Source organism: Haliotis rufescens, unplaced genomic scaffold (assembly GCF_023055435.1).
Source record: "Haliotis rufescens isolate VD_foot unplaced genomic scaffold, xgHalRufe1.0.p SCAF_14, whole genome shotgun sequence".
NCBI classification, from domain to species: Eukaryota; Metazoa; Mollusca; class Gastropoda; order Lepetellida; family Haliotidae; genus Haliotis; species Haliotis rufescens.
The window spans coordinates 11,875,626-11,936,573 of record NW_025963824.1 but is presented as its reverse complement, the minus strand read 5'-3'; the positions used below and the strand labels follow the sequence as shown (position 1 = coordinate 11,936,573).

The 60,948-nt window shown below is 39.1% G+C and overlaps 2 protein-coding genes across 2 annotated transcripts; one reads left to right on the top strand and one right to left on the bottom strand.

The window, feature by feature from the left end:
* Nucleotides 1-576: 576 nt before the first annotated feature.
* Nucleotides 577-31,310, bottom strand: LOC124115231. Its single transcript, XM_046476145.2, has 4 exons — nucleotides 31,228-31,310; nucleotides 8,804-9,321; nucleotides 1,765-1,928; nucleotides 577-1,320 (listed from the first exon to the last, which is right to left on the bottom strand). The coding sequence occupies exons 2-4, from the start codon at nucleotides 9,307-9,309 to the stop codon at nucleotides 770-772; spliced, it is 1,221 nt and encodes a 406-aa protein (XP_046332101.2). The 5' UTR covers nucleotides 9,310-9,321; nucleotides 31,228-31,310; the 3' UTR covers nucleotides 577-769.
* LOC124115234 (extensin-2-like) lies at nucleotides 25,874-50,080 on the top strand. The gene is made up of 5 exons (XM_048395417.1): nucleotides 25,874-25,932; nucleotides 26,485-26,620; nucleotides 47,632-48,587; nucleotides 48,778-49,312; nucleotides 50,069-50,080. The coding sequence occupies exons 1-5, from the start codon at nucleotides 25,874-25,876 to the stop codon at nucleotides 50,078-50,080; spliced, it is 1,698 nt and encodes a 565-aa protein (XP_048251374.1).
* Nucleotides 50,081-60,948: the final 10,868 nt, after the last annotated feature.

Here is a 60,948-nt window from a genome sequence, read left to right as displayed (position 1 = left end):
GGGGAATCGTGCTCCGTGGTCGACCCAGGTAGTGACGATGTAGTCGTTGAAGGCGACAGCTCTCGGTACATCTGGTGTGGTGTCCGTTGCGTCAACCCACGTGTCCTCTGTAGCATTCCTTATCACGGTTCCTACTGTCGTGAGTCTTCCTCTACATGTGGACTTGACACACTTCCAGTGTACGCAAGTCAGTCTCTCGACGTTCTTAGTGTGAAGATAACCATCAAATAGGACTTGGGGCTTTCCTCTCTGTGACATAACAAACTCAACATAGCGAAGCCCAGACATGTTGATGTCATGTTAGTCAGATTCAAGTATCTATATACTAAACCTAGCCATCTCAACTGTAAATCGTCCATCTCAGTGTAATAATTGTTTCTTCCTATTGTTATTTTTGTAATTTTTTAAAATTGTCTTCTCATCATATAGGCATCTTTCATTACACTTACATTATTTAAAAAAAAAAAAAATTCTCCTAGTCCCCTAAAGCTCTACCCCTTTCATTTCTACTACCTCTACTCCAGACCTTAATCTCTCCTTTAGGTGAGTTCATAATACCAGACAGGTAAATGCCGCGTGTTGTTTTAACTAATTGTAGGGGAACTGGGTTGTAGGGGAAATGGGATGTAGGGGTTTTGGGAGATAACCTGAATGTGATTTACTGAACCATGACAAAATAATCTCTTTCTCCAACCATGGAGAAAACTTCATAAATAAATAGCTTCTTATAACTCGAGACTCGAATGCTTACATGCATACAACATTTGTGTCAAGTCCATTTTTCGTGACGCTGTAATTCCAAAACATAATTCAAGAATATCTGAGCTTTAACGAAGTTGACCCCAGGGCCGTAGTGCACGCCATCCACGCTCCTGACTCCTTTAGTCATGTTGAAGGTATCAAACACAGAGACATTGAACCCTCCCACCAGGTCCTCCATATATCTGTTAAAGACTTCAACGTGAGCATTGTCTGATGATGGGTGAAACCGCCGATGAAAAAGGCCAAAATAATGAAAACCTGACCATATCAACTTTGGCCAAGTTTCATTCTTAAGTAAGGAGATTACAGCTAAGGAATATTTCTTCATAGGCCGCGGATCAAATTGTTGCCATGAGCCAGCGCCAAAAAAGATGATAGACTTTGGTTTTCCAAGAACTGGTTTGACATCTTGTATCATCTTAGGAACGTCGTTACTGGACGGATAATGACGGAACAGCACTGTTACCGTCCCGTTGCAGAGTGTCGGCGTGTAGTCCAAATACGCTCGACAGTTACGGGTTGGAAATACATACATCCCAGAACATCTTTTCTTTATGTCTGTAAAGAAACAAATACGTGTCAGGTTGACTTCTTTTGCTAGAGGGGCGGTCGGGTAGACTTGTGGTTAAAGCGTTCGGTCGTCACGCCTAGGACTCGGGTTCGATTCCCGACATGGGTACAATGTGTGAAGCCCATTTCTGGTGTCCCCCGCCATGATATTTCTGGAGTATTGCTAAAAGCGGCGTAAAGCCATACTCATCCATCTTTTGCTAGACTTTAAACTGTCCTATGCTCAGTTTATTTCTCCTAACCAAATGTTATTTTTTTATGAAATATGAAAGTCACAGTGTTGGTTGTTTCCAATCTAAATATACACTTGATAACGTATAAACAAATCTGGTAAGTTCTAATTCATCAATATTGAATAAAGGCACCATCAGGGTACAATCTCGTTTCTCCTTATCAATGACTGGAATCCCCGGAAAGAAAAGGTTTGCATACCAGTAGGTGTATCGGGGCGAAGTCCTCCATATTGATTGTCTCCCTTGAGTATGATGATGAGGGCCAGAAACACCATTCTGACGATGGAGTCGCCGTAAAAGTGGTAGGTGCCTCCCCGGAGGAGCTCACAGGCAGCGTTGGGTGAGAATGTTTTTACTTGACATCTGAAAAGAATAGATCCTGATTATTTCTGTATTACGGAGCATCAGGTGAGGTGAGGTGAGGTGAGGTGAGGTGAGGTGAGGTGAAATTGCGTTGAGCGTCGCGTCCAAGATTATTGCACTTATATAACGACATGCATGCATGTGTGTGTGTGTGTGTGTGTGTGTGTGTGTGTGTGTGTGTGTGTGTGTGTGTGTGTGTGTGTGTGTGTGTGAGAGAGAGAGAGAGTGTGTGTGAGAGAGTGTGTGTGTGGCTGCTTGTACAAGTCCGGACTGATGCCGATTTATAGTGCTAGCTCACTGAGATATCATGCCGCGTTACCTCACTCAGACACAGTTTACTGACACCGAGTCGACCACTCCTTGCATTAGCCCATTAATGCCGAGCGCCAGACAGGGTAACAACAAGTACATTATTTTAACGTCTTTCGGTATGACGCGGCCGGGGATCAAACCACGGATCTTCCGCTCTCCGGGCGGGCGCTCTACCACTAGACCCTAACTGGTCCACGAAGCATCGGGGTTCCCTATGTCCATTTCTAGTTGTAGGCAAATATTAAAATGTTACAGTGGATGGTTTTTAGTCTGTAGTCAATCCATGTTTAAACACAATATGTGTATTACTGAGTAGCAGGGAATTCTTGTGAACATGGAGAGGGTTTTCCTAGCTAACACACAACGTTGGCACAACGTTGTGGAAAAGGTTGTGAATTGGTAACGTCGTGACACAACGTTGTCACAAATTAAAGCTATTATTACGTCACCATGCAAAGTTATTTCATAACGTAAGAACAACGTTGCACATTTACGTTGTGAAAACGTTGTGCATCGGACATCACATAACGTTTTATAACTACGTCGGTGAAACGTTATACAGTTTGCTTCTTGTCATAGTCATGGAATAGAGTAAGTGAGAGGGTGAGTGAGTGAGTTGGGTTTAACGCCACTTTTAACATTCCAGTTATATCGCGGCGTGTCAGCTTAATGTGGGAGGAAAGCCCGAAGTGAGGCAGGTCTCAGACGTTTACCACTTCGGTGAAACCCACGAGCACGGGTATGGTGCTGACAAACCTAGAAACATAATCGTGGCGAACCGGATTCGAACCCACAATCATAGGTTTCTGGCGTGCCGAAGGGACGCAATTCTGCACAGCGAATCCCGGCGCCTTAGACGACTGGGCCACCCGTGCCCTCTTCATGGATAGAACTGCTTCATCAAAATCAACTTGACTTCGGCAGAATACCAAGGCAGTAATGCATTACTTTCCTATATATTCGGCATTTTGATTTTCATCTCTTAATACTAAAATCTCCAGAACATAATAGCATTCCTCTATGACGTTAGTATTATGTTGGGGCGGTCGGGTAGCCTAGTGGTTAAAGCGTTAGCTCGTCACGCCGAAGACCCGGGTTCGATTCCCGACATGGGTACAATGTGTGAAGCCCATTTCTGGTGTCCCCCGCCGTGATATTGCTGGAATATTGCTAAAAGCGGCGTAAAACCTCACTCACTCACTAGTATTATGTTACACTGCAAATTAACGTTGAGCGTTGGGCATCGCAAAACTGTTTTGTAAATAATGTTTAGGAAACCATTTGCAGATCTACAATCTCTTAGTTTTATTATATTTAAACATATATACTAGTATCTATTTACGAAGTAACCTGCATACTAAAAGTCTAATGACAAACAAAGCTTATATGAGAAAGATAAAACTTCACTTGTTTTGTTAGCCACTGTTTTGTCATAAAGTGTCATAGCAATATTACAGTCAAATAATTTGGTGCGCACTTTATGCGGCGTGAGAGCGACTACTGAAAAGTAAAGTCTGGTTTAATTTGCGGTAATTGGTCCTCGGTGGTGTGGTGATAAGCTAGTCGATAGTAAAAAGTTATTATAATCTATATTGTCAGTGAGTTGGATCATATTTTGGGATTATTAAGGTGAGATAGATATAGCCAATTTGCACCAATGAAAAATACGTTGAAATTGATTGCAACCATATATATCTCAATATTTTTTCCATGTACTGTACGACAGAATTATATTTAACGAAAATGAACTATATTATGTTCAATAAATGTAGTAACAAATAAATTTCATATGATACTTGGTTTTCTGAAACTTTTTGACAATAAGGTGAGGTGAGGTGAAATGGGGTTTAACGTCGCGTCCAAGATTATTGCACTTATATAGCGACGTGCATGCACGTGTATGTGTGTGTGTGGCTGCTTGTACTAGTCCGGACTGATGCCGATTTATAGTGCTAGCTCACAGAGATACCATGCCGCAGTTTAACATGAATACCCCACTCAGACACAGTATACTGACTCCGAGCCGACCAGTCCTTGTTTTAGCCCCTTAATGCCGAGCGCCAGACAGGGTAACAACAAGTACAATCTTTTAACGTCTTTTTGTATTACGCGGCCGGGATCGAACCCTGGACCTTCCGCTCTCCGGGCGGACGCTCTACCACAAGACCACGGAGGCGGTTTTTGACAATAAGAGGGGAAAAAGGTGATCGCACGAGTCTGGTTACAATTCTCGCTACGAGATCGCACTGTAGCTATAAACCGCGCAGCGATGACGAGTTGAGTCGTACTTAGTGAAAATGCCTGTTTAACATGACTATTCCCGTTTGGATTTCTTTAGAATAGGTCTCCAATAAGCCATGATTGTACTAGCAGCTGCCAATGGAGCGACAAAAGGAACGGTAATTGTACTCCTACCGAGGTTGTGGGACGTGGCTCATAATATTAATCACTGGTTTGTCTGCCAAGAATCCATTCCTTTAAGATCGGAGTATGATATGGAAACCATATTACGTTATGTGTTTCTTATTGTAGGTGGTCAGGCTCGCACACTTGCTTGATGCATGGTATCGTATCCCAATTGCGTGGGTCGGTGCTCATGATGTCAATCACTGGTTTGACTGGTCCAGACTCGATTATTTACAGACCGTCGTCTTTAGCTGGAATATTGCTGAGTGCAGCGTAAAACAACAAACAAACATATTATGGTACTCAATTCACAATTTTGTTACTTAATATATGTTGCCTGAGATATTTTCGATCCGACGTTATAAATGTGGATATTAAATTTATAATTTTTTCCTAAATTTTAGGCAATTATACAATATATGTTATCTTTTTGGATAAACTATGAATATATGCTTACGCGCCCATTAATGGACTACTGTGTTGCAACAGTCCCAGACATGTCTCTAGATTTTGAAATACAGTTTAAGTACTAAACAAGTTTTGAAACTTTCTATACTAATGAATACAATACTTTTTTGTGAAATGTTATATGTAGTATAAGTAGACTGTATATACGCTATTTTATATTGCAGAGATCAACTTCTGGAACAAATGAAGACGCCACAAACATTCAATACTCAATGAATCAAATTTATGGATTTGAATTCATGTTTTGTTTTCATTTGACACAGAAAACCCTATGTCAAACCTCATTCGTTTCGGCAGATGCAGGAATATATCACGTTATCCATTTATTACAATTTGGGGAATCGGCGTGGTGTAAAAGGGACTTATATACATGATCCACACATTCTTTAGGCAAACTGCACAGCCACAAAAATGCAGTATCCGTTTTCCGGATCCCTTCCGGATACCTCCGTGGTATCCGGCATTGGACATCTCACTGGAAAGCATGCCTCCTGGAATCCGGGTATCCGGCACCGGATACCTCAATCTGGATGTCCAAGGATCCGGCACCGGATACCCCACCGGAAACCTCTTTCTGACTAACACCTAAAAATATGTTTAAAACTAACCAAGAAAATTGAAGATTGCTGAAGGAATCCGGATGAAATGTTTCTAGATGTCGTTTTTCTAGTAAATAATGTTAGCCTGGACATAGCAGATAGCTGTAGTAATATTCTGTGTTATTTTAGTTGTAAATATACCCTTAAAGCTGAGATCTCTGGGCATGGACTTTTGGAGAAGACAATTTTTCAATTTCATGTATGTTTCTTTTCAGATGTTAAGCTATTTAATGAACACACATCAGTTCTAATACATGTATGATGATATTCTTAAATTTCATGATCAGACTTCCAGTTTGTCCTGAGTAAAAGTATAAAGTCATCGACAGGGTGCTCACTTGGGCCTTTGGTGCTGGTGAGAATATAATATGATTATTTGTAACGGTACAAGTACTTGTTATATCTAGACATACCAGCTTCATTGAACTATGAAACACAATTTGCCTCACTCTGAGGGTGACACTACAGAGAGCTCTTCCTCAGTTACTGTGAAGCATTTTTTACTGAAAGGCATTAAGAGTTAATTTGACCTTCAGTATCAGTTGCGCCTCTTTCAAAAACAATTGCAAAGTGCTATCCAGAAATTAAACCACTTATGAAGGCCCTAGGCAGACCTATATGTAACAATGAAATATGTCTTATGCTACTCATTGAAATTAGGTCACTGTGACTTGTAACCACTGCTCATACATGTGTATTCAAATAATATAACATATAACACTACATGCATAATATTTCACAAATATCTCCAGAAATTGGCATTTTAGTGATAATGGAAAAATACTTTATGAATGACCTTCACTATTGCCTTGACCTTCAACCCTTCATGGTTTATCACTTTTGACATTGACAGTGAATTTGACCTTCAATATCAGTGACAGATATTTCAAAAACATCATTTCAGCACATAAACCAAATATGATATCCTTGGTGGAATACGATGTAAGATTGACAAAAATGTGAAAATGATATAACCGCTATCTGTATTAGAGTTACTAAGACTTCTGCAGAAAAAAGGCACTTAATGAAGTATATGTAGGTCATGCATGTCCTTTTGCCAACTTCGACCCCTGCCCTAAGGAAGAGTTGATGATTGTAGTATCTAGGTTGTAGGATCAACAAGCAGGCTACATCACATGCGTGCTTTTCAGTACAGCGGTAAGGCGATGCGGTAGGCGAAATGTGGAGGTCTTATGCAACATAAAGTTGTCAGTAGCCTAAATGTTATGAATTTTGAAAGAGACACGTGTAAGTATTGGTCAGGATATAACTGAGAGAAGTGAGAAATGTTTTCAAGAAATTGTAAAAGCAACAGGCACTGATAAATTCAGTGATCAACTAGATATCATAATATAATGTTCAAAATAAAGAAATGGAAATCACTGAAATCTATCACTGATATTTATTATGTAAGGGTTCATTAGTGCATATTGTATAAAAAAAGATTTTATGGACGAAGGGTGGCTGTTTGTCGCCAAATATTACCATGATTATATTTCAATGTGATAAATAAAAATATATATTGTTATGTTGTTTTTTTATTTTAAAAATTAGAATTATTTTTTTTAATCAGACACAGAAGACCCTACATGTATATATAAGTTTATAGACATATTCAAGGGTTCTTATAACAACTGATTTTTTTCATCGTATTAATTAAAACAATATATCCACACCAATTTTCAATCACTATAATTATGATTGTATGAACATTGCAGTGTCTACATCCAGTTTGACCCGTGAAGATCAGGGGTAGAATAGGTCTTCAGCAACCCATGCTTGCCGTAAAAGGCGACTATGCTTGTCGTAAAAGGCGATTAACGGGATCGGGTGGTCAGGCTCGCTGACTTGGTTGATGCATGTCATCGATCCCCATTGCGTTGATCGATGCTCATGATATTAATCACTGGATTATTTGGTCCAGGCTCGATTATTTACAGACCGCCGTCATATAGCTGGAATATTGCCGAGTGCGGCGTTAAACAACAAAGCAACCAACCAACATCCAGTTTGCCTTGACAATCATCCGATGATTGTAATACAGATTAAGCTTATTCTAAATTTTCATTTGGCTTTGTTTTCTTATGTTTCCTTATGTTTCCTTATTCGAGATGTTTCAAATTCCCACGCAAACAAATTTCTCAATGTTTTTCTTTTTTGTCTTTATACCAGTTTATATCTACATTGCACAATGGCTGTTATTATTTTATTTACCGCCTCCGTGGTCTAGTGGTAGAGCGTCCGCCCGGAGAGCGGAAGGTCCGGGGTTCGATCCCCGACCGCGTCATACCAAAAGACATTAAAATATGGTACTTGTTGTTACCCTGTCTGGCGCTCGGCATTAAGGGGCTAAAACAAGGACTGGTCGTCTCGGAGTCAGTATACTGTGTCTGAGTGGGGTATTCATGTTAAACTGCGGCATGGTATCTCAGTGAGCTAGCACTATAAATCGGCATCAGTCCGGACTAGTACAAGCAGCCACACAAACACACACAGGTACATGCACGTCGCTATATAAGTGCAATAATCTTGGACGCGACGTTAAACCCAATTTCACCTCACCTATACATGGTATGCGCGTCTGTATTAATTGCATAACAGATGCCACAGTGGCTGTGACAAACACTGTTGCTGATCTTAGAATCTACCGTTCACTGCGTGGGTCTTCTTTCCTTTGGGACAATCCATACATGGGAAAAGAGAGCAACAACGTCCTGTAACTCACCTGAATTATAGGATTGCGAAAATTGTGAAACCAACGTTTTGCAGACATTTCGTTATATTAAAGCACTTTGAATATTTCATGAGGGCAACAATTTTGCAGTGTGATATGATATTCTCCAAACGAAAGACTAAGAGCTTATACAATTTCACGAATACATCATCAGAGACCATATATATGGTCTCTGACATCGTCAAGTGGCGCGGTAATTGACAAACATACTAAAGTCTAAGTTATAGTCATGTTAACATCGGAGAAGAGCACTGTATGACATTCCTCAAGATTCTACACAGAATAGTTTGAATTAATATTTTACTCGAAAGGAACAACAAATAAGTGCTTTAGGTTAATTATTTCTACCAAATTACCTGCCATCGTTGGGAATCCATTTCGAATATTCAGCATGTAACTGAGGTCGAAGGTCATAGCAGTCCGTACAGTTACATTCCTCGACTGTTTTCATCTGACACGTGTTGTTATAGCAACAAGGGTTACTTCCCCTGGGGTTACACAGTGCTCTTGTCCAGTCTGCCATTCTCTCGCTTGACTTCCATGGATAGTAGCCCAGGTTCCCGCATCTTTTGTCCATCAGTTCGAAATTATTGCTGCCATTTACAGCGTAGAGGCCTTGTAGTAAAAAGGCTTCGATCTCATCTTCCTCTTTCTGTGTGATAGGACGAGTGGCCCATGAACCTGCCACCATATATTTGAGTACATCTGGACATGTACCATGTTTGTTGTAGGTTTCCATCCCTGGCAGATAAAATCTCCCTGGCTGGTATGTTCTGGCGACCGTCAATAAGATGATTACTCCTACAATTGCCAGGACAAGGACAGCACGCTGGAGTTTACCTTTGGAGAAATCTTTCTCCATTCTGATTGCAGTCTGAAAGGTTAAAATAGCATGTTAGGGTTATCAATGGAATTCCAATTCACACGTTACTGTACATCTTAATGTTTGCTTGTTTGTTGTTTTACGCCGCACTCAGCAATATTCCAGCTATATGACGGCGGTCTGTGAATAATCGAGTCTGGACCAGACAATCCAGTGATTGACATCATGAGCATCGATCCACGCTATGGGGATCCATGACATGCATCAACCAAGTCAGCGAGCCTGACCACCCGATCCCGTTAGTCGCCTTTTACGACAAGCATAGTCGCCTTTTACGGCAAGCATGGGTTGCTGAAGACCTATTCTACTCCGGATCTTCACGGGCCACGTCTTCATGTAATAACATAGGTATTGATTACACGGGCCAGATGTAGACGGGATCGGGTGGTCAGGCTCGCTGATCATGGATCGATGCTCATGATGTCAATCACTGGATTGTCTGGTCCAGACTCGATTATTTACAGACCGCCGTCATATAGCTGGAATATTGCTGAGTGCGGCGTAAAACAACAAACAAACAAAAACAATCAGATGGCGCTGGTCCCATGTCCCCTGTCCAAGTCCCCCTTTAAGGAGCATTAGGATTTGTATCTCTGGCATGCCTTGCTCCAGTTTCTGTAGCGTGCAGTGCCCCGAGACTTGCTGAGAAGTCAGTTTTAGGATATGAAACCTGTTAATGGAATTCAGACACGCGCCAAGACGTCAAACCAAACCATGTTACCCAGTCTTTTGAGATAACATATCCCTCCGCTGTGCACAGTTACCTCTATCGGACAATTGGTTGGGTTTTATTTGGTTATAACAGTAAATATTTTTTAATGTGAAGTTTACACGATATACGGCTTTTCCTTTGGACGAGAGGTCGGACACATGACCGCGAAACTTGACGTTCATACGTGTTTTACGCGAATGCATTCTTAAAATGACGTAAACACTGACGGACTACTTGCATATTCCTTTGGGAAATCCCTGGGAATTCCCTAACACGAATTACATACATCATTTAGACCCTTTAATTTTGAACTTAGCGCTTTAGCGTACATTGGGATACGTCGGAGAGTTTGATTGCATGACCGTTCAATGATATCCAAGAAAACAAAACGATGAAATACACATCCAAACTTTCGCTGTGACAGTCCACAGCAATCTATGAATGTACCTAAATATCTAATTGATGCATCGTTACAATCCCCTCTCAATGATCGTCCAATTGATAAGTCATGACTAACACTTGAAATGGCCACAGGTTCATAAACGACTTCGGAAATCTCTCCCGCCACGTTTATCGTGTCGGCCATTTTGACTGACTTACTGGGGTAGTTCTCAATAGACCTTTCTCATCTAATGAGGATATTATTGGAATACATTTTTGAAAACAAACTAAAACAGATGCTCCTGAAAAGCAATTTGAGCATACGTACGCTCGTGTGACCTCTTTTGGGGGGAATATTTTATTCCGCGATACAACTTCGGTGTAAACAAGAGGTCACACGTATAGATCTAGCGTTACATCCCGCAAGGTATGAAATAGTGATATATAAATTATAAGAATTGACTTTCACTTTGTGAACGCTCCGACGTTCGTACAGTTTGGCCATCACTCTATGAAGGTTCATGCTCCAATAAAGTTACACAAAGTGGAAGTCAGACGGACAGACAGTCTAGACAGAATTTTATTCAGTAAAGAAGGCCACATGACCCATAGTTACAATATATTTTGGATGCGCTCTATTAGCTAATAAACCTCAATATAAATATAGAAACAGATAGCATACTGACAATGATGGGATTATATAAAGTGTTATATAAATCTGACAAACTAAGATTTTCCAGACGCTTCAGTTAGTTGTTTTCTTTTCTTAGTACAGTGAACCCTGAAACATTTCAAATAGTCATAACTGTAAAAATTTTAGACATCCCCTCTGATACTGAAAATAGTATATAGAAATCTGGAGAAATAATATAAAATCTCACTTTGATCTGATGTACACAACATATTTATAGTAACAAATGATTTATTCTTTTTTCTCAACTCCTCTAGAAAAACCTTTCGGCTATCTTCATACCTAGGACATTGAAATATAATATGATTTTCATTCTCAAGAACATTACAAAAAACCCAAATTGCTTCTTTATCCTCTTTAACACATTTACCTTTTCTTACATTCTGGATTCCAAATGAATTAAAACCACTTCTGAATTTTAACAACGCTCTTCTAAATTTAGGTACATTTATACAAACCACATATTTTTCACATTCTAACAAAGATTTAAATGAGGAATAAAAAACAAGCACTTTCTTTTGTTCCACATCTGAATGCCAATCCTGTGTTGCACAATCCAACACTCTTTGCTTAAATATGTTTAGAAATAACTGCTCATCTCCCACTTCATGCGATACAAATACTACTCCAAAACCATAAAAACATAATACATTTCTAACACGAGTGGCCCAATTAGGTTGTTTCCTATCACAACAACTTCTTAGCATTTGATAACACTGATATGGGTACCTACTTCTGGACATGGCGATAAGCCGTAACCAATATTTTATACATTTGACATAATATACAACTTTAAGTGGACGTCTGCCACATTCTCCATAGGCTACTGCATTTGGTAACTTATAAGAAATATTCAAAATAAATTTACAAAACTTTCTATGAACAATTTCTATACTCTCCCTCTCCATAAAACCCCATATTTCACTACCATATGTAAGAATTGGCATAATTTTCTTGTCAAAAAATTTGAAATGAATTTTCCACTGGAATATCAAATTTCCTTATCAAAGACCTTACTGGGATTAATGCTTTACTAGCTTGCTCTGATAATACTTTACATGCTTTAGTCCAAACAAGCTTTGGTGTTACCATCAACCCCAAATATTTATAAAAACTTACAGTTTCCATTTTAACACCATTATATGTCCAATTCTCATATCTAGAAAGTTTACCTCCATTCTTAAAAACTATTATTTTTGACTTATCCATATTTAACTCCATTCCCCACTTAAAACAATAAACAGCAAGCTGATCTAATTGCTTTTGCAATCTAAGAGGGGTGTCTGCTACAAGAATGAGATCATCAGCAAAAAGGAGAGCAAGAATATTCTACATTTCTTCGGATATAAATATACCATCATCAAAAGACTTGCTAATATAATCAACAAGCTCTTTAATGAATATGGAGAACAGCAGGGGACTTAATGTACATCCCTGGCGAACACCAATAGTACAAGAAAAATATTCTGATAATTTTCTACCACCATTAACTACAACAGCAGATTTCACATTATCATACATACTCTTGATAACATTATAAAATTGTCCATGTATACCATTTTGTAACAATAAAAATAATAACTTATCATGACTAACTCTATCAAAGGCTTTCTGAAAATCTATGAATGCGCAGTAAAATTTTCCCTTTTTGCGCGTTATGAATTTCTGAGCCATAGACTGTAAAATAAAAATGTTATCACAGGTGGAATGTTCACGTCTGAAACCTACCTGGTATTCACCGATAATTTGATGAGATTCAACAAAATACTCCAACCTAGAATTAAGTATTGATACAACAATTTTACTCATGGAATTCAAAAGAGAGATGCCACGAAAATTATTGGGATCACTTACACTGCCCTTTTTAAACAAAGGTATGATAATACTAGATGTCCAGGCTTCTGGAAACTGTCCGTTTCTCAATATCTGATTAAACAATAAAGTTAAATAGGGGGTTAAGGTATTGACACCACATTTAAAAAACTCATTTGGGATACCATCATCCCCTGGAGATTTGTTTGAATTTAGATTTGTTATAGCTCTAGTTACTTCAGATGCTGTAAAATCTGCCGACAATATATCATCACTATTAGTACACATAAGGCAATCTGTAGCATCATGAACTGACACAACATCAACAACTGTCTCAGAAAATTCCATATCAGCATAAACTTCCTGGTTCAACAATTTATTAAAGTGGCTTACCCACATATCTGGCTCTATCTTATTAAAAGTTGCTTGTTTATTGGTGTATTTCTTAATAATTTTCCAAAATGTCTTAATATCTTTATTACCAGCTGCTTCGGTCAGATTATCACTGACCTTTTGTTTGCACAACTTTTGTTTCTTATTACATAAAGCTTTAAAACTTCACTGAGCTTGCTTATACTGAAGAAAGTCCTCCTTGGTAGATGTTCTCCTTACCAGCATAAACTTCCTGGTTCAACAATTTACTAAAGTGGCTTACCCACATATCTGGCTCTATCTTATTAAAAGTTGCTTGTTTATTGGTGTATTTCTTAATAATTTCCCAAAATGTCTTAATATCTTTATTACCAGCTGCTTCGGTCAGATTATCACTGACCTTTTGTTTGCACAACTTTTGTTTCTTATTACATAAAGCTTTAAAACTTCTCTGAGCTTGCTTATACTGAAGAAAGTCCTCCTTGGTAGATGTTCTTCTTAAATCATTTAACAATCTATACTTAACCTTTTTAGCATTTACACAATCTAAATCAAACCACTCTGGCTGCTTATATAATTTACAAATAAATGCCTTACTCTTCATTTCTGAACCACAACAACTCAATACCGCTACCAAATCAATGACTGCTGCATTAATATCAACATAAATATTTTGAGAAAAATCATTTAGTTTAATATAAACCTGTTCAGATGTCAAATTCTGTATATATCTAGAAGCCAGCTCTGGTTTCCATCTATACCTGACACGATCAGTACAGACCTTATTGTCCCTGTCATGGGAGGTAAAGGATACAATCGACATGTCTGCTGGGGGAAACTCAACACTGATAGAAAATAACAATGGTAGATGATCTGACTCAGTCCGAGTCAATACCTCAAAATTTCTAATAAATGGAAAAAGCCCATGACTAACACAGAAATAGTCTGGGGTACTACATCCAGTTGGGCCAACAAATGTAAAATCTCCCGAACTTTCTGAAAATCTTCCATTAACTATAATAATATCTTGGGTTTTACATAAATCTAATAGCTGTTTTCCATAGTTATTCATTATAGTGTCTTTATTCAACCTTCTAGCAGGACGAAGCCAGTTCTGCGTATAAACACTCTCATCCAGTGGAAGGAAATCTATGCTGTCATCTTCAATAATATCTGTATCTATTCCAGTCCTGGCATTCATGTCACCACACAGTATTATTTCCATATTGGTATATTCATACTTTAATGTAAATAGCATACTATCCAAAAGTTCAATGCCCTGATCATTACTGGACGACTGCTCAGGGGGTATGTACACACCAAATAATACAAGATATTTGTGTCCATCAAAAAACGGCTTCTCTGAAATGAGACAGACGCTGCCAGCCCACTCAGAATGTATTCTATGGAATAATACTGCAAGTAGCTGGGATAAATATATAGCCACTCCTCCACTATAACGCCCTAAACACTTCCGCTTTTCTCTCACAGACTGAAAACACTGATAACCAAGAAAAATGTCAACAAAGTCATTTACATTTTTTGACCAGGTCTCTGTTAAACAAAAAAAGTCTAAATCACTGAAGACAGACATAAAGTCATTGTCACCCAGCTTGGTGTATAAACCCCTCACATTCCAAGTTAGAAACGTCCATTCCTTTATGAAATTTGTTGACTCTGTATCCGAAACGCTAGTGAGAGTATTAATTCGGTCACGGCCTCCATCCTAGCTGCCATTGCCATGGATACTTGCCACACTGGTGGAAATAGCAGCAGCATGAGTTCCAGAATCCTTTGGCTCATTGGAAAAGTGGAAGTCAATTCTTAAATGAAACGCCAAATGCGGCATTGGTCATTCGTTCCAGACCCTGATGTGTGTAATTAAAAAAAGCTTCGTTTCCCTCCAGTGAAGCCTTACAGAGGGCGTCGTCTACATTCGCCTACAATCCAAGTCTAGGATCCTAGCAAGAGATCATACAATAGACGAACTGCGAGCCGACACAAGGAGACCGACTGGAACACCTACATAGGACAATTAGAAATAAGCTCATAAAGTCACTACCATGCAATAAATCAAGCGGACCAGATAATATAAACCCTAGACTTTAAAACCCTTGGCTGACAGTATTGCCATCCCATTATGTATAATTTTCAATCGATCTTTAAAAGAAACAATCTTTCCAGAAAACTGGAAACTTGCTCACGTCATGCCATTATACAAGAAAGGTGACAAAGCATTACCCTCGAACTACAGACCAATTAGCTTGTTATCTATTCTGGGAAAACTACAGGAGAGATTAGTTTTTAAACGCTTATGCAACTATTTCAATATGAATAGTCTCCTGTACAAATATCAATCCGGCTTTGTACCAGGACATTCTACTACCTCACAATTAATAGAAATTTATAATGATATTGTCTCATCTGTCGACAAGCACGAATACTATTGTATGGTATTCTGTGATATATCGAAAGCATTTGACAGAGTTTAGCATAAAGGATTACTTCATAAATTACAAAAATACGGTGTAACGGGCAAGCTATTACTATGGTTAGAAGACTATATTAGTCAGAGGAGACAAAAGGTTTTTGTAAATGGCAGCTTTTCATCTTTGAAATTCACCAGAGCCGGTGTCCCCCAGGGCTCGGTATTAGGTCCCTTTTTGTTTCTGGTCTACATTAACGATCTCGCTGATAATCTAGTGAATTCCACTCGCCTTTTTGCAGACGATACTTCCATTGGTACATCATCTCTTCACTTACAAATGATAGAACACAGATTAAACAGTGATCTATAGCTTCTCAATACCTGGGCCAATAGATGGCTGGTTAAGTTTAACCCGGACAAAACAACATTTATTCTGTTCACTCATTGTAAAAACCGCACTGCAGATATCATTTATAACAAAACCGCACTAAGCGCATCTATCTCGCACAAACATCTGGGCGTTACTCTCTCCCATGATATGAAGTGGACAACTCACGTTGATAACATTTGCCGCTCAGCTTCCAAAATGATTTGTTCGTTAAGAACCGTTAAATATTTACTTGATAGACAAACCCTGTCCAAAGTATATCTTGTTTTCATAAGGCCTATATTAGAATATGTTTCAGAGGTATGGGACAACTGCAGTCATGAAAATTCCGAAAAACTTGAAATGATTCAACTCGAAGCTGCTCGCATAGTAACAGGTCTCCCTAAATTCTCCTCAAGATCGAGTTTATATTTTGAGACAGGATGGGAATCACTATCTTATAGGAGGTCAAATAAAAAACTCTGCACAATCTACAGTATTGTTAATAACCTATGCCCATCGTATTTACATGACATGTTACCACCCAAAGTATCAACTTTTAGTAGATATGAGTTACGAAATCAGAATAATCTGAATTCGCCGCAAGCACGAACAGTCACATACCAACAATCATTTATACCTTCTTCAATCAAATTATGGAATGAGTTACCCCCTGAGTACAGAAGTGCAACATCATTATCAAATTTTAAACACATGATTAAAACAACCATTACAGCTCCACCTCCATACTTCTCAATCGGCAACCGTAGAGCTAATATTTTACATACACGCCTAAGGCATTCTTGCAGTTCCCTAAATGCAGACCTCTTTAAAGTAAATTTATCTGATACTTTGTCCTGCTCTTGTGGAAACCCATGTGAAAACAACATACACTTTTTTCTTGAATGTCCCAATTACACTATTCCCAGAAATATCATGTTCGCTAACATTATAAAAGCTGGAACTACATGTACAATACAAAATATTCTCTACGGTGATGTATCCCTATCTGAAAGTCACAATAACCTCATCTTCAACAGCGTTCAAAAATATATACTGTCGACTAATAGATTCGAGTAACCCTTTATCATTAATACAGAATATCGCTCTGCGACCATTTATTATTAATTACGCCATCAGTGAATAAACTGCATGCATGTATATGAATACATGTGTATCTCTGCCTCCTTCTGTAAACATAATGTTTACGGGTATATATATCCTGGTGTATGTGTGTTAATAGGTGTATGTATATATATGTATGCATGCGTATTCAAGGGTATATGTGTATGTATGTACATGTAGTGTGTGTAGGTATGCATATGTGTACATGTACATAAGTGTATGTATGATTGTGTAATTATATATGTAGTTTTGCATGTATTTTGGATTAATGTGTACATACAAGTAAACTGTGTCTATAGACAATTCTTATGCATGACTATCTATGTTACTCTTGCAAACATTATGTTTATGTTCTTGTGTAAATATATTTCTCTTTGTTACTTCTCTTTGTAATAAGTGTATATGTATCTGAGTATGTGTATGTATGTATGTATGAGTATGTATGATTGTGTGTATATATGATTATGTGTATATGTTTGTATTTCTGTATACGTATGTATATGCATGTGTGTATGTATATGTGTATATATATGTATAATCAATGTCTGTACATATAGAGTAGGGTAAGGGCCACCTAAGTTGGATAACTTTTGCCCAATCCCGTTGACCATATATGTCAATAAAATATGTTTAAAACATAGGACAATCACGGGCATGCATGTGACCACTGTAAGCTTAAGGTCCTATCGCGTAATGTCTGTGGAATTCGAACTCGACTCCTAAATCCAGATTTTCTTAACAACATAAGTGATCATGATATACTGTGCTTCACAGAAACTAAACTCACGAACCTAGACGATGTAAATATACCAGGATATCAAGTCTATACAAATAATCGAGGGAACCATCATACAACTGGAGGATCAGGAGGGATATTAATTGCAGTAAAGGACACTATAAGTAAACACGTGACACCGTTAAGTAAAATATGTGATATTGCACTATGGTGCAAAATATCGAAGTCGCTCTTAAGCGAGACTGATGATGTTATATTAGGATGTGTATACATGCCACCTGAGAATAGTAAGTATTATCACACTGAATTATTCGACAAACTAGAGCAAGATATCGTTGATATAATGAACATGTCTAAATATGTAAGTTTAACTGGAGATTTCAACTCGAGAACGAAAGACCTACATGATTATATCGTAATTGACAAATACCTCATAGAAAATAACCTGGCAGATGATATTTTGAAACAAGATCTTGATGTACTATCTCATCATAACTCATCTATAGAAATAACTTCTATGGATAAAGTTGTTAACTCGCATGGTCATAAGCTTTTATCGTTGTGTAAAAACAACAACTTGTTCATTGTCAATGGTAGAAATGGGGCAGACAAGTGCATCGGGAAGTTCACCTGCAAAAATTCAAGTGTAGTTGATTACTGCCTAGTCTCCCCTGAAACATTTTCAATACTCGATAACTTTAAGGTGCTAGATTATGATGGAGTCATGTCTGATGTTCACTGTGGTTTGTGTTTCACACTCTCGTGTACAAGTGTAATAATAATGTTGATACCAACGAGCGCAACAATACATCAAAATCACCTAAGGTGAAACGATGGATTCCTGAAAAGAGATGAATGTGCACATGAGATAAGTCAATGCCTAGATCTTCTAGCAGAAAATAGTACAGTAGATGGTGTAAATATCGCTGTAAATAATATTGCACAAAGTCTTGTTTCTGCAGCACAATCTACCTTTGGCACTACAAGTGTAAAGCAATTAAATAAACGTAACAAAGCTTGGTTCAACGCGGACTGTAAGGCGGCCTGTAAAGAATATCACAAACGCAAACGTCTTTATGGGAAATCTAAAACAGTTCAAAGTAAAAATAATTTTAATGTAGCAAGTAAAAACCATAATAAAACTGTTAAAGCATCTCTTAAAAAATACAAAAAATGAATGTAAAATAAAGCTGCGAGAAACAAAGAAAACGTTTTGGCCACTATTAAAATCATTTGATAAGAAACATAAATGTAACAAATGTATTGATCTGAACAGTTTATATGAACATTTTAAGAACTTGAATGATGTTCCTAATGATGACAATGTAAATTATATTGACACTTCACTAATTCATGCACAATTAGATGTCCAAATAACCGAGGACGAAGTACGCTCTGCTTAACAAGCTGAAAAACAATAAGGCCAGTCGATTAGATTGTGTATACAATGAGTATATCAAAGCGTCTGTAGACAAAATGTTACATGTCCATACTAAACTGTTTAATGCAATCCTGGACACCGGCTTTGTTCCCGACAGGTGGTTAATTGGTGAAATAAAGCCCATATATAAAAACAAAGGTGACCCAAGCGAACCCTGGTAACTATAGGGGCATAACGATAGTAAGCTGCCTCGGCAAGTTATTCACCTCAATAATCTCCGATCGCCTCCAAGCTTTCTCGGACTCAATCAATCTTATGAAGGAAAACCAAGCCGGCTTCAGGAAGAAATACTCAACCCTTGACAATATTTTTGTATTAAAACTCTTAATTGAACTGTACTTAAACCAGAACAAGAAATTATACTGTGCTTTTCTTGATTTTATTAAAGCCTTTGATACTATTGATAGAAACAGTCTATGGTTCAAAATGTTAAACTCAAATCTTGGTGGGAAGTGTTTTAATGTTATAAATAATATGTATCAAGGTATAAAATCATATGTTTCCCTGGAAGGAAATAACTCTTCTTTATTTTTTTGTAAGATTGGCGTGAGACAGGGTGAAAACTTGTCACCTTTCCTGTTTACCCTTTTCTTAAATGATCTAGAAACGTTCCTTGAAATTAAAGATGTATCCGGTTTAAAATACGTCAGCGAAAAGTTCGATTTGCAGTTAAGTTTATATGTAAAGCTCTTTATGTTGTTATATGCTGATGACACAGTATTGCTTGATGAATCAGCATGTGAATTGCAAAGAGCACTTAATGCTTTTGAAGAGTATTGTGAATTATGGAAACTAAAGGTAAATATTTCAAAAACAAAAGTAATAGTCTTTTCCAAACGCCACAATACTAGAAATTAACAATTTTATTTTCAACAAAGTCTGTTAGATATTGTGAAAGAATTTTCGTATCTTGGTATAATTTTTAGTAACACTGGTAGATTTAGTAAAGCGATGAAAGACATTATCAGACCAAGCTTCAAAAGCAATGTACGCTATCTTCAGAAAGACACGATTGCTGGATATTCCAATTGATTGTCAACTTAAACTCTTCGACCAGTTAGTACAACCGATTCTTCTATATGCAGCTGAAATTTGGGGATATGAGAGTGTAACAATCATAGAACGTGTTCACTTAAAATTTTGCAAATTTATCTTAAGATTAAAGCAATCCACGCCTGACTACATGGTTTACGGTGAGCTTGGAAGGTATCCTCTAGAAATTCAAATAAAAGTCAGAATGATTGCATTTTGAGGGAAAGATCATATTAAATTCTGAAAAACTGTCCAGTAGAATGTATCGACTTCTTTTTCATATTAATTCCACAAATAATATACATTTTGGATGGTTAACAACAGTAAGAGATATTTTGTATAAGGTTGGTTTGAATTGGATTTGGGAAACCCAGTCCTTCCCCAGTTTAACTTGGTTAAAGGCAAATACTAAAGCCATATTGTTAGATAACTTTTATCAAAAATGGAATGAATTTGCGACTTTATCCTCCGAGGGTAAATACTACACAAAGTTCAAAGATAAGCCTCGCCTTGAGGAATATTTATTATCATTACCATACAACTTAGCGAAGTGGATAGTCAAATTTAGAACAGCTAATCACAGATTACCAATTGAAAAGGGAAGATGGTTCAATGTTAATAAAGATCACAGGTTATGTACATTATGCAACAGTTATATTGGAGACGAATTCCACTTTCTTCTACAATGTCCATCACTTCATGAATTAAGAAATAAATATCTCCCGAATTATTATTGTAAGTATCCCACTATTGAAAACTTTAACCAGCTTATGGTTTGCTCCTACAAACCTCTTGTTATAAAGCTGGCGAAATACTTAAAGGATGGTTTACAACTTTTTAAGTAATAATTCAATTACTGTACATACTATGTTTGTAATTACTTTATGTTTAAGCACACTGATACACGTCTGTAAATATAAATATGTATATTGTATGCTCTATATCACAATACGTGATTCATGAGTAATACACTTCTGTTCTATTCTGTATTGTTCTGTTCCTACAGTGCATTTTGCCTTCAGTGTTATCAAAACAACCTGAAGTGCCAGTGATTTATGCTATTTTAAGCTTACCCCCTTCAGTTACATTGCGGACTCCCCCAGGCAATACAAAAATAGAGTAAAATACAATACCCAAAAAATGAAGACAAGTACCATAATACCGAGAGGGTTTTGAGAGGCCTAATGTAGTTAACATCATTACACATACAAAGTAACGTTATTGTATTATATTATTATTATTTATATTATTATATATCGGAATATGAAGACAGAAATACATTCCTATAGACACATTTCAGCACATTAATGAAATGTTAAATAAAAGTATTGAAATGGTTTGCACAATTTTAAATAAAAGTATTGAAATGGTTTGCACTATAACAAAAGTATGGAATCATGGAAGGGAAATATGTCATTTGTCACATTGACGTGTTGTCGCATTGTTGCTCTTTGAATAAACCTTTTCTTATTTTACCACAGGGCGACAACACGACATTTTTCAAGGTCAAAATATATCACGTCGCGCCCTATCAAAAATGTGTAAAAAGGCGTTAAGTTAATGTTACAGCTAGGAAGCGGTACCGAACTTATATCAATCGTAGAAATTCTACCTGATACGTCTTGAAATGAAAACACAAGTCCGTCCTCGGGTCCATAACGTTTTATCATGAGCTCTTCCTTACATGTATTTAGTGTTTTTACTTCTAGTTCCAAACTGTCCCGCTCGCGCTGGTTTACATGTATATAGTTTCTAAAAGTGTTGATCATATTCTTAAGGCCAGACCACGTAGAACCTCTACGCAATCCACATTTCTCCAGTGCATTGGTCGTCCGGAAGATCTTACTCTTGACCTATAAGACAACTGACGAGTGCACCCTGGCCCGTGTTTTCGTTACAAACCCACCATGAGGTGTTTGCCTAAGGTAGAGTGGTTGAGTGAGTATGGCTTTACGCCGCTTTTAGCCATATTCCAATATGTCGGAAATCATCATCATGATTTTCATTTAATATTATATATATATACAAGTTTGTACATGTACAAGTATAAACATGCAGTCGTATATGCACAGAGATGTGCAAGTGTACAATTTTGTGAAAAATAAATCGCATCACAACACAACAAGAAGAGATTAAAGCATTTGATTAATAAAGGCAAATAACCTCAAGAATAATTATTTATATAATTTAAACATCATTTGTACAAAGACGGTTGCGAAGCCGTAAACCATAATTAATGTATAGGATAGTATTTTTTTGTTGCTCGTTAGATATTTCATCAAAACGGAGGAGCTTGATTAGTGTACTGATGTTTTGGGGTAAACCTTGGAAATGTTTTGTTCTGAGCGATTCATAACACGGACAGATAAGCATAAAATGGTATTCGTTTTCAATAAATGTGGGCCGAAAAGAACAAAAACGCATATTTATTTATACTGAGGAAAAACGACCCGTATTACATGCCAAATTGTTCAAACCTAATCTAAAACGTGTAAAACACACTCTAAGATTTCTGTCTGTTATTTCTGTTAAGTACTGTTCTGGAGATAAGCAGGATTTAAATGTTTTATAAAGGTCGTATCTTGAACTATTTGCCAATGTAGCTCTCCATTCTTGGATAAACATATCAGATGCAACTTGTTTAAATACACTAAGAAATGCTATCTTATCTCCAACACCTTGGTAAATCCAAACATATCCAAATCCATGAAGAAATAAAAGTTGTCTGATTTTAGTGACCCATGTTATATAACCAACATTGTCGCGGTATTTCAGCATTTCATAACATTTACGTGGAATACGATCAGGTGACATTTCTGTAATCTTTAACCAATATTTTAGACCGCGTACATAAGAACAAATATATAAGGGATGTCTTCCACATTCACCATACACCATACAATTTGGGGTAGATTTGCCAACATTTAAGAATCGTTTACATGCAGTTAAGTGAATTTTTTCCAAGATGTGATATTTTTCGAGATCCCAAATCTCTGAACCATATAACTTGAGAATAAAAAAAGTTTGAAGAAAATAGAACCCGGGTCTTCGGCGTGACGAGCGAACGCTTTAACCACTAGGCTACCCGACCGCCCCCACTGTACATATGTATGTGAATGTGTTAGTAGATTGTATATTGTACGATTATTAAGAAAAAAAAGTGGTCCACAGCAAAACATTTTACATCAAACCAAATCCAATTCTAAACCCATGTCCATCTATAATATTTATTGCTTAGCGATTAGACAATATTTACGAAAAATCCTGTTGATATACTTATACTGATTGTCGACTGTACCTCATTCACAACACTTGAAATGCAGTATACTGCATGTGATACGTGTTCAGAATAAGTGTTTTAATCAGTAGATGGGATATATATCGGTACATGCCAATTAAATGGGTTCGACTGTATATGGTTCAATGGGTATCGTCACTCCAGAGCAACATTTGACTTTTTAGAGGGGTGTTCTCACTTTGCCAGCAGCTATTGTTCTAGTTTAAAAATCAGTAGCCCGTGATAATCCCTACAACAATGGGGGTTAACACTATAGACGGTTTCACTTTCACCGACTGACTATAGCCAGACTACAGCCTGTCTAGGTAGATATAACACACAAAAATGTATGTAGAAGTATAGGTTTGTATTAATTATTAATTAAAAATTACATTTATGTACTGATGTACAAATTTTCAAGACAATATAATTTTGCTTAATATCTGTAAAGCTGAACACAGTTCACTTCATTAGTTAAGTTTGGCTTACAGTGGGTCACAGCTAAGTCATCAATGAGCTCAGATAATCAGAACAGGCTAATCTCCCCAGCCTGCTGGCAAAGTGATGAGCATTTAGATATGCACAAAACAGTCCAGGTACTGTGTAAATCGGCTAGCAGAGCTCTTTCTGCGTTGTATTCAAAGTTTAAACACGCGGGTGGCATGTCTTACGAAGTATTTAACAAGCTTTATAAAGCTCTTGTAGAACCTGTTCCATTTTATGGTGCTGCCATTTGGGGTTTGAATAAGTATAAGGAAGTAGAAATAATTCAAAATAAGGCTTGTCGTTTGTTTCTAGGCGTAAGAAAAAATGCCCCAGTTACTGCTATTAGGGGGGACATGGGCTGGTGTTCTGTGAAAGTGTCACAGCACGTTGAATGCTTTAGATTATATTTTAGAATTCAGAATATGCAGGCCCATCATCTCCCTCTTATCATTCATAATTGGTCCAAAATCCGATCACAATCCTGGGATAAAAAAATCGTAAACATTTTAGCTCACTATAATTTGTCATATTTACCTTATTGTGGATACAGCATTAAACAGTGTGTTGACCGTGTAAAGTGTTTCTTAACTGCTGAAGATTGTGATATGTGGTATACTGCGCTTTGGAATGACAAGAATAATCCAAATGGCAATAAATTACGCACATACAGAATGTACAAATCATCACCTACTGCTGAGCCTTATTTATGTCATGTACGTTTTAGAGATCATCGAAGACTTTTAGCATCCTTTCGATGTGGTATTTTACCTTTACATGTTGAGACCGGCCGCTACGTCAAGCCACCTACCCCACTGTTGGATAGGACTTGTAAATATTGTCACGCCAATCCTACTAATGATCATGTAAATTATGTTGAAGATGAATGTATGTATGTATGTATGTATGTATGTATGTATGTATGTATGTATGTATGTATGTATGTATGTATGTATGTATGTATGTAATGTATGTATGTATGTATGTATGTATGTATGCAGTAGTATGATGCAGTAGTATGATGCAGTAGTATGATGCACCGGAGTGAAGCGTTTGTTCCTTCGTCAAACAAGTGACTTGACACTCGAAAGGAACGAATATTGAATGCTAGACAAGGTGTTGACTACTGAAACTGTTTTCGTGAAGTTATTTTTTTTACTTTTAACATGGTGTATTCTCATGGAAAGGATTTGGGACACATGATCGCAGAATGACCGCCCCCTGTAGATTTAATCTATGCGTATTTATTTGATTATTTAAGTTATACATTATAAGGCAGAAAAGAAAGAGGAGAAATACAGAAAGGTATATAATTGACATTACTCATTATGTATGTAGGGGCGGTCGGGTAGCCTAGTGGTTAAAGCGTTCGCTCGTCACGCCGAAGACCCGGGTTCGATTCCCACATGGGTACAATGTGTGAAGCCCATTTCTGGTGTCCCCCGCCGTGATATTGCTGGATTATTGCTAAAAGCGGCGTAAAACCATACTCACTCACTCACTCATTATGTATGTATGTATGTATGTATGTATGTATGTATGTATGTATGTATGTATGTATGTATGTATGTATGTATGTATGTATGTATGTATGACGTGGTGGGCGGCGCAACGCGGTGGGGGGAGTTAAGGGGGAGCGCACTGTTTAACTTAGGACTTTCGAAGTCAGTTGCCGTGTATCCTGGCATGCTGGTGCGCTCCTCACTGAAACCGCCCACGGCCGTGCTCCGCGCCTGCATCACGAGGTATGTATTTTTTATTCTGTTTCAACTGAATAGTTTTATGATTGATATGTTTTATAGTGTCTCGTAGGTCATATTTGGCCGGATGTTATATTTTACTGTTTTGTATATATCTTATTACGAAGTGTATATAACATGTGACACTTTAATAAACAATATTCTCTCTCTCTCTCAGTAAACCTTTTTAGACTGAACGCGAGAGCGACATGCGGTAATGCTTTGAAGTTTTAATCTGTTTACGTAATGGATCAGTATGTTTTAACATAGGATTAGTATGTTCACCATGACCATATCTCAGTAATTGATTATGATTTAGTAATCATACTAATCATTGTTGCATGTTCAATCAGTGTCAATCTTAATTCATTAAGTGAGCGTTATTACCGCGGTTTTGATTAGTTGATGGAGCGATATTCAGATAACAGATATAAATAAAGAAGAAGTCGAATGTGAAGTTACTTGCAAAATGGCAAACCCTCAAGTTGAAATCAAAATCATACCATTCCATCCTGGAGGTAGGATTCTTTGTTTTCAAGGGTTTATGTTCCGTTGCAGTAAGAAGAGAGACACGTGGCAGTCTTGGCAGAGTCTCGAAAAGATATGTCCTGCAGCTGTACGTGTTTCGACTAAAGATGACCAGAACACCAATATTAACCGGGAACACAACCATGACCCCAAACCAGTCATGAAGGTATTTTTTTTCCCTATTCCTTATTCCTATTAATAATAGTTTAATAATAGTTAAATACCTATATTCTGAGTATTAAAGTGTTATTTTGTTTTCTTTCCTGAGACAATTTATTAAGACAATCTATGTCTTATTTCAGGTAAAGAGACACATGGTGCCGTATCCAGAATTGTGAATGCAGACCATTGCAGTGAATTGCTTCACTTGGAGTAATGATATATTGTTGTGACATGGTTGATGGTTGTTGAATAAAATGAGAGTGACAAAACTTTTTATTATCTTATTTCATTATTAAAAGAAGAAAATATCATTTATGTGTCATATCGTGGTGATGTGAAATATGATATGGATTACTGTGTTGTTTTAAAACCCTTATTGAGTTTTCATTAGGATTACACATGGGAGCTTAAACGCTTTGTGCACTAAATCCGAACGTAATTGGTTCGTTAGCAAATGTAACGCGAGAGCGACATACAAGTCGACCACAATGTCGCTCTGGCGTGCATAATGATGAGCTCTTTTACAAGTCCATATTTCAATACATGTATTTGATATTCATAATAATTCCACAAAAGCACCACAAGGGCCACAAAAAACAGCATTACATATACCATTTTGGAACAGGAGCTACATTTAATTACCTTAAAGTTGAAACATGTATCGAAATAGTAAATTAGCAGGTTTAAAAATATACACTTCCGACATTTTTTGCATTATTTTTTGTTGGGAGAAAGAAGTAGTGTCAGTCGTAACTGGCGTGTGACGGTTGCAAACAGGTGTCGAGTCGGTGTCTCAGATGGCTCACGTTGCTTAGCTCTAAAGATCACGACGGCGACACAGACTGTGAAGTAGTTTGTCTCGCAACCCTGAACCATATATATATATATATATATATATATATATATATATATATATATATATATGTGTGTATGTGGGTTGTTTGGTCAAGTTTAAATGATTCTGTGGCGGGGCTATGTGTTGGACGTGTAGGCGGGTATGTTCGCCTTTTTGCGAGCACCCAGTGTCATCATTGTTTGCTGGTGAATTATGACACATGCCCCTGGTGTTGTCGGAATCGTTCAGTCGGCTTTACTTTTGGCAAGCATTTTTTTATGATAATGGAAAGGCTTTTGTCGCTTTTGTAAACTGAAAAACATGAGAGATAATGTCAGAGGGGCGCAGTCGTTCTTATATCTATTTAATTATGCTAGTAAAAAACAGACGCTTTAAAAATATTTATCCGTATTTAAATAATGACGACTCCCTGAATAGAAGGGGGGGGGGGGGGGGGGGGGGGGGGGGGGGTTGAAATTGGTCTTTCAGGCATATTCTCATAATTTTCACGTCGATTATCTGTACTTTTTCCTCCCAATATCGATTGTCACAATATTATCGATCTCACTTTTGGATGCGACCGTTCGGGCATTGCGTTCATCTACGTTGCTTAGCTACATATATGGGGAACAAATCAATAGACACTTCCCCCTAAAAAATAACAACGTCAAATGTACGACGTCATCAAGTTGCGAGCTTATGTTCGAATCTCCAGAGATGTTTTATCGTGAAATAAATCACGCTTCGTTCTTCTTTGTTTGGTTGCGATTTATCGCGTAGCTACATGTATCTAACGTCATCAAATACGTGTCAATTTCTCATTGCTTCTTGACATACCACAGAATTGTTATATCTGGCCAAATATGTGTAAATTGCGTAAAACGTTTTCACCTAAAATATATATCCACTTTGAAACATCTGTCCAGATTCATCGTACATTTGAACTCATTATTGCGTTAAGTTGTCTAATTTTATTTCTTTTGATTATCATGATTATGATTATTTTATTTGCTTAATTTTTATTTTTTTATTTTAGGTTTGTTACCATCTTGATCTGCATTGTATATTATATGTTGTATATATATATACTCTTGTAACACCGTTGGTTGTTTTTCAGAGAACTGAAACTGAAACTTGATCATGACGTATCCGCGTCCAACCAATCATGCAGCTATAACATACACAAATATCGTTGACGTCCACGTACAATAGAGTTATGACATATGATTATCCTTTGGTGTGCACTATGTCTGGAAGATAAATCTAGTGTATGCTTACTTTTTAAGCATAGCGACTATACATTTTATTATCACTTTGTCAAGTCTCTGTAACAATTGCAAAATAATATAAATTTAATAATACAACTGAACTTAAATTTGCTGAGTGGGGCATTAAACAACAAACAAAGAAACTTCATATCTTTAAGAATTTAGAATTATGTTAACAATGCCAATGTTAAAAAATCATGAATCTCCATAATCTCAATACTTCTCATGTTTAACATGAAAACATAATAAATTGTGTTTGTAATAATCTGAAGGAATAATAATGACAATAATATCATAATTATTTTAAAATATGTTACTTCTCCGTAACTGAAGTAGTCCTGCACACTATACATTCAGTGAAGAAGCCCATGAACATATTAACTATGTAACATACATTAATGGAAATTAGATGAATAGTTGAAGTTAGTAAATGATGTTACTTGGTCGAACGTCTATCAGCCAATACTACATTATGGAATTGTGTTGTTTGCAAGGCTACTCTCATAAATTACAGGGCGGTCGGGTAGCTTAGTGGTTAAAGCGTTCGCTCGTCACGCCGAAGACCCGGGTTCGATTCCCGACATGGGTACAATATGTGAAACCCATTTCTGGTGTCTCCCGCCGTGATATTGATGGAATATTGCTAAAAACGGCGCAAAACCATACTCACTCACTCATAAATTACATCACGCATTTTAGGCCAGGGTTCTGTTCTATACTCGAATAAATGTGGTGACTATTTATTGCGTTAACTTCATGATTTACAGTATTCATGAAGAACATTTCACGTTGGACCAATAGAGAGAATTATGAGCATAGACTTGCTAATTATTTTATTATATTCATGCCAGCTCAAACGAAACTTTAATTTATTTTTATGCTATCCACAAATTAAGTAGTATCCGGCTTTTTGTTTCGTTATTGTTGTTTTTTGTTTAATAGCTGGAATATTGCTGAGTGGGAAGTTAAACAACAAACCAGCCACAACACAGTTAATTTTGGCCTTAGGGGTGGGGACGAACATCGATCCATGTGTTGGGGAGATTCAAACGGGTTGGAGTTTCTCACTTTCAAAGAAAAGGAAACCCAAACATGTAGGTGTCCAGGTACAAGTCCAAAGGATCCCCGGGATGTCACTCCCAAATGTGGGACAATCTTGACGATCCTGATAGGTGTGTTGTTATAATCTACAAGGTCACCCTTTTCAATTTAGGCCTTAGATACGCATGGATGGATCAGGGTTTGGGAAATGTCGAGATGTTTATGTATGAGATTGCTGCGAGTGTTCTGAATGAGATTGTTGTGAGCGTTCTGTATGAAATTGTTGTGAGTGTTCTGAATGAGATTGATGTGAGTGTTTTGTATGAGACTGCTGCGAGTGTCCTGTATGAGATTGCTGTGAGCGTCCTGTATGCTTACCTGTTTGTATGCTTACCTTTTTGAATGCTTTGAGCGGGATTTTAATGCGGATGTGTGTGTGTTGGTGTATCGGTGTGGTTGTTGGTGTGGGTGTGGGTGTGGGTGTGGGTGTGGGTGTGGGTGTAGTAATATACAAAGTTGCAACTAATTTTTCCTTTCTTTTTTTATATATTTTAAATGTACCTCGTAGGCAAACTGGCCGGGTGCTGTTTTTTGTTTTTTAATGAAATGTTTATATGTCCATATATTTAGTACTGCAGCATGTGACACTTTAATAAAACAATTTTCTTCTTCTTCTTCTCTTCTTCTGTTTATGTCATTGTTACTCCAAAGAGCCAAAGATTGTTTTCAGCAAATGTGGATAGAAAAAACTAAGAAATAGCAAATGTACATATACCTATTCTCTCTTCAAACAACAATTTATACCATAAGAATATCTAATATCTGTTACAATAAAAACAATTCGAGTTTCGCTAGCGCAGTTCAGAGCAGGATATTATGATTTAAAGATCTATAAAGGTATATTTAAAAAGTCTAACAATATTTGTACATCTTGTAATCTTAATGTTGTAGAAAATGAGTATCATTTTATGCTTGTGTGTAAACTCTGTCGTCAATTAAGAAACAAGTATATTCCAAAGAAGTTTATAACTTTCCGAAATATTAATTTGTTTTGCATACTCATGTCAACTTCAAATATTACTTTATTACAAAATATTGCATTGTACATACATTGTTAGTTAGAAGAAACATCCATGCCTTGTAAATACGTTGAACTATGGGCCTATGACCTTTCAGTTTGCAATGAAGAAAACAATTTGAATCTACAAGGTGCATGCAGCTGTATGCTTGTACTAGTCCGGACTGCTGCCAAGTTTTAGTGTTAGCCCACTGAGATACCATGCCGAAGTTTAACATGAATGTCCTTCTCAGAAACATAATACTAACTCCGAGCCGACCAGTCCTTGTTTTAGCCACTTAATGCCAAGCGCCAGACAGGGTAACAACAGGTATTTCAGGAGATACCACTGCATCCATGATAAGTGTCTCACATAATGCTACAAAATCGGTTTAAGAAATACTAATTACCTCCTGTTGTCCTGAGAAAGCAGCAGTCCTGGTATCCAACTACAACTCAACTCCCTGAAGTTGGTGGGTTCAACCTATTTCCGCCCATACTCGTTTTGTGACGACTATACACAGAAGTACAGAAGCGACATGGTCCGTTGACTATATACAACCAATAGAACATCCGACTGGACGTCAACACAATTGAATGACTGGATGTGGCCGACACACACACACACACACACACACACACACACACACACACACACACACACACACACACACACACACACACACACACACACACACTATATATATATATACAACCAATAGAACATCCGACTGGATGTCAACACAATTGAATGACTGGATGTGGCCGACACACAGACACACACACACGCGCACGCACGCACACACACACACACACACACACACACACACACACACACACACACACACACACACACACACACACACACACACACACACACACACACACACACACACACACACACACACACACACACACACACACACACACACACACACACTCACCACCACTCAACATACACATTACATATTTAATATCAATCACAAGCATCAGGATTATTTACATCAGTCCACAACTCTGACAAACAGGCAGTTGCACCCAAATAAATAGTTGGTTTTTTTGTGTGTGTGAGAAGAGTGAGTGAACTGACCACGTGCCATCGACTAGACATCAAACGTGGATACTACGGACCAGTCTTATAATTTCCAATAATCGACACACTTCTAAACATTGCTTTCAAAACATGATTTCCAATCTATGGCTCCCCTAGCGGCAACATTTGACGTGTCATAGCTTTCTTCTAACACCAAATTCCTACTAGAAAATATATAATAATCAACTTTTATCGGTAAACTAATCTGACTATTCTTAAAGTAAATTCAATGCAGTGAATGCACTAACTGACCGCCGCATTCAATATATTTTATGTTTCACAAATGCGGGTAAACCCACGGTCACTCCAGCTGTGAGACAGTGGCCTATCATGCAAGTCTGCCCAGCCAGGCTGACACAAAGGGTCACTCACCCTGAGAACCAGTGAATAGGGCCGGTGTCACGAAATATATTCGACCCCAGAATAAAATCTCCCCCCGGCGAATTTATACCGGTACAGTTCCGCCCCTCTCAAAATAAACTCTCCCCCACCCTACGAAATAAAATCTCCCCCCAGAATATTTCCTCCCCCGGTCGTTTTATAAATACTTGCCATGCTGTTCAACAGTTGCCTAAAAGTGGTTTAAACATATTTTTATTTCAAAAGAAATCTGGATCGGTAAAAAAGCAAAACATGCTTATGTAAATACCTCTCCAGGTAATAACTTTACAACAGCTGGTTATATATAAGATTATATGTAAGATGGTGCTAAACATAAACATACTAAATGCACAAATGAAATATATGAAGCCTATACAAGTGGTGTCTGTGAAATAAGATATAGCAGTTTTCCGTTACTACATGCATAACATTAAGCTACTCGAATCGTTTGCTTTTGACAATGAAATTGTGAACTGATTTAAGAATAGTCATGTTTGTAGAACTGCTAACTAAACTACTGCCATGTAATATCGTTTTTAAATCATACCCATGTGTGTAGAAATACATATTAGTGTTTCTGATATTATCGGTTTTTTTAAAGGTATAGAAAAAGTGAATTGCGTCTTCAAAGTGATACCCACAAGTGCAGTCTGATATGTCTGATGCATGTCGTCTAAACTTATCAGCATTTAGGTCACTGCAGCCGAGCCTAAGGCGACAGTGGACAATTTGACATGATTGGGAAAACAGCCCAATCCTCGCTCTATAAAGGACTATGTCAATCATTTTGCAAGTTGAAATGACCCCTGATACTTTATGAATACTGTATGACAGTTTATGGAGTCAAAATCAATGATGATTATTCATAAACTTAATGCTTCGTACTATAGGCCTGTGGCCTCTTCAGTGCTGAATAAAGATTGAAAATACATCAAAGATGAAGGTAACCTCATACATCAGAGTTATTGAGAATTAGTTCATGTTTTGTTCTTAGACTAACATTTCAACCATCGATTGTGTTCACATGTAGACACAAACTGGTATATAAAAAAAATGTATACAGACAACAAAAAGACTTAGATCACCCGTATGTAACCAAGGTAAAGCATGCATATCGGGGAACATTGTAATGTTGGTACAGTTGATCGTGTCTTCGTGCTTTAGCATTACACATTGGCTTTTCATATTCCTCTAGGTTTTAATGTTTATTTGTTTATGTATTGTTTTATTTATTTTGTTCTCTCCTTTATTTTTTCTGGGTTATATATTTATCTAAATATACATTTAGTAACTTGTGTGTGTGGTTGGTTTTTTTTTATTTGTTGATTTTTATTTTTATTAATTTTGCGGGGTATATTTCTTCTCCGGTGTTTATCCTTTCGTTTTTCATAATAAAATTGTTTAAGTTGTATATAACGTATGAATCCCTTCTCAGATTACTTTATCTCATTTCTATATGACGTACTATTTTACTTCTCTGTGTTGTTCTTGTTTTCTCTTCAGCATGAGGTTATACTGTATCATTTTTACTATTTTGATATTTTGCAATATGTTGTGGTCATCAGTTATGGAAATCAGTTTCGGTGTGTCTTTTTAACAAGGTGTTCTTCATTAAGATTCACTGCCAGCCCGATTATGACAATTACATGTACACTTTGCTTTGACGATGCCGGTTGATGTTGTTCAATATTAATACAGGCTGTTAGTGTTAAAACCGAATGTTTGCGAGGATTAATAAGATTTCTGTATTCAGTTACAACAGTAACCGTACATGTATTTGTTACATTAAGTCATTTCATTCAAATTTGTTTGGTATGATTATGTCTTATATTTATTTTAGGATGGAAGGTACAGTTACCAAATAAAATATGCTGAAATATCAATTCATCATGACCATATTTCATAATCTATATTTTAAAGGAACCCTCCTTACATTAAAGATAACTATTTAAAGAATATAGTACTTAAAGACATTGCAACAAACCGAATAATCAGGGGGGAGACTTTATACTGAGGGGGGCGCGAAATATATCCGCCCGGGGGAGATTTTATTTCAGAACAGATTCTCCGGGGGAGAATCTGTACTGGTATAAAATCTCCGGGGGGAGAATTTGTACGGGGGAGAGTTTATACCGGGACACCGTCACACTCCGACTGTGAAATAAGGGTCAGTTAGGCAATATATATAATAATAATAATAATAATAATAATAATAATAATAATATAGTTTATTAATGTGTCATGTGTACATAATACACCTGGCCATTACTGGCCTAAAAGACACCTAAAATTATACAATCAATAAAATACATAAATAAAATATTATAACTAACAATATCTTCATATGTATACAGCAAACCCCACCCACCCACCACCCCTCCCCCCGCCCCACTCCACAGACACACGGACATATACTCTCATGCAACATATGAACATAGAATTATACCTAAGGATATTGTTCACGAAAAAAAAGATATTTTCATATTATGGTAGTTTGGATATTACCTACACATTGCGAGTTTTCCTGGCATGCGCGCATTATTATTTATTACGTCACAGGGTAGGTGATGTGTAAGTCGGACTGTAATATCAACCAAAAAAATATAGTTCCAACTGAAATCTGTTTCTCATGCAGTGGCGAAGCAACATATACGCAAAACAACAATTGTTTTTACTTGCATTTCGCGGCAATCCACCGGAGGGACCGCTAGAGTAACTGACCTTTGTCAAAGGTAAGCTACTCTAACCCTCACAAATGGTTTATGAAAGATGAATTGGTGCCTTGATATATTCAACAAGAGCGGATCTTGAATTTTCTCCGTGATAATTATGTGTATCATCGTTTTTGGGTCATTCAATAAAAATATGTTTTGAGGCGATATCAAAGGTGCCGCCCAATAGACACAGCCTCGTCCGTTACGCGCGAACTACCAACCCGCCGTGTCAGTAAGGGTTATGTACACAAATTACTTTGATGCGGTGTCAGTGTGGAAGGAGTTTGAATAACGTCCGCCACCGGCCACAGAAATCCTCAAAGTATAGTAACAATCAATAAGGCCAATGCCTTTCAAATTACTTAGTGACGCACAACTTGCCTGTGCACAAGCGGTCCCCAAACTTGTTTGACAGCTTTTAGTGTGTTCCAGACTGACGAATGGGACTCATGTGTGTGAACACGAGAGTGTTTGGGAATGGTTAATATCCTGCATTAGGAATAAACATTGTATTTAGCGAGCCTTGGCGAGCTTAATACGTAGTGTTTATTCTAATACAGGATATTTACCATCCCCAAACACACAAGCGTGATGACCTTTTTATCATATAATGTCATGTTTTAATTCTGTGCTTGAAAATCGCTTTCCCTCTCTCACAAACATTACCTACACATTGCGAGTTTTCCTGGCATGCGCGCATTATTATTTATTACGTCACAGGGTAGGTGATGTGTAAGTCGGACTGTAATATCAACCAAAAAAAAAAAGTTCCAACTGAAATCTGTTTCTCATGCAGTGGCGAAGCAACATATACGCAAAACAACAATTGTTTTTACTTGCATTTCGCGGCAATCCACCGGAGGGACCGCTAGAGTAACTGACCTTTGTCAAAGGTAAGCTACTCTAACCCTAGTGTATGAGACGTTACGGCCACGTTCAGACGTTGTTGACAGTCGGCCTGTCCTGTCATAACGTTAAGAAGTGCAATCAGATGTACACACAGCGACAAAATGAAACAAGGTAACAATTCAAACATATTTCGCCCAAATCCAACTATTTTAATTTGTGTAAACGGTTTCAAGCCGCAGAGGTCTACAAGCACAGATATGGCTACTGATCCCGCTTGGCTAGGCCTCGTGTGCCCTCGCAAAATTGTTTCGAAATTTATATCTCCAAAGTTAGACACTGATTTTCAGTATATTAGACTGTTCGTTTGATAATGGTAGCAATTATCCCTGTAGTTTATTCAGATTCCTGATGGTTAATTCTGACTCGATTACCGAATGACAAGGGCGACGCCATGTTTGTTTATAAACACTGAAAGTAGTCCCTACTTGACCTTTGATATTTGCATCTCTATCCGCATATGACCCCAACGGATATCTTTTTTTATCCGTTGGCTTTATCCTGCCGAGAAACCTACCCATTTTATGATAAACGTATCTATTGCGAGGTTTAGTATTCGATAACTTTCTCTTTTAGTGTTGATATGATTTCTATTTTCGTACATGATATGATTTCATTTTTATCTTTGGCTGCTCTGTTTATATATGTTCGAGTAGCTGTCCATCCCGCAGAAATTGAAATAGTTTGCCCTCGCTATTACATCTCTTGGTTACAGGAGATCTACAAAACAGACAGCGGATCTATCTGCAATCCTTGTTTTAACCAAGCCCGGGCTTGACATTTCAGTAACAAGAAAGCAGTAACATAACAGCCAAGATGGCCGCAAAAGTCACACGCATGTAAGCGGGCTCGCATTCGTGTGTGGATATATTTACAAATACTTGTAAATTCACTTAATGCCAAGCGCCAGACAGGGTAACAACAGGTATTTCAGGAGATACCACTGCATCCATGATAAGTGTCTCACATAATGCTACAAAATCGGTTTAAGAAATACTAATTACCTCCTGTTGTCCTGAGAAAGCAGCAGTCCTGGTATCCAACTACAACTCAACTCCCTGAAGTTGGTGGGTTCAACCTATTTCCGCCCATACTCGTTTTGTGACGACTATACACAGAAGTACAGAAGCGACATGGTCCGTTGACTATATACAACCAATAGAACATCCGACTGGACGTCAACACAATTGAATGACTGGATGACTGGATAAGCACAAACGCCTTTTGCTGTACATAGTGTGCAAACATTTAGATAACTGGTACTGAATGTTGTCATTTTTAAGAAGCCACAGAAACTTTTCAAAATTTGAAAATTCAGTGAAATTTGTTTCTTGTATTTGTGTTATGTTAAATATAGATAGTCTGGTATCTTTATAGAAGTTGCATTCTACAACAAAATGAAATTCATCCTCTATGGCTTGCTTGTCACAGAGAGTACATAGTCTTTCTGAAAGAGGACAACCTACCTGAATACATTCTTAAATAACGACACAACCATCCACGGTCACAGCCGATCAACCGCTGACACCTTGGATGTTGTGATCTTTAGTTAAGTAACGTAATAGAGGGCCTGAGTTGTATATATGTTACAGGAAACAAGTATAATCAGTGATTAAGTCTAATGACTGAAAATTTCAGTGATTATGTCTAATAACTGATTCACTCGGTGGTTATGTCCAATTACTGAAATCTTCAGTAATTAGACATAATCACTGAAATGAACCAAGGGACTTTATACTTGTTTACTGAAAGCATATCCCTGTTCTAAGCCAATCTCCTGTAAACAAACAGATTCATGTGTTGTAACAACATTTGAGAAGGCTTCGCTAGTTGTCCATAGAAATCAAAACACAACATGCTTCTCTTAACAAGCAGAAGCATGTACTGTAATAACTTGTGAGAAGGCTTCATAATCAACGTGCAGAACAGAAAAAGAGCCAGAGAAGCACAAGAAGAACAAGCCCAGCACATGGTGAAACGCAGCAAACGTGTTTTTAGGCCTGTAAGTGTTGGAGACAATGTAACTGTTCCTATCCCCCATGTCGACAGAGGAAAAGGTGATCCGCGTAACATAATTGGTGTAGTTATTGAGTGTAGTGACAATGACATGTTCACAATTACAGTCAAGGGTGGTGTGCTAAATGGGAAATATTCCTGTAACCAGTTTGATGTATGTGTCACGAAACTGTATAATGCTGACGATTTCAATACCGATCGAACACTCTCTTTGCGTCAAGCGGTTCAACTTGACTCAGTCTGTGGTGGTCATGGCTTTGTAAGGTGTAATTGTGTTGGAACTAAACGGTGTCAGACCAATCGCTGCAAATGTTTTAAGGCCAAGATGCAATGTAATTCTAGATGTCAGTCAAGTCTTTCATGTCTTTCCTGAGTGTCCATCTGACTGCTATTTGTCATACCATTCATGTCACTGATTATACGTGTTTCCTGTAACATATACACGGCGGTCGGTGGTTGCAAACCTAACACCTAATTAAAACAGGACTAATTAGTCTCATTTAAACCCCAAATAAAATAATAAAACCAACACTACCTAATCTAACAACCACCCAACACACACAGCTCCCTAAGTTCGTCCTCCACCCACTCTTGGCATTCATTCCAAATCTCAAAATTTCAAAATTACTATATAAGCAACCCCCAAAGCCCAAAGCATAACGTCTGGCTGAATATCTCACATTCTAACGAAATCTCGAAATAGTTATTTTATTATATGAGGTGTCGAACTGACCAATGGGAATTATGTTTGAAGTCGATTTAGGAAAACTTGAATGAATCTTTTGACACAGAAAACAACAACAGCCATCTGATGATAATTCCCATATTCTCACTAGTACGTTGTATCAAATTACAGTGTCGGCCTATTTTACAGGTGAGTCAACAATGCCTGATCTCATTCAATTACTATCTGCAGCATGCGTGAATAAACAGTTATATAGGTGTTGTTGTGGGCAAATACCTATCCTGTGTATATATTTTTGTGGATACATGTATCACATATTTTTGTTAATTGTGGATATATAGAGAATCTCACCCGAGTGTCTTTTGATATCAAATATATCAACACGAGTTGATAAAAGTGGAAATATTCCGAGGCTTGTAAAGGATTTTTGCCACTTTTATCAACGAGTGTTGATATATTTGATATCAATAGACACGAGGATGAGATTTTATTTATCATCCAACATCATTCTTCCAACTTTTTTAATTTGTAGACAATAATTAGCAGTGTCTTCAGTGTAAAAAGTACTGCTAACAGCTTCAGTAGCAGAGCCATTAGTGATGTCATTTGATTGTGACGTCATGGTAACCAGTGACATCACAATGGTCTGCAAAGCATTGTGATGTAATTTCATTGCAGCGATATCTACAGTGTAGATATCGCTTGATCTCACCCAAGCGATATCTCCTGTGGGAGCCAGTTTTGGATGATAAATTAAGCACAACGACACAAATGGTTTATGAAAGATGAATTGGTGCCTTGATATATTCAACAAGAGCGGATCTTGAATTTTCTCCGTGATAATTATGTGTATCATCGTTTTTGGGTCATTCAATAAAAATATGTTTTGAGGCGATATCAAAGGTGCCGCCCAATAGACACAGCCTCGTCCGTTACGCGCGAACTACCAACCCGCCGTGTCAGTAAGGGTTATGTACACAAATTACTTTGATGCGGTGTCAGTGTGGAAGGAGTTTGAATAACGTCCGCCACCGGCCACAGAAATCCTCAAAGTATAGTAACAATCAATAAGGCCAATGCCTTTCAAATTACTTAGTGACGCACAACTTGCCTGTGCACAAGCGGTCCCCAAACTTGTTTGACAGCTTTTAGTGTGTTCCAGACTGACGAATGGGACTCATGTGTGTGAACACGAGAGTGTTTGGGAATGGTTAATATCCTGCATTAGGAATAAACATTGTATTTAGCGAGCCTTGGCGAGCTTAATACGTAGTGTTTATTCTAATACAGGATATTTACCATCCCCAAACACACAAGCGTGATGACCTTTTTATCATATAATGTCATGTTTTAATTCTGTGCTTGAAAATCGCTTTCCCTCTCTCACAAACATTACCTACACATTGCGAGTTTTCCTGGCATGCGCGCATTATTATTTATTACGTCACAGGGTAGGTGATGTGTAAGTCGGACTGTAATATCAACCAAAAAAAAAAAGTTCCAACTGAAATCTGTTTCTCATGCAGTGGCGAAGCAACATATACGCAAAACAACAATTGTTTTTACTTGCATTTCGCGGCAATCCACCGGAGGGACCGCTAGAGTAACTGACCTTTGTCAAAGGTAAGCTACTCTAACCCTAGTGTATGAGACGTTACGGCCACGTTCAGACGTTGTTGACAGTCGGCCTGTCCTGTCATAACGTTAAGAAGTGCAATCAGATGTACACACAGCGACAAAATGAAACAAGGTAACAATTCAAACATATTTCGCCCAAATCCAACTATTTTAATTTGTGTAAACGGTTTCAAGCCGCAGAGGTCTACAAGCACAGATATGGCTACTGATCCCGCTTGGCTAGGCCTCGTGTGCCCTCGCAAAATTGTTTCGAAATTTATATCTCCAAAGTTAGACACTGATTTTCAGTATATTAGACTGTTCGTTTGATAATGGTAGCAATTATCCCTGTAGTTTATTCAGATTCCTGATGGTTAATTCTGACTCGATTACCGAATGACAAGGGCGACGCCATGTTTGTTTATAAACACTGAAAGTAGTCCCTACTTGACCTTTGATATTTGCATCTCTATCCGCATATGACCCCAACGGATATCTTTTTTTATCCGTTGGCTTTATCCTGCCGAGAAACCTACCCATTTTATGATAAACGTATCTATTGCGAGGTTTAGTATTCGATAACTTTCTCTTTTAGTGTTGATATGATTTCTATTTTCGTACATGATATGATTTCATTTTTATCTTTGGCTGCTCTGTTTATATATGTTCGAGTAGCTGTCCATCCCGCAGAAATTGAAATAGTTTGCCCTCGCTATTACATCTCTTGGTTACAGGAGATCTACAAAACAGACAGCGGATCTATCTGCAATCCTTGTTTTAACCAAGCCCGGGCTTGACATTTCAGTAACAAGAAAGCAGTAACATAACAGCCAAGATGGCCGCAGAAGTCACACGCATGTAAGCGAGCTCGCATTCGTGTGTGGATATATTTACAAATACTTGTAAATTCAGCATGGAATGACATTTCCAAGCATACAATTGAAGAAAAATTGAATAAGCATACAAGCTAGCACTATACATCGGCATCAGTCCGGACTAGTACAAGCAGCCACAAACACACGTACATACACGTCGCTATATAAGTGCAATAATCTTGGACGCGACGTTAAACCCCATTTCACCTCACCTCAAGTCACCATCCAAACAGAATCCCTTGTCTTGAGCTAGCTGCTGTGGTGATATCAGTGTATCTGTGTTTGTAAGGGCATTTGATTTCAATGCAGCCTTTCCCACAACAATCACAAATAACAGTTCCATCACTCGAAGCGCCAATACATGGCTTACTGGTACAGATTAGGACGCCAGCACGCCTACATTTGAAGTTGACATGCTGTCTTGACTGATGCTTTGAGTAGCAGTTACGGGCTTCGGTCCTCATTGTCTATGCCCCATGCAACCGCCTTAATCTTTGTGAGGTCTCGAGAGCTGTAACCCATAATCCTTTTGATGGTGTTCGTGGGGTCAGTGTGGTCCTTCATAACAAGGATGGGGCAGCTCAGATAATATAGGATCAATTCCTACAAGAATGGAGATGCACTATGGCATTGAGCAGTAAAGGTTACTGTTATCAGTATCTGACAGAAAAAAAACAAAATTTGAAAGATACCTACTAATCACAAAAAAATATGTATATTCCAATTTTAAAACTCAGAACATGTAACCATAATTTACCTATAGAAACCGGCCGTTGGAATAATGTAAAGCAAGGATCGTGTATGTAAACTGTGCAACTCTTCTTCAGTTGCAGACGAATTTCATTATCTGTGGTCGGGTAGCCTAGTGGTTAAAGCGTTCGCTCGTCACGCCGAAGACCCGGGTTCGATTCCCGACATGGGTACAATGTGTGAAGCCCATTTCTGGTGTCCCCCGCCGTGATATTGCTGGAATATTGCTAAAAGCGGCGTAAAACCATACTCACTCACTCACTCATTATCTGTTAAGATGCCAGGCTCTGTCAAAACAGATTTGAATACTTACCAACTGCTTACCAAAATAATTTGTCTAATTTGTATACATTCAAGAGGTTATTGTCCAATCAAAACACTAGATGTCTTATGAACCTATCGAGATTTATTGATGACATATTTAAAGCAGTACGAAAACACAAAACACAAAAGATATAACATATCCATGCATGACATACTGTCATCTTGTCACATATTAATACTTTGTTTACATGCTTGCTCTTTTGTACTCTTTTGTACCACCGCCGGTGGTTTGGAGAAATAAACTGTTAAAACCAGGCTGGCACACTGGTCACACTTGACTGGTCCGTCAGATGATTTGGTCGTCTGACAAATGGGATGTCTGACAATTGGGAGTGAACCACAGCAAGTATCTGCGAAACTAATTGTTCCTTTTATGGGACCAATTAGTGTTATGGGTCCCTTGGGCACGCCAGAAACCTATGAATGTGGGTTCGAATCCTGGTTCGCCCCGATTATGTTTCTAGGTTTGTCAGCACCATACCCGTGCTCGTGGGTTTCACCGAAGTGGTAAACGTCTGAGACCTGCATCACTTCGGGCTTTCCTCCGATATTAAGCTGACACGCTGCGATATAACTGGAATACTGTTAAAAGCGGCGTTTAACCCAACTTACTCCCTCAAATACCGCGCTATCGTGCGACCGCGGGCTCCCTATACCGTTACCGTGCCTCACGCTCCAGTGACTCTCGCTTCATGACTCAACAAGACGATGGTGTCGCTTTAAAGGGGCACTGATCTAACGGAATTCCCCGGACTGGTTGTTGCCTTTGTTATTGTTTTTTCCCCGTGAGTACCCGGATGATACGCAACGCAACTGAGCGTGACCAGAGACTGGGCTGCCGTCTGCAAAGACAGCTAAATAAACTTGGAGCCTGGAGGCAATATTTGTTTTACGCATTTTTGCATAAACACTGATTGGTTAACCGTGATCTATAAAGATTTCGACAAAGGGCGCATGTTAATTAATTTCTTCAACCTAAACAAACAGACAAAAAGAACGGCGGAGCTCATCGGATGTCGTCATTTGGAAATACCCCTGATGGTTATAGTTTAATACTAAAAAAAGTATCCATGCAGTGAAAGCATTTTCGGATTTCGGCTTGCGTCGATAATACGATTACTACTCCCTTGTTGTCATCCACGTTTTCTCGTATAACCCTACACTTGTATATTGGTCGTCATTCACTTGATGCTTAGTTAATGAATTTATTACATGTACAATTAGTGGTAGCGCCACTTAGATTACCTGACAAAGGTTCCCATTTGGCATTTATTGTGTCTGGGGTAATTATTCAATCTAAATCCAGGTTTGAAGTGAGTTGAAATGTGTGTTATGTAATATGCACGTGGCAGCCCAGCAAGAGATGAATGATCAGTTGATTTACTTTTTTTTGTAAATGAACGGATCGTTCCTAGTCATCAAAGGATTAACAGAAAATACGTTGATTGATTAATCACTGTTATCTTGCACAGTGGATATGTCAAGAGTGAGTGTTTACATGTCTAGGTTTACTAAAACAAAGGGAATACACTCATATCATGGCGTGAAGTGCCGATGTAAAAACAACAAACTTTGTTCAAAGGGTTAACTGATAATACGTTGATTAATGGATCATTGTTATCTATCACTCAATGGATTTTTTAGGAACCGTGGACGTTATGAAAATAGTTGTCACGTGGGCTTTCTCAGCCGACCATTGAGACTTGACACCTATGTAAAACACCTGAAACAATCCAAGTGATCAGTGTTGTTGCTTTGTGTGGATATTCACGGATACATTCCTCGAACAAGGAAGCTACCTAAAATTTATACACATAAATTTGGTAGGTTGTAATTATGAAATTTGCATTTTGTTTTCCTTCATTTGAACGGATTCGTTCTTGTTTCTCTACGTCTTGGTTGGGAAATTCTTCAATGCGCGATAGACGTTGTTTTCACAGGTCTTTTCCTTTGTAAGCGTGTATATATTACCGTCAATTTGTAAAATGTGATTCTCTCAGGCAATTTATAAAATGTGTAAATATTTCAGTCATTTTGACTAAAAAATCTGCCCAGATTGATTAAGACGATCAAAAGGGCCTACAGACATCACAACAGATTATTATGTAGGATTAGAAGCCAAACAACATAGAAATGTACTTTTCAACGTAACATTTTCAGTCTCTTGGTGATGACATTACACATCAAAATGTTTGGAATTCGTTATCATAATAATACAGATGGAAATGTTTTTCAGTCACTTTGTAAAATAACTGAATATTTAGACGTTTAATAAATTGGTTACACATTTGACAGTAAAAATATATACACACTATAAAAAAGCAATGCCCAGGTGAAACATTTACTTTGTGTTGCAAGTCAAAATAGTGTAAACGAAAATCGCAAAATTACCAAGCAAGTGGCTTATCAAAACTTCGTCACCATTACCGATGCTACCCACAAAGATACCTACATTTCCTTATTATCTCGAAAACTGTATTTCATTTTGTTGATCAATGTGACCATACGCCCTTATTACTACCCATAAAAGTGACTAATGCGCTTACGAATGGCGCAGCAGAGGTCGCGAACTAGTCTAGATTTCTGCTATACATCCGGGTACTCACTGGGAAAAAACAATAACAAAGGCAACAACCAGTCCCGGGTAATTGCGTTAGATCAGTGCCCCTTTAAGAATATGCCAAGTAGGTTAAAAATGCATGTGTTTAATAGATACGCTGTAAATGGTTGTAAAATTGGAATGGTAGGGTGAGAAAGAAGTTCAGTAATATGGATTTAGGACATCTGTTAAACGCAACAGGTTCGACAGATATATTTTGTTTTGTGCACAGGTGGAACAATGGTGTACGAATGAATATGTTATCCTTTGGAGTGATATGAAAGGAAGAGGGGCGAAATGGGCTTAATAAATTGAGAATGTACCGATGTTATAAGCAGGTATATGAGGCAGAAAACTATGTTTCAAATAAGATGGCCAGAAACTATAGATCGGCACTAGCCAAGTTTAGGTGTGGCGTGGCTCCTATTCGAGTGGAAACTGTCTGTCTGTCCAACACTCCTTTTCGATCATAGGGAAACTTACTAGTCTTTACGATCCTACACCCCTTCTCGGTCAAAGGGAAACTTACTAGTCTTTACGATCTTACACCCCTTCTCAGTCTTAGGGAAACTTACTAGTCTTTACGATCTTACACCCCTTCTCGGTCTTAGGGAAACTTACTAGTCTTTACGATCCTACACCCCTTCTCGGTCTTAGGGAAACTTACTAGTCTTTACGATCTTACACCCCTTCTCGGTCTTAGGAAAACTTACTAGTCTTTACGATCCTACACCCCTTCTCGGTCTTAGGGAAACTTACACGTGAGTGAGTAAGTTAAAATTGTACATCGCATCGGCAATATTGCAGCCATATCGCGATACGAACAAGGTAGTTACTATAATTAAAAATCTCTCGACGATGGACAGTAAAAAAGTAAGGAAAATATCACAGTTTAAATATAAAACAAACCTGCGCAATAATAAAACAAAGACATTTTCAGTAGATTAGTTTCTATAAATTAAAACCAGGCTATAGACCACTGGCAACCAAACCTGGACCACCTAACTGGGGATCATGGGGACTTACATTGCTTTTGCTTCCTGCATGATTCCCGGCAGGATTTATGCCATCACTTTGGTCACCAATAGCTGTATGTAGTGCTAACCAATAGTAAAAAATGGAAGTACAATCAATACATTAAGACACGAGTTGATGTTATACACTTCAATATAGATGGACTCACGTGCCCCTGTCAGGGGACAATAGTTTGACACTATGTTAACCCCCTGAGTGACACAGCCTTCAATAGTCTCAGTTGTTAATAATATCACACTATTTTAAAACAATTCAAAATTCAAAAATTATCAAATAATTGAGCCGCCCAAGCGCGTTCGAGCCCCCACAATTGGATCTGAATAAGTGTGCCCGGTAAAGCGGTAAAGCGCACTACTCCCAAGAACGCTTTGAAACTTTAAAATGACTTCAAATAGATAGGACGAGAACGAATAATATATTACATGTGGATTATACAATCATTGTCTCTTTAATCAGCCGATACGTTTGTATTGTTTGCATTGTACAAAGAAATATGTTGACTGTCCCTTGCAGATTTAGCCTCAGAATGTGCTCATTCGAATAAAGAACGAAATCCATTCAATATATTTGCTTATCATGAATATACATGATATAGTTAAAAGTTATACATATACATGTACACTGTAAATGTATTCACTTAAAAGTCGTATAAAACATTCGACCTTCGCGGGCGAGTTGAATGATCAAGGTCAATTGGAACGAAATGTAGAACGGGTAAATTAAATTATCCATGAAAAATAGAGCTGACTTGAAGGGAGATATGACGTTAGCCACCTGAGTTAGATACTTCCATCACTGTATCTCAGAACGCAGAACTGATAAATTCAAACATGTAATTAGTACACAGAGAACTATTGCTTATAATTTCCCGCAAATTCCTGTTTGAACAAAAAGCCTACATGTATACTGTAATCGGTGTCCACTGTTAAAAGGGTAAAAGTGCAGTCAGCCATAGTAAATGGAGAGACAAAAAGGTGAATAATTACAGTCGGTTGCAGAATATTATTACTATTCAAGAGTATCTGCGATTCATGTCCATTTAATCAGAAACACATTTTTTAACATCGATCATATAGGTCAGAAGCATACTTGAATTCTTTGTGAACGGGTACATTCTTGGGTTAAAAATGTTCCAACTCAGTGAGTGAGTGAGTATGGTTTCACGCCGCTTTTAGCAATATTCCAGCAATATCACGCGGGGGCCACCAGAAATGGGCTTCACATATTGTACCCATGTCGGAAATCGAACCCGGGTCTTCGGCATGACGAGCGAACGCTTTAACCACAAGGCTACCCGACCGCCCCTTGAACTCAGATGTCACTGAAAGTAGTGAAGTGAATTGAGATCTATTCATCGGAAATTTTCACATTAATTCTTTTCTACCGCTTTCCTTTTCAGAATGTTTAAGGCCTATTGCACTTCAGCTTGAAAGGCATGTATGGTTGCTTTCTGTGTGATCCTCCTTTACGCGTCATGGTATTCAACCCCAAAGCCCATCAACATCCAATCAAACAGATTCATTGTTATCCTTTTTCTTTTCACAGGGCGGTCATCCTTCGCAGCTCCTGTGTCGTGGCGTATTAGCATTGACATGTTTCACCGACAAATCACATTTTCCTTCATTCAAGGACACTGAAAGTGCTGAACACACTGAAAAGTAACTTATTTTCATTCATGACTCGGGTTGTGAAGGTGAGTCAAGCGTTATAACCCCCGTCTTCGTGTTTCTTCAGTCTCGACGTAAAACGACAGATGAGAAGACGAATGCACTGGGTGTTTCCCTTTTCCCGAATACGACCTGCGGGTTGAGTACAACAGCTCCTCAAAAATGAATCTCCCTGCCTCAATCCCGCATTTCCCAACCATAACCCCGTACCTGCCTACCTCAACCCAGCATCACCCTACTTCAAACACGCACCTCTCTACCTCAACCCATCACGTCCCTACCTCAACCCAGCAACACCCTACTTCAAACCCTCACCTCTCTACCTCAACCCACCACGTCCCTACCTCAACCCATCACGTCCCTACCTCAACCCAGCAACACCCTACTTCAAACCCGCACCTCTCTACCTCAACCCATCACGTCCCTACCTCAACCCGGCACCTCCATACTTCAAACACGCACCTCTCTACCTCAACCCATCACGTCCCTACCTCAACCCAGCAACACCCTACTTCAAACCCTCACCTCTCTACCTCAACCCACCACGTCCCTACCTCAACCCATCACGTCCCTACCTCAACCCAGCAACACCCTACTTCAAACCCGCACCTCTCTACCTCAACCCATCACGTCCCTACCTCAACCCGGCACCTCCATACTTCAAACACGCACCTCTCTACCTCAACCCATCACGTCCCTACCTCAACCCAGCAACACCCTACTTCAAACCCGCACCTCTCTACCTCAACCCATCACGTCCCTACCTCAACACAGCAACACCCTACCTCAACCCAGCAACACCCTACTTCAAACCCGCACCTCTCTACCTCAACCCATCACGTCCCTACCTCAACCCGGCACCTCCATACTTCAAACACGCACCTCTCTACCTCAACCCATCACGTCCCTACCTCAACCCAGCAACACCCTACTTCAAACCCGCACCTCTCTACCTCAACCCATCACGTCCCTACCTCAACACAGCAACACCCTACTTCAAACCCGCACCTCTCTACCTCAACCCATCACGTCCCTACCTCAACCCGGCACCTACCTACCTCAAACCCACTCCTCCCTACCTCAACCCACACCTCCCTACCTTAAACCCGCACCTCCTTACCTCAATCCAGAACCTACCTACCTCAAACCCACTCCTCTCTACCTTAAACCCACTCCTCCCTACCTCAACCCATCACCTCCCTACTTCGAACCCACACCTCCCTACCTTAAACCCACACCCCCTTACCTTAAACCCACACACCCCTACCTCACACCCGCATCTCCCTACCTTAACCCAGCAACGCCTTCCTTAAACCCACTCCTCCCTACCTCAACCCATCACCTCCCTACATCGAACCAACACCTCCCTACATTAAACCCACTCCTCCCTACCTCAACCCATCACCTCCCTACCTCAACCCATCACCTCCCTACATCGAACCAACACCTCCCTACATTAAACCCACTCCTCCCTACCTCAACCCATCACCTCCCTACCTCAACCCATCACCTCCCTACCTCAACCCGCACCTCCCTACCTGCACCTCCCTACCTGCACCTCCCTACCTCAACCCGCACCTCCCTACCTGCACCTCCCTACCTCAACCCGCACCTCCCTACTTGCACCTCCCTACCTGCACTTCCCTACCTGCACCTCCCTACCTCAACCCGCACCTCCCTACCTGCGACTCCCTACCTCAACCCGCACCTCCCTACCTCAACCCGCACCTCCCTACCTGCACCTCCCTACCTCAACCCGCACCTCCCTACCTCAACCCGCACCTCCCTACCTCAACCCGCACCTCCCTACCTGCACCTCCCTACCTGAATTACGTCAGCCACTGGCCACATACATCCTCAAAGTATAGTAACAATCAAAAAGGCCAATGCCGTACTAATAACCCAGTGACTCACGTAACAACGGTTGTCAATCCGTCTGCTACAGCCACTATACCATCATCCCTGACACAACTGGCGTACAAACGGCTTTTTCAAAATATTTGAACTAGATGTTGCATTTCTTATATCAGCTAAAGGTCCTGTTTGTGAAGATATGCACTAGACATAAGATTTATAGACTAATAAAATCAATTTTATGTTTGTTTGTTGTTTAACGCCGCACTCAGCAATATTCCAGCCATATGGTTGTCTGTAAAATAATCGAGTCTGGACCAGACAGTCCAGTGGTTGACATCATGAGCATCGATCCACGCAATTGGGATCGATGATATATATCAACCAAGTCAGCGAGCCTGACCACCCGATCCCGTTAGTCCCCTTTAAATCAATTTAAAGACTGCATAGACCATCAAACCGAATACCATACTCTTTGCATCATCTGTTGTGTTTTAGATGATGGTAATGACCTGAAATGTTATAACGTTAGATTAGGAAGGAGAAACATTAAAGTTTTGGTTTTTTTTATTCCTGGGACCATGAGCAATAAGATGTAGCAACATAAACATGCATGGAATGGTATAGGGAATAAGGTTAAAACAAATTGAAATAGATTATAATAAAACAGTATTGTACTAAACAACTTGCAAAAGCGGTGCCCTAAATTGTTTGACCTTGTTATGTGTGTTGTAGTCTGACGACTAGCAAGTAATTGTCATGCTATGGTTCCATATACAAATTCAGATATACCACCGGTATGAAGCTGAGAATTGAAATGAAAAGTATAACCTGCATTCACACTCTGAAGTAATATAATTCTTGTGTGTATGCCTTCTCCTCTGAAAAATGTCTCACTAACATATTTGAATTGTAATAAATATAGTATTTAATAAAACTTGGTAATTTGGTGACTCTCCGACAGATATGATTTTCAGTTGTTTGACACCATTGATTGCTACGGATTACGTACATGTAGTCACTTTCTCTAATGCATCTGCTAGTTAGAAATTTCAAATGTCATGTAATAGCACTGTTCCTAAATTAAGGCAGTTTCTTTTATCGGGCACAAATAGGTGATTCGTCTAGTCACGCAGTCATTTTTACTTGATCGAATTATTTCTACGAAAGGAGTACTATAATGTTGTGGTATTATGAATGAATTTATATATGAATAGTGAAAAACAGTCACCATATGGGATGTGCATGTATATATTGTCTTCCACATCACGCTTGTGTCGAGGCCCGGTTGTCATAAAACCAATCGTTCCTATAAAAGGAGCAAATACTTTCGCCGATATATATTCCGCTGTACCTGCTATGGTTCACTCCCAATTGTCAGACATCGGACAGACCAGTGTGCCTGCCTGGTCTTACCTTCTAATTACTGAGCTGCCCCATACTGTCATACTGTGGGCAGAGTAAGCTACTCCAACTCGTTGATTGATACAGATTAACCAGATTATGATTGTGTTTTTAAGTTGCATTTGATCTGTGTCGGGTTGCGGGTGTGTTTTTTAGGCCAGACTAGGAGTAGTTGTTTCAATGAAACCTTTTAACCGTTGATTTTGTTTTGCACTAATTTCATTAAATACATTGTCAGGTAGAATAATAGCACTGTTATATAGATTAAACATCGATCCATGTGTTGGGGAGATGTGTTGTGTAATTCAAACGGGTTGGACTTTCTCACTTTCAATGAAAAGCAAAGTAAAACATGTCCAAAGGATCCCGGGATGTCACTCCCAACATTTATATCCTACTCAGACACAATATACTAACTCCGAGCCGACCAGTCCTTGTTTTAGCCACTTAATGCCAAGCGCCAGACAGGGTAACAACAAGTATTTCAGGAGATACTACTGCAGCCATGATTAGTGTCTTATTTAATGCTACAAAATCGGTTTAAGAAATACTAATTACCTCCTGTTGTCCTGAGCAAGCAGCAGTCCTCGTATCCAAATACAACTCAACTACCTGATGTTGGTGGGTAGCCACACCTACCATTCATGCCCATACTCGTTTTGTGACGACTATAACCAGTACATAAGCGACATGGGGTACCGGATTGCCTAAAAGTCGGACCAGGAAAAGGTCCATGTCGGGCCTACAGGTTATGCTAAAAATGGATTGCAGGATAATAAAACGAAACGTGTATATCTAGGCAGATGTCCACAAACGTATAGTTTTTCTCATTTAATTAAGATTGAATAAAAATGCATCTTCAACAATGTAATAAACTCATAATTATGACTACATACCGTGAGTCCTCGTGGACAGGTCAGTGTGTGTTTTCTTTGATGCGAAGGTTTTTCACCGACCTCAGCGTGTAGGGGTGTGATGTCCTGGGCAGGAAATGATAGTGTTTTGACTACTCTTCTTTCATTAATGAACGTGTTAGGCAATCCTAATTAACCTTTACTAATTCATTTTAAACCAACACAGGAAGTTTTCTGGAAGTGGATATTCCCGAATTTCATAAGGATGACACGACACTTGTTAATAACTGTCCTAGCACTTCTAAAGTTACTGAACATTCTTTACATCTAAAGATAAGTATCATATCTACCTATATACCTCTTTTGTGTCTCATATTGCGGTAGTTAAAGAAAACAAGGTGCTCAAAGTGAAACCCTTTTCCCTCTACATTCTCAGGGTGCTTTATTAGAAGTTATTGGTCTGTGCTCGGTCAGACTTGGCCCGGGCTGTCAAAAACCTTAAGCCTCAAATATATTATCTTGACGTGGATTCTAATCTATAGATTAGTATTATATCTACCTATATATACCACTTCACAGTGTCTCAGATCGCGGTATTGAAAGAAAACAAGGGGCTCAAAGTGAAGCCCTTTTCCCTCCACATTCTCAACATCCTCAACATATCTCTTTTATAACTTAGAAATAGATCTAACATACAAATAATCAAATGTAGAACCCAGACCTATGCTAAATCATTTCTTCCGGATACGGGGCGGTCGGGTAGCCTAGTGGTTAAAGCGTTCGCTCGTCACGCCGAAGACCCGGGTTCGATTCCCGACATGGGTACAATGTGTGAAGCCCATTTCTGGTGTCCCCCGCCGTGATATTGCTGGAATATTGCTAAAAGCGGCGTAAAACCATACTCACTCACTCACTCACTCTTCCGGTTACGATAAACCCTTGGAACAATCTACCCAACGAAGTTACTAATAATTGCTAATTAAACGAATTCAAATTCTTAATTAATCGTTCTGATACAATTATTAATAATTTTGACTTAAAATACGGTCATAGATCATGCCAAATTGTCCACTGTCGCCTTAGGCTCGGCTGCAGTGACCTAAACGCTGATAAGTTTAGACGACATGTATCAGACTGCACTTGTGGGTATCACTTTGAAGAAGCAATTCACTTTTTCTATACCTGTCAAAAATACGATAATATCAGAAACACCATCTATTTCTACATACATGGGTATGATTTACAAACGATATTAAATGACAGTAGTTTAGTTAGCAGTTCTACAAACATGACTATTCTTCAATCAGTTCACGATTTCATTGTCCAAAGCAAAATATTCGAGTAGCCTAATTTTATGCATGTAGAAGAGGATAACTGCATTATCTTATTTCACAGACATCACCTGTATTGGCTTCATATATTTCATTTGTGCATTAAGCTATCTTACATATATTCTTATATATACCCAGCTGTTGTAAAGTTATTACCTTACATCAGCAAGTTTTGCTTGTTTACCGATCGAGATTTCTTTTGAAATAAAAATGTTTCAACCAACATTTAGGCAAGGGTTAGCCATAAATCCTTACCTTTTCAAGCGTTAATCCAGTTAATCCGATTGGTCGGTCATGTTGACATAAACAATAGCGGGTGTGGTTTCAAGAAAAGATGAATGGGAGGGCGGACTCTGACGTCACACGCATGCGCTATTCATTGTTTTCTGAATTACGCATGCGTGTTAATGGGGTGCTAATGACCCGTTAAACGAGCACTGATTACACGTGATAGTGCTTGTGGTCCAGTGGTAGAGCGTCGGCTAATTAGCGCATTAATGAGCCAAGGCGGTGCGCCGGCGAAGCGCGTTCAAGCCCCCTCAGCGCTAACTGGATCTGAATAATTGCGCCCGGTAAGGTGCTCTACTCCCGTTACAAGCTCTGCGAGTTGTTTTTAGATGTTGTCAGGTGATACTATGTGAAGGGACGCGTGACTGGGTACGGCTGTGGCGTTAATTGGTATAACAATAGGGGTAAGGGGTAGCTTGGGCTTTGGGGTCAGTTTAAATAGCGGGCAAAGATCTCAATACGCCAAGTTGTCTAACTGGCTCAAACTGGGGAGCCTCCAAAGATACCCTAGTCTCACTCTATATATCCCTAATTAGATCAAAACTAGACTACGGCTGTGCCATATACGACACTCTCATTAAAAAAAAATAGACTCAATCCAATACCAGGCTCTAAAACTAATTACACGAACCCAACGTGGCACCTCTTACACTTCACTCCAGGCCTCAACAGGAGAAATGCCACTAAAACTACGTGTAGCAGGGTACCTTATATTCTTCCTATAGTTATATCATTATTCATACATCATCATCATAATCATCTATATGTTCAATGTTTGTCTTGTCTACAGTTGAATATCAGTATCTAACTCTTTAAACAACTCAACACCCTTATTTTCAGTCTCTGGGAATCTCTCACCAGATCTTCCCCTTCAACCTTCTGTCTATCTTTAGACATTTTTTACACCTGTAGGGTTTCCCTCAGTCTATTTATATCTTGCATTAAGCACTTCCTTTGATGCTTAATGCAATCTGTCTTCTAATTGGCCACCCTGGTCCTCTACAGGTAGCTTCCTTCCATACCTGACTTCCTCCTCACTTCATGTGCTGCTGTTGAGGAGGAAGGACATTTTCTTTTCTTCAGGTATGGAATGGCCATATTTCAATCTGTTTTCATCTGCTTCTGTCAGAAATTAATATCTATGTTAGGGTGCTGAATTAAATTGAATAATATATATATAATATCATTTAAAGTAATATTAAATTAGTAAATGGAATATTGATATTATAAAACTTGCTTGTAAAATAATTAACCACATGGTCCATTTTGGACCATGTGCTTTCCAAGTATCCTATAATGAACATATAACAGTAATTTAACATTAAAGTTAGTTTTAGTATAGTTTATCAATGGCTTTTGTACTTTTATATTTAAGATAAATAATACCTGTAAACTTGCAAATATATGACTTCATGTGCTGCTGTTGAGGAGGAAGGACATTTTCTTTTCTTCAGGTAGTTCTTCAACAGCAGCCACCCCCCTTGAAATAAATCCATTATCACCATCTGCCTGTGTCTGTGTTTCCCAACGGCCCGAGCCGGATAAATACCACTACCCCGGCTACAAATTTGGCGCCCAACGTGGGGCCGTTGGCTGTCACTCTGGACACAGGCTTCATCAACTTCATCGTGTTCTGGGGGTAATCCTTCATCACTGTTGAAGGATTCTTCATTGAAGATTCAGGATGTTTCTTCCATGCAACTTGTGGAAGTTTTGTGTGTAGCGTTGAGCTATAACTCTGACTAAAATTTAATCTTGATCCTCAATCGTCAGTGATCTACACTTTGTTATGACGTTGAACTTTTCGTCTGCATCAGTGCTAAAATTGAGGTGCTTCCTCCAATTCCTGGAAGTGTGACTTTTATTTTAACTGATTTACATGTATTTGTCATTTTGTTCACACATGAACTTTTGATCTGTGAACTGTGACCATGAACTTTGTTTACATTCTGAACTAAATTTTATCAGAATGTCATTAGTTGACTGTTTCATTGTATATATATATATGCTTGATATGTTCATCACCATTACTTGAACATTTTTGAAACTTTATCTTGTCACACTTGTGATCATCATATTTTCCACTTAGGAAGCACTGTTGACAACTGTAAAGTTGTACAGCTGTGTGACCCACTTGTTGCCATTCTGAGTTATCATTGCAGAATTCTCATTTAATTAAATTCTTATTTAAAATCAACCTATATCTTTACAGAATTTTGATAAATTCTATTTATACTGCCCTTTAACTGTGATAGCTAATTGTGATATATTGTAATTTTCATCTTCATTCAATGAATTTTATTAAATTAATTTGCAGTTTACTGGTATAAGATAAGCCATTTAATTTGTTAAGTCACTTGGATACCTTTTGGCAAAGTAAGTACCCTAAAATAGTTATTTCATATTTCTTACTTTAAATTTCTCACTCTTCTTTCCTGTCTGAAATATTTTTCACTGCTGGGAAATTCCTTATCTGCTCAACTAACATTTGCCATATCATGTCTTGTCCTTGTGCCGTCCTATTCATTCATACCATTTCATCATCTTAGTTCATCATTCAAATCAAAACAAATTCATTACTCTTGTGTTGATTACTTCTCGTTCGCAACTTATATATTGCTTCATACTTAGTTCTTCCTATATATATTCCTGCTCGCAACATTTTGGTAAGATTGTTGTGATCTTTGCCGTAATTGACTTAGTTTATCCTACACATCTGCTTGGTAACCAGATTGTGGTAGCTTAGTCATGTAATATTTCTTATTACAACAAGTGGTCAGTTGTTCTTACACCTACCTTGCCACTTACCTTTTTCGTATTACTTACCTTAGCAAACTAAAGTTGTATTTTTCCCTTTTGTTCTGGAGACTTTGTCAGATACTTCGTATTTTGGTATTTGGTTTCTGCTTTTCCAGTTTAGCTCAGTGAGGACTTTTGGTTCCCTTACTTCTGTTTTTGGCTAGCTGCAGTTCATTGTTCTTGTACCTTGTGGTGCACTAGATGCTGAACTTCAGACGCATCCATTTTGTATCCTTTGGTGAGGAGCTCATAGTTTGTTGATGTTCAGATGTTTGTTGGATCTTAACTTGTGAGATTCTTGTCGCCTTTTAGGAGGTACTTCAGTTTTGATAGTGTCATATAGTTCATATTCCTCTCATATCAAACATCCTTGCACTTTAGTTTGTATCACCATGGCTGAAGCTAATGTAAGTGGGGACCCGGAGGTCGATGTGGTACTTAGCTGCCTTCAGCATCTGCATCCTTCGGTCCGCACTGGTGTGCTAAATAGACTAGCAGATGATATTGCAAATCAGCTGCAGCATCCCAATACGACATATCGTGTTACTGGTACTGGTGCACCAGGTCTTGGGTTGTCCAATACTTACACTATTCCACCTACAATATATACCAGTCCTAGGGTGGCATTACCTGTTCACTCCCCTAGGCCGGTACCTCATCTGCTTAGTCATACGCCACCATCAAGGTCACCTATGCCCACAGGTTCTGAGAATCTGTTTCAGATTTCTCCGGCGACTGTGAACCTTAGTCCTATGATGGACCTACCAGCTTCACTGCCTAGGCCTCATGGTTCAATTTACAACTTTGTTCAGCCTAGGGCAACTTCTACACCTTACCTGAATAGTTACCCATCACAACCTTCACACACACCGCATGAGTCTTGGCCTAGCCGCACTATTCCAACACCATATCCAGGTTATAATCCAACTACCTTTTATAGCCATAGTGTAGGTGCTCCTCCTAGACTTGTCACACCCTTTCAGCCTACTTACATGCCCATTATCAATTCTCCCAGTCCACGGTTGTCATCATTTTCTGGGGATGGGACCAAGGGTGAGGTCAAGTATAAGCAATGGCATTTAGAGATTGTTGGGTGTCGTAGGGAGAATGCATTCTCGGACACTTCAATTCTAAATGCCATGCGGAGGTCCGCCAAGGGTTCAGCTGCTGACCTACTTAGTGGGCTTTCAGAAACTGTTACCCTTGACACTGCTATTGAGCAGTTGGACTTAGTGTTTGGCAATGTGATGCCTGGCGAGACGCTTATGGAGCGTTTTTACACTGCCCGCCAGGAAAAGAATGAGTCTGTCGCTGTGTGGAGTTGCCGCCTCCGGGATTTGATCTCCAAGATAGAGGCATCTGGCACTTTACCACACAATGCTGCACCTAGCTTGCTTCGAAGCCGGTTCTGGATGGGTCTCACTCGTGATGACCTGAAGCAAGCGACTCGCCATCACTTTGATTCAGGTACGGACTATAACAAGCTGCTGCTTGCTGTCCGTAGGGTTGAGGAGGAGTTAGCCACCCCTGGGGATGCACAATCATGTCAATTGACTACCACTACAACTAGCAACAGACAACTGGATGATGTGCTATTCCGCCTAAAGGTGATTGATAAGAACCTTAGGTCTGTTGGGGATAGGGTTAACACCCTGGAGTATAAATCTCATAGGCCCTCAAATACAGCCCAGAATCAAGCCAATAAGGCCCAATCTCAGGCTCAGAATCTACCCCCTAGGTCTACCACTACAAATGTAGTTACACAAGGTAGCACATCACGTACACCATATGCTTCTCAATCACAGTTAGCCTCAAAAACTGAGGTACACTGTTATGATTGCGGGAAGATAGGGGTTAGGCGGCGTCACCCACAGTGCCCCGCTTTAAACTCCTAGGAGTCAATGTTATGGGGCGAACATTGGACTCCGACATTAGCTCCAATTCTGGGTTGCCATCAAATTTGATTGGTCCCGCAAACGTCACATCTGTTAGGGTAGAAGGCCACTTATGTAATGTTCTTGTAGACACAGGGTCCCAGGTTACCACTATGTCCGAGACATTTTACACAAATAACCTCCCTCAACATACACTCCATAGTCTAGGTTCACTCTTGAAGTTAAAAGGAGCCGGGGAAGCTAAGCTACCCTACTTGGGGTATGTTGAAGCTATAATCCTAATCCCTAGTGACTTCTTAGGTCAGGAAGTTGAGGTAACTATACCGATACTTGTAGTGCCCAATACTGACTACCACTTCAAGGTGCCTTTACTATTAGGGACAAATGTCATGACTGCTGCTGAAAGCCTGCATGGTGCACCAATAGCAGCCACTGCATCACCTTGGAGTCAGGCTCAGCAATGGCTCATTAGGCGTCGGGAAGACCTTAACCGGACTGAGTGTGTGCGGACAACCAAGCCAATTGTTATCCCTGCTTTATGTAATCAGATTATTGCAGGTATAAGCAGGGGTAAACCACCTCGGATTGGCATGCAGTTTTGTACTACAGCTGCCCCCACACTACCTGGTTCACTTAACCTTGTTAATGGGGTTGTGAATTTTATACCAGGACAGTCTACAAATAGGATTAAGGTTGAGGTTGCCAATCCATCTACCAAGGCTGTTACTATTCCAGCCAAGACAGTACTTTGTTGTTTAGAGCAAGTAGATGTCTTAGATGGTCTCTCCTCTACGGATGAGCCGGCTTTCACATCTGGCCCCGAGCCTAAAGACATTTTCAATTTAGAAACCCTGGGTCAGATACATACTCCAGAGGAAATAGCAAAGCTTCGCGATCTTCTTAGTGAGTTTGATGACATCTTCAGCAAGTCTGATATGGATATGGGCCACACAGACTTAGTCACTCACAGGATTGAGCTAACTGATGAACGTCCTTTCAGGGAAAGACATAGGCGCATTCCACCTGCATTGTATCAAGAGGTTAAGGACCATCTGAAGAACATGTTGGATGCTAAGGTTATTCGTCCTTCTTCTAGTCCTTATGCCTCTCCCGTGGTTCTTGTTCGCAAAAGGGACTCGTCTTTACGTTTCTGTATAGACTATCGCCAACTTAATAGTCGTACAGTTAGAGACTCTTATGCTTTACCACGGATTGAGGAGACCCTTGATGCACTTCATGGTGCCAAGTACTTCACTTGTCTTGACCTGAAGTCGGGCTATTGGCAGGTCGAAGTTGCTGAGGAACATAAAGCCCGTACTGCTTTTACGGTTGGTCCATTAGGATTTTACGAGTGTAACTCGATGCCTTTTGGTCTCACAAATGCTCCCGCAACTTTTCAACGTCTTATGGAGAGATGTATGGGCGACATCCATCTCCTACAGTGTCTCATTTACCTTGATGACATCATTGTGTTTTCAAAGACCTTTGATGAGCATCTGGAGAGATTACGTGCAATCTTTCTTCGATTGCGCAAGAATGGCCTCAAACTTAAGCCTTCTAAGTGCCAGTTCTTGCAGACCTCTGTGAAATATCTGGGTCACGTAATCTCTGAGGAGGGTATCACGACAGACCCTGAGAAGATTGCGGCACTGGAGACCTGGCCAGTTCCACAGAATGTGGATGATGTTCGTCGTTTTCTTGGCTTCTCTGGATATTATCGTCGCTTTGTGCCTAATTATGCCAAAGTTGCAAAGCCCTTGACAAATTTACTTGTTGGTCAATCCGGCAAGAAAAGGAAAAATAGCAAACCCGACCAGAACTGGATATGGGGGGAGGAGCAGCAGTCGGCTTTCAGTGAGCTTGTTGGTAAACTTATCAGCGCTCCCATTTTGGCTTTCGCAGACTTCACTCAGCCATTCGAACTGCACATTGATGCAAGTGGCGATGGCTTAGGCGCGGTACTTTACCAAACCCAAAATAGCCAGAAACGAGTGATAGCCTATGCGAGCCGAGGGCTTTCCAAATCAGAGCGCAACTACCCAGCTCACAAATTAGAGTTTCTAGCTCTGAAATGGGCTGTCACCAGGAAGTTCCATGACTACCTGTATGGCAACCCATTCACCGTTAAGACCGACAACAACCCCCTCACTTACGTTTTAACATCAGCGAAATTGGATGCAACTGGACATCGTTGGCTCGCTGACCTTGCTGCTTACGACTTTTCTGTAGAGTATGTACCAGGGGCAAGGAACAAGGATGCTGATGCGTTGTCCAGGTTGCCACGTGAGGTCATGGATATCCAATCTGTGTCTGCGGTTTGCAACAGTCAGCAGACGTCTAGTGTTGTAGAGACGCTCTCACTTTGTCATGAGGTATTGAACTGTGTTTTAGCAGTTGATGATTTCGAGTCTACCAATGTTGGGACTGATCATCAGATGCTATCTTGTCAGCAGGCGGACCCCTCAATCTGCACGATTGTGGACCTTCTCCGTAAAGATCAGCGCCCTTCAAAGGAGTCTCTTAGGTCATTTGATCGTGACACAGCTTCAATCCTCAGGCAGTGGGATGCTCTCTCCATCAATAACAATCTCCTTTATAGGAGACAGAAGACTACAGAAGGTGATTATCCCTACTTTCAACTCATTGTCCCAGAGCCTCAACGAGAATCCGTCATTACTCATCTTCATGACGGGATGGGGCATCTGGGTAGGGACAGGACTGTGGCTCTCCTACGGACGAGGTTTTATTGGCCAGGAATGATGGGAGATGTCGAGAACCACATTCGTAGCTGCCAGAGGTGCATTCTTCGGAAAGCTCCTAATCAGACTGAGCGCGCACCATTGGTCAACATTCAGACCACTCAACCCATGGAAATGGTGTGTGTTGACTATCTCAGTCTGGAACCTTCATCTGGTGGTTACGAAAATGTTCTGGTCATTACTGACCACTTCACCAAGTATGCTGTTGCGATTCCAACTCGTAATCAAACAGCGCGAACAACAGCAAAGGCCTTGTTTGAGCACTTTATCGTACACTATGGCCTC

Coding starts and splice junctions, on each gene's coding strand:
- LOC124115231 (XM_046476145.2), bottom strand. CDS start 9,309: ATGGAGAAAGATTTCTCCAAAGGTAAACTCCAGCGTGCTGTCCTTGTC. Junction 1,929..8,803: donor TGGATTCCCAACGATGGCAG/GTAATTTGGTAG, acceptor TATTCTTTTCAG/ATGTCAAGTAAAAACATTCT. Junction 1,321..1,764: donor TCGCCCCGATACACCTACTG/GTATGCAAACCT, acceptor GTTTCTTTACAG/ACATAAAGAAAAGATGTTCT.
- LOC124115234 (XM_048395417.1), top strand. CDS start 25,874: ATGCTGGTGCGCTCCTCACTGAAACCGCCCACGGCCGTGCTCCGCGCC. Junction 25,933..26,484: donor CTCCGCGCCTGCATCACGAG/GTATGTATTTTT, acceptor GTTCCGTTGCAG/TAAGAAGAGAGACACGTGGC. Junction 26,621..47,631: donor ACCCCAAACCAGTCATGAAG/GTATTTTTTTTC, acceptor TGAGTACAACAG/CTCCTCAAAAATGAATCTCC.